Source organism: Vigna unguiculata, chromosome 3 (genome assembly GCF_037176805.1).
Source record: "Vigna unguiculata cultivar grain cowpea cultivar isolate G323 ecotype 2 chromosome 3, ASM3717680v1, whole genome shotgun sequence".
Classification (NCBI taxonomy): Eukaryota; Viridiplantae; Streptophyta; class Magnoliopsida; order Fabales; family Fabaceae; genus Vigna; species Vigna unguiculata.
Window position 1 is genome coordinate 21,469,790 of NC_140794.1, and position 70,023 is coordinate 21,539,812.

The following is a 70,023-nucleotide window of genomic DNA, read 5'->3' on the forward strand; positions in this document are numbered from 1 at the left end:
TTCTTAATCATCATCACCATATTCATGAATCTTAAAAAGAATCAAGATAATCCTACATCACTTTTCCTCCTTTTGGATTTTCTTATATTCTACTTGTTGTAGACTATGTCTCCAAGTAGGTGGAAGGTATAGCTACAAGGACTAATGATGCTCGAGTTGTCATGAATTTTGCCAGGTCTAACATTTTCTATAGGTTTAGGACACCACGAGGCATCATTAGTGACTAGGGGACCCACTTTTGTGATAAGTTGCTTGAGAAAATGTTGAAGAAATGCGAGGTGACACATTGCATGGCTACATCATATCATTGCCAAACTAATGGGTAAGCAGAGATACTTAACAAGGAGATCAAGAAGATCTTGCAGAAATTGGTAAAGCCTAATAGGAAGGATTGGGCCACAAGATTGGATGTTGCACTTTGGATACATAGGACTGCTTACAAAGCACCTATAGGTATGTTACCTTTTAGGGTTGTTTTTGGAAACGTTTGCCATCTACCCGTGGAGATTGAACATTGGGCCTATTGGGCCGCGAAAGCTCACAACTTAAACTTGGAAGAAGCGGGAAAATAACGGAAACTCCAGTTGCAAGAACTAGAGGAGATTAGGCTCATAGTCTATGAAAACTCAAAATTCTACAAGGAGAAAAAAATCAAGAAATTCCATGACCATAAGCTTATAGCTAGAAAGGATTTCTAGGTAGAGCAAAAGGTGTTACTGTATAAATCCAAACCAGGTCACATAACTGGTAAGTTACGCTCCACATGGGAAGGGTCATTCATTATTACACAAGTATTTCCTTATGGAGCGGTGGAGGTCAAGGGAGAATCCTCAAGAAGAATTTTCAAAGTTAATGGACATCGTTTTCAAATATTCAATGAAAATCAAGATATGTTGACAAGACGATGGATGGGATGAACTTGACTTCTCCTGCATACCTTCCGCCTTGAGGACATAAGTAACCGTCATACTTTTTCTTAGCATTCTATATATATTGAATACATTGAGGACACTGCATGGATTAAATGTGAGGGTGTGGGGAAACAATTTATATTGTTCTCTATTTTGATTTTTGTTGTGGTTTTCATTTTTCTATGTCCTTTACTTCTTAATCGAATAGAAAATAATGATTTTAAATCTATTTGCATGCTAATAATGAGTTAAAGGGTTTTTAAATTTAATTGAGATTTTACTTTGATTGAAGGTAATCACTTTAAATAAAATTAGTCAAGACTTTACTTTGATTAAGTTTCTTATTTTGTGAGAAAGCAAAGGAATAGACATAATTAGGCATAGTAAAATTTAATTGAGATTGTACTTTTGTTGAATTTACTATGGATAATCTAAATGTTCTCACTTTTAACTGAGACTGTACTTTGGTTAAAAGTGAGAACGCCAACAAATGAATTGAAACTTTACATCGATTGATTTGTAAATCTACAACAATAATTAATTTAATAATAATCTTTAGATAATTGATGATGAATCTATTTTGAAAGTAGTAGAATTAGCCTGTTTTACTAAAGTTGTTTCAAAGTCTTTTATTAATATGCTATTTCATTTATTCTTAAATTCTTCACTAAATTTTTGCATATCGTCATATTGTTTTAATTGCATTACATTAGATTTTTATAAGATTCAAATATTGGAAATCAATTCCGTATTCGTTGGGATACGACCGAGGGTTAGCTTAACCATATCTAGTTAGTTCACTTCAAACTTGGCAATACTGAAGTTGTCATAGTTAAGTAGTGTTAATTTGATCGCATCAACGACAACGTTATCAAGGACCCACAACCGAAGCTATGACTAGGAGGATACAAGAAGACTAAGCTTCCTTTGAGCATTCAGGGCTAAGTGAAGTTCATCTGGCTAAGGAGTATATGAAGACCTTACCTAGGACTCTTTAATTGTAAATATTAGATTATGATTTAATTTAGGGTCAGTAGTATAGGATTTTCTGTGGGACATGTATTTAAACTGAGTATATTTAAAATGATTGATCTTTTAATTCAAATTAGTTTTCATTGAAAACACATTTGTTTGAGAATAATTGAATCAAAGAGTACAAAAAATGTGTTTTTCCATGTAATCTCCGAATGATTGATTCATTAACAAGGTATGTATCTCAAATGTACAATTGCAAAGAACCAAATAATAATTTTGAATTCAACTGATTGAATCAAGCCACGATCTACTAGTCTTGGTTTTTGTGCAACATTTTGAATTCAATTTATTAAATTCAACAATCATGCTATGAACCATTGTTTGCATAAAACTTAATCATAGTAAATGATAACAAAACAACTTCCTCAACATAGAAGATTTGTTATTCTTATGACCCACCAACAATACTCGCCCAATGATATGACAACGTTCTTTCTTCAAAATTTGGGCTTTGAATTCTAGGAAAAGTTTATAAAAAATTTTGGAGTACAAGTGACTAGTTTCCATGATTTGCATCTCAAGCCTTATGAGAAGAGATGATGAAAGCATCTCAAGACCAGGATACAAACGTTATGAAAATTGGCAGGACCCCAAAGGCAATAAGGATAGGAACGAACAAAAGAAGGAGACGATCCCTCAAGAGAATAACACAACCAATACAGGCCTTCATTATGCGTTACAATAAATACTATATTCAGCAGTTTCAAACGTCAACCTCAACAAGAAAACAACACTTAAGGAGTATAGAATTAGTAAAAGTCATAACACGCACCTTCAAACGTAGGAAAATGCCACCAATTACGTTCATGGATGCTGACTTTTAGGTAGCGAACCTTGATCAAGACGACCCTATGGTGGTCACCATAGAGGTTGAAAACTTCACTGTAAAGAAAGTACTAATAGACCAAAGAAGTTTAGTAGACATCCTGTTTTGGAAAACGTAAACAAAGTTGCAGTTACTGGAAGAAGCCATGATACCCTATGACGACCCCATCTACAGGTTCTCAAGAGAGTAAGTGTGAACCAAAGGGTATATAGATCTGCATACGGTATTCCACGAAGGAAACCAAGACAAGATGATACCAATGCGTTAGTTAGTGGTCGAAGCACATACATCCTACAACGTCCTGTTGGGGAGACCACCTCGCTATGAAGTTCACATCAGCATTCGGAGATATCATCACCATTAATGGAGAAAAGTTAGCCAAAGAATGCTATATTGCTTGTTTGCGGCCCCAAGAGCCAACGCTAGTAGCAAGCAACGTTGAACGGGCACCTGACGTAGGAGCCGCCTTGGACCTTCGACTAGGAAATGATTCAAGAATTGAACTTGAGGAGAGAGTAAAAACTTTTCTTTATTCGGGGAGAAAAGCTTGAAAGTCGGATCAACTTTAAGCCCAAAAGGAGAAGCAATAATCAGCCAAACCTTGGTGAAAAATACGGATATTTTTGCTTGGCAGTCATAAACCTACTCGGAGTTGACCCCCTGGTAGCCATTCACAAGCTATCCGTTTTCAAAGAAGCTCGATACTTATCCCAGAAGAAAAGAAAGTTAGGAGAGGAATAGAGACAGACAACTAAGGTCGAGGCTGCCAAACTTATGGACGTCGGATTTATAGGGAAAGCCCACTACACCACCTGGCTTGCAAACATGGCGTTGGTAAAGCAATATAGCGGCAAATGACGAATGTGTGTTGTCTACACAGAACTAAACAAAGCATGCCCTAAGGATGCATAACCCTTTGCAAGACCCACTAAATTTAAATAATTAAATAATTAATTATTTAATTAATGCGAGGGAGAGAAGCCTTTATGACATTAAATGCTAACCTTCATGACGTGGAATAGTACTAGCTCAAATGGTTGAGAGTACTTTAATTGTGTGAGAGGACTTGGGTTCGAGTCCTAAGTATGCCATTTGTAGGATTTAATTCTATTTATTTCTTTTTCTAATTTGTATGTGTATGAGTAAGAAGATGGCAATTGAGTTATACTAATTGGCATGAAACATGAATTGGCATGATGGTTTGATATTGATTTGGCAATTGCATGGTTATGGGTTCTAGTCTTAGGGAACACCTAAATTAAACTTTATATTTTTTTTATGGTGGATTTGGGTGGAATGGGAAGGGTTAGGGGAAACCCTAACTGATCTAGCAGCCAAGGGAGGCTGAAAAACAATCATGAAGGGGGTCATGAATGGCCATTAACCATTAATTAAGGGAGAACCCATTTTTGCTTGATTAACCTAAATTTAAGCACTACTTAAAAGGAAAAAGTGGAGTATTAGGAAGGGTTTTGCCAAGTCTGAGTCTATACCAGAAAGAGAGCACGAAAGGAGAGTGATTTTGAGTGTTAGGAGAGGTTTGGGTCTGAATTGGTAGAAGAGCAAGGAAGAAGTAGCACATTTAACAAATTGAGCAAGGAATCGAGGTTAGGGGAGTTCCTACTAATTGTTTGATGTTATTTTTATCGAATTTTTATTGAATCTTGATGTTTGAGGGGTTGGGATTGTAATTCATCTGAAAACCATAGCTGAAATCGGGTTTCTGGAAATTTTCCATAAACCGCCTAACGGTCACGCACGACCCGCTAGGCGACACAAGTGATAATACTGGTTTCTGGGATCTTGAATATGAACCGCTTGGCGACAGAGGATGATCCGCCAAGCGACACGAACACGCTTGCACTATGTTTGGTCATTTTTGGTATTTTTGGGGTACCTGTGATGTGGTCGTGATGTCTGTATGCTCGAATGTGAATTTTGATGTTTTAATAAGACAATGCGTATGCTGGTTTTGTTGGAAGGCATGACTGGTTGATCTGAAATTGGGGGGTTAGGATTATGATGGCCTTAGTGATAAACAACATAAATCATGTGAATGCTTGGTGGGGTTGGTTTTGCAGAATTGTGATTAATATATTTGATGTATGAATTCAGGATGATGCTTTGATATAAAATTATGTTTGTATGAAAGGGAAAATTGGGATAGGCAGGTGTGGGTGCGTTTCGGTGCAGGAAAATAATCTGGAGATTTCCAGATATGTATGCACCGCCTGGCGGTGCGTGATCTGTCGCCAGGCGGTCTGGCAGTGCAGTGGGTGATGTACAATTTTAAATGGGCGTCATGTCATTGGGGTTTAACCGGCAAGTTATACGTGTGGGATTTAAAGAAAATTTAATAGAAAAGGAAAATTTGAGTTAAATGGGAGTCAGGGGGAGATTGAGATAAATGAAGATGTGAGGTATGATATAAATAGTAATGTTCTTTTAAACGTGTGGGCGTATGTGGTAAGACAGACTCAGTTGGAATGTTAATTTGAATGAGATGGGGTATATGAAATGGTATGATTGGTGTAATCTTTCCTTAGGCATGTTTTGTGGTTGTGAACTATTGGTATGGTACATATGGATTAAAGTGTGGTGTCATGCTTTATATAAATTCCAGAATGTATGATTTTATGATTGGGAGTATGCGGAATGTATGAGACATATTTAAAAGGGGTAAACGGAGATGAGTATGGATGCATGATAATATTGGATTGGTTGGCATGTCTAAATGAGTGTGATGTAATTTGGTATAGATATATGACTGGTAAATCATAATTGTGTTATACTTGGGTGATTGGTATGTTTGGAGATCCTTTGGGATTTGTTTAGGTGCTAAAAAACCAGTAGCATTGTGCTATTGGTATAGCGCCTGGTGGTGTGAGCGAGCCGCCAGGCGGACGAGAAAATAAATCAGTGACAGTGGTCACAGCGGGAGCAGAGCGCCAGGCGGTGGGCGATGGATGCGCCAGGTGGTGACGACGAGGCAAGGCGCCTGGCAGTGTGGTGGTGTCCGCCAGGCGGTGGCGGTACTATGAGGGTACTGTGGGCGCGTGGCGCGTGGCGGTGTGTGATGTCCGCCAGGCGGTCTGGAGCTAAGTTCCGCCTAGCGGCGTGTGATGCTCGCCAGGCGGTTTTGGTTCAGTGATAGTGCGCGAGGAAAGGTTTCTACACAGCTTTAGGTGAGGTACATGATGCGAGGCTTTGGCTGGGGGTCCAGTTATGAGTGTATCTTGTATTGGGGTAACACGTGACCACTATAGGTTGTAGCCTGGTGGTTTAGGAAGTCCAGTGGAGTGTGCGAGTTGTTGCTCGTACGGCGAGGTTCGGGTGATTTCCCTTTTCAGAGTGATTCTAATAGAGTTTTGGTAGTCTAGAACAGCTACAAACTTTATGTTTGTTTCGGGGAGCTCCACTTGGTGTCACGGTGAGATGCTGTGACAATGTTATTCCCACGTGTGAACTATCAGGTGGTGGCCTGTAGTCGGAGGGGCGAGTGGACACTCGTGCAGCGAAGATCGGTCATTGTTCTCACTTAAAGGGTATAGAATTGATAGACGTCTAAAGGCAAGTGTTGGAAGTGAAGTTGTGAAAGGAAAAGGGGGAAAGTGTACTAACCTGGGTTTATATTTGTTAACATGGTATTTAATATTATATTGTTGTTTTTATTTAAATGAGCTCACCCTATCTGTGTGTGTGTGGCGATGATCATGTAACTTGTTACATGGGAGCAGATGTTGATGCAGGTGAGCCAGCAGATGCTTAGAGACGGAGTGGGGATATCTTTGGGATTTTATTACTAGTTACTAAGTTGCACTATGGATTTAATTATAATAATTTTTAGACACTTTTGTTGGTAATATGAATGATGCGACTCGTCTTTTTATTATTTGTAATGGCGCGTTGGATTTCTAAACTAAATTTTTCCCGCATTTTTGGGAACTGATGATAAATAAATGAGGTTGTTATTTTATTTATATTTTTATTTATTTTAGTAAGTAATTTCCGGCTAGGACGTTACACCCTTGCCCAACATATATAGACTAGTTGATGAAGTAGCAGGAAACTGCGTCCTTAGTTTCCTGGAGGCTTATTCTAAACATAATAAGATTCTTATGGCACCAACCGACATGGTCAAGACCTCTTTCATAATAGAAGAGGCAAATTATTACTATAAGGTCATGCCCTTTGGCTTAAAAAATGTTGGGACAACTTACCAAAGACTGATGGATAAAGTTTTCAGCCATTTGATATGCAAAATCGTTGAAGTATATGTAGATGATATAATGGTGAAATCCGCAAACCCAGGGCAACATTTAGCGGACTTAACTGAAGTGTCCTTAGCTATAAGAAAATTTAATCTATGGTTGAATTCGGAAAAGTGTGTTTTTAGGATAGATGGTGATAAATTCCTAGGGTTCATGCTAACGAAGAGGGGGATATATTTAACCTACAAAATTGCAAGGTCATCATCGATATGTGAAGCCCCAACAATGCCTAGGAGATACAATAATTGATAGGGAGGTTAACGGCGATATCACGATTTTTGCCTTGACTGGCTGACAAGACCAGAGCCATGATTCAGCTTCTAAAAAAATTGACAAAGTTCAACTAGGGAGATGAATGTCAGAACATGCTCGAACAACTAAATGAAATATTATCCTCTGCTCCAATCCTACGAAAACCAGAGTACCCAACCCCTGCTTGTCTATAGCAACAACATAGTACACGGTAAGCGCAACGCTGGAACAAGAGATTGATGGAAAGCAACAACTAGTTTATTTCGTTAACTAGACCCTACAAGATCCAAAGACACGATACCGAATGGTTTAAAAGATAACCCTATTCTTGGTAACCACGCCAAAGAGACTCAAACTCTACTTACAAAATCACTACATAATTGTAAAGACCGATTACCCCATCCAGAAGATACTGCAAAAACATGATCTAGCAGGAAGAATGTCATCTTCGGCGATAGAGTTGTCTGAGTTCAACATTTGCTACGAACCCCGCAGACTTATAAAGGCCCAGTGCCTGACTGACTTTGCCAATGACTTATAAGTGGCACACATGCCCAACAAAGAATGGCAGTCGCTGTATGTTGATGTGTGGGTAAGAAAAGCAGCGTGATACACACTAATAGGGGGAGAACTATACAAAGGGGTTATAGCCAACCGATGCTACAATGTGTCACGAAAGACCAAACAAAATACATAATAAAGGAGATACATGAAGGGATTTGCAGATATCATTCTAGATCACACAACATGAAAAAATACATCTTGTGCGCCATATATTTTTTGTCAAAAATGGAGGAAGATTGTCATGATTTTGTTAAAAACTGTATACCTTGTCAGAAGCACGACAACATCACTCATATCAAACAAGAAGAGCTCCATCATGTTTACTCCCCTTGGCCATTTGCCAAATGGGAATGTACTAGGACCATTAACTACTAGAAAAGGACAGGTCAAATTTCTCATAGTAGGTATTGACTACTTCACAAAGTAGATTGAAGCTCAACCACTAGCCATAATCACAACACAACAAATACAACAATTTGTATGGAAGAACATTATATGCCAATATGGGGTACCGCATACCATCATTACATATGATGTTTGGTAATTAATTAATAAGGAAATAGCTAAATTTTATATAGGCTTGGGCGTAAAGCACATCACTAGTTTTGTGGAGCTGTAATGTAACAATCAAGTTGGGGCCGCCAACAAAGTAATTCTATTGGATATAAAAAAGCGATTGGATTCCTCGAAGGGGGGGGGGCTGAAGAATTGTTAGAAATCTTGTGGACATATAGATGTTCCTCCCAATCCTCGATCAACGAATCTCCATTCAGCTTGGTATACGACACAGATGTCAGGATCATGGTTGAAATTGGTGAGTTGTCATTGCAAAGGTAAAATTACCATGAATTTGAAACCAAGAAAGTCTCAATACCAGCCTAGATCTTTTGGTTGAGTTGAAGGAGAAAGCACAAATTAGGAACATGGTGGTCAAATAGAGGGTGACGTGCAAATATAATTCCAAACTCTAGCCACGAACATTCGTGAAAGGGGATATTGTATGGTGGATGGCGAGCAACATAAGGAAAAAGGATGGCAAGTTTTTTTGCTAATTGGGAAGGACCATTTAGAGTATGTTGGAGGCAGAGCATATAGGTTTGAACAATTATCTGGTGAGCCTATACCAAATACATTAATTGTAACACACCTGAAATTTTATTTTAGTTGAACATTCATTAAGAAACTATAAAGACAACACCAAATGTAACCTTGGGTGTACTCTTTTTCCTATCAAGTCTTTTTTCCCTAAGGAGGATTTTGGCCAAAGTGTTTTTAACGAGGCACCCCATCAATAAACAAATGGTTTTTGTAACATCCCAACCGGATATTACGGATTTAAATAATAAAATAAAGAAGAAAAAAATAAAACTTAATTTATTATAACTGATATTCCCAAAACGCGGGAAAATTAAAACTTTTATTACTTTCAACAATAGCAAATTGACCTTTAAGGCATCACCAAAGCTTTGTAGATCACGGACATCAAGAATAAGAACACCAATACCGTTGCAGTACAATCGCCTGACAGGGGACATGTATCACCAGGCGCTGCCCGCTTTCAGACCGCCTGGAGGTATGATGAGTCGAACCTTTGCTCACATTTAATAATTAAATTTTGGGAACTTAATATTATTTTTACGCTTAAAAAATTGTATTTATTTGCATACTATATTATTAGACATCCTTAAATTTAATAATGCAACTGTAGTTTAATTTAGGTCCTTAAGAGTGTAAATAGTGAATATTTTAACTCGTAATTTAAGTCCCAAAATCAAAATTTTGGAGAGGAATAGTTCAGGTACTAAATGCACCCCCAATTTCCATGTTTATAACCCCCTTTTCCAATTCAATTATCTATTTCTGAAAAAAGAATATTTCTGGAGTTAATTGCACCCCCTATTTTCAGGTTTACACCCCCTTCTATAATTGGACTTTCTATTTCTGTTCTGCACCCCTAATGTCACTTAAACTTCAGTCCACTAGATTTTGCCACGTGGCAATCCTTCACTTAGTAGATTAACCAATGAAAATAAGCCACGTCCGCAATCTCCCACTCACTAAAATAACCAACTAAAATAGGACACCTCATCACACTCTCTCTCTCCTTCACACAACCAAAACCCTAACCTTAAACTCCTCTCTCTCTCTCTCTTCCCCACCAACCCACTCCGCAGTCGCCACGACCACGTCCGGCCACCGTTGCACACTCCAAAAAGCAGCCGCCCGTCGCGCCCTCATCGGAAACCGCAGCCACCGCTACTGCACCGTTGGAGTTCGCGAGATTGCATCGTCTCTCCGAGCATCCCGCGGCCACCACCGTGCTCGTGCCTGCATATGCTGTGACTGCACTCGTCGGGACAACAACCACCATCTTCTCCGATGCCTTCCGTTGCCACCAACACTGCACCAAGCTCGAACCAGCCTCGCCGCCAGTCACTATGTCGACCACGTTCACTCCTGCGCCATCGTCGACGTGCATCGCTTCCACGACAGCCACCACATCGCACTCGCGCCTCCTTCTTCCTCCACCATTCCGCAGCTAGACCTGCATTACTGAATCTCTCAAACTCGCACAACTTCATGTTCCGCACCCGCAACTTGCCAGAACGGCCCTAGACTACTAGTAGTCCCACACCAATGCGTACCACCACACTCTCGCATGAAACCTGCACCCACGTTGCTGGGAAACCATCATTTTTGCTGCAGTGCATACCTCGCACCATCCGCACCGCAACAACAATAAACGAGACACCAAACAGGTCCTCTATCGGAGAACTAGTGGCCCCAATCAGAATCTGCGAAATGCCCCTTGCAACAACCCTCACAGCAGCCAAACCCTAATTGCGGGAAGAGAATTCTGGCTTAAGAGAGATGCTTTGATACGTGGCAGCCTCTCATTGGTCAGTCAACGAGTCAACACTGGTCAACCAGTCAACTCTGGGCAAGGGCGGTCAATGTTGGTCAAACAGGCTATTTTTACATTATTTTTGGCAGGTGGTTCCTCTACAGGAATCCTAAATGGACTAGAAAGGAAAGGATCGTTTGGCAGCAGTTCATCGCCAACCAGACTGTTTCTGGAAATTTCCCAAAACAATAAATTAAAAGGAAATAAAATATCAAGCATGATCATACCAAATTCAGCATACCAATCAGACTTAAATTAATCAACGCATGAAATTACCCTATTTAGCATGTCATTCCAATTTAAAATAAAGGTAATGCGTAAGGTTACTCTATTTAGCATGTGAATTAGGTTTAAAATACAGTTAACGCATAAGGTTACTCTATTTAGCATGCGAATCAGATTTAAAATAAAGTTAAAAGCTCCCCTAACATGGTTTCCTTGCTTAAAACGCAAATGCTAGAGCTCCCCTTTGATCACCAAAGGTATCCTTAGCACCACCTCAATTTAACTCCTCTAATTCACTTACTAATCACTTACTATTCTCTCACAATTTGTCTTTAACGAAAATGACATTAAGACTAATTTTAATTCTCATTCAAAGTCTCTTATGGACTGTTTTCCCAGCCTCCTTTGGCTGCTCATTCATCTAGGGTTTTCTCCACCCTTTCACCTTCATGCCAAAACTAATTTTAGCAAAAAGGAAGTTTAATTTAGAATTACGAAGGTTCGAACCCATGACCATGCTAATGTTAAATCAATGCACAACCATTTAACCAATTCATGTTTCATGATATTTAATATAATTCTATGATTATATTATCACTCAACATGATCAAGCATATTATTAAAAATAATAATAAATTAAATAACACATAATTGGCATACATAGGACTTGAACCCAAGTCCTTTCACACAATCAAGTACTTTCAACTATTTAAGCTAGTACTTTTCCACATCATATAAATCAATAATTAATCCCTTAAAAGTTCTCACTATCCGCATTTATTAATTAATTAATTATTTAATAATTTAATTTTCATGGGTCTTACATTTTTTCTTTCAAGATCATCTTCAGAATATAAGTTGCAATTGAGTGTTCCCTACCGCCTACCAAGGCAGTCTTGGTTGAACAAAATTTTACCTCGTGCTCTTTGTTGCCTACCTAGGCGGTCCTGGTTGAATAAAATTTTACCTCGCGCTCCCTGGCGCCTACCTAGGCGGTCTTGGTTGAACAAAATTTTTCTCGCATTCCCTACCGCCTACCTAGACAGTCCTGATTGAACAAAATTTACCTCTCGTTTCTTGTCGCCTTCCTAGGCGGTTTCGATTGAACAAATTTTTATGTTGTGTTCCCTGCCGCTTACCTAGGCGATCTTGGTTAAACAGATCATTATCTCGAGTTCATTACCGCCTACCTAGGCGATTCTAGTTGAACAAATTTCTATCTAGCCTACCTAAGCAGCTATAGAACCTTTATATTTACGACCTTAGTTAAATTATTTACTGATATCTGCACAGACGATATAAACTAAATTATTCAATTATCGACACCTTCATAAGCAACTCTCAAATTGACTATATCATACAAAAAATTCACGGAAAGAAAAGCTATTATATTCAGAATGTTTGATAAGAAACAAAAACACAAAAAGTACAAGTCATTATAGAGTTTCGCCCCTAAAGGTCATTGCTAAAAACAAAAATATTATTACAAGTCCACAACAAAATACAATTTGTTAAATGCAAAATAAGCAAAAAAGGCCCACTATCGGCCAAGCAAAAGACATCGACATGACCAAAAGGATGTGATCACACATTAGCAACTTCCTCTTCTTCGTTAGCCGCGTCCGTCTCCATACCTAAACCACCATCATTCCCGACAAGAAGACCAACAATAGTTGTCTCTGGGTCATATGGGTCCTCTGTGGCCTTGAAAACCTCGGTTTCATCTTCATCAAGAAGGCGTTTATCGTAAACATCTTTGTTCACATCAAAGTGAACTTACTCTACTATATAACAACACTGCCTACCGTAAGCCTTTTAGAAAACAATTAATATGTTCCAGCACCACATACTTCTTGAGATCCTTTAATTATGCCTCTATCCCCTCATACTTCTCCTTCCATTCATCAATGTCAGCCTCTAAATACTTCATTCTCTCTTTCGCCTTTTTCTTTGAATCTAGGCACCTTACCTTCCAGGTAGCCAGATGTTTCTTCTTAGCTTCCAGCACCTCCTCCTTCTTAGCCTAGGTTGCCTTATCCTCGTCATATTTGGCCTACAGCAACAATAGATACTCAACAATCTTTGCCTTCTCACCATCTTTCAGCTCCTTCTGTAACATACCACCAACTTTACGACTGAACACCAAACTCGAATAACAACATTTGGCTCCATGTCATATGATGAATTCATCACTTCTTCATTCAAATTAATCTCTATATCTCTTTGAACGCTGGTCTCTAACCTCTCCAACAGCCCGACCTCTGCCCTCTTGTTTCCAACAGAAAAGCTATAGCCAAAAAGTTTAGGTCTGAGTTTCTTCATCTCCTTCCCTACCATTTTTTGTGCAGTCACCATAACCTTCCTTTTTCTGCCATTTGGTGCATGGACATCCACCAACGCACCCTTCAAATTGGGCACCTGAGGCTCCCTAAATTTCTTGGCCTCCCCCGCCAACTCATTTCTTAAACTCCTAAACATATTCAAAGTCTTCTTACCTTGTTACACCATATGACATGCATCAAAACAGTGACATAATCATAAACGTGCACATAAAAAACAACAAAATAAACTAAGTAAGATACCTTCCAAATCAACAAGGGGATGAGTGGACAAATAAACCTAACTAGACCCTTAGTAGGCAACTTGTGGGAAAAAAATTTCAAGCATTCCTATCCTCTGTTGACAATTCATCTTTCTGCATATCCTTAAACTGCCAGGGGTTATCGGTCCAATAAAAAGGAACCTTAGTGTTACCACTATCATCTAAAAAAAGCGCATGACCAACCGACTTCAAGACAACCCTGAAAAAGCCTTCTTTGAAGTGTTTAAAAGATTGTGAGTATGCGTCTAAATTACTTATAGTTGGCCAACTGACTAATGACAACCAAGTGACATGATCTTTAGGATGGGTATCATATAAATACAAAAAGCACTTTGGTGACGGACACAAATACAATGACCGACATAGGATCCTGAAGCCTGCAAATATCCCCAACTATTGGGATGTAATTGGGTTGCTGCAATGTTTAGCAAACGAAGAACCCCCATAATGAAGTCATTAAAGGGTAGTCGGATATGCAATTGCACAAAATGACACATGTACATGTAAAAGAAACTCTCCTCATATTATTCTTGACCATCATTAGTGCATTTTGGGTTTTCTAACTTGGGGTTTATGCCTGAGTTGTAGTAGAAACGAGGCATATAAACATGCGGTGGCAAACTTGTAATTATCGTAATGTTATATGCCTCGGTTACAGGTAACCGAGGCAAAAAATTCACATAGGCCTCGATTGTAAAACAACCTAGGCATAAAGCCTCCATAAATTTTCAATTTCCTGCTTTTTTCAATTCACATAGAACCTAAGGCAGGATATACGCCTTATGCCTCAGTTGTGAAGAACCCGAGGCAGAATATATGCCTCGTGCCTTAGTTGTTAAGACTTGAGGTAGATAAGTTGTTGTAACTAGAAAGACTTTTTTTTTCTTTATCTTTTGTGCCCTCTATGGCCTCAGTTGTCATGGAATCGAGGCAATAGGGAGTTTATACCTCGATTTTCTATTGAACCTAGGCATAAGGTTGGTTTAAAATCCAAATTCACGAACGTTTTCTTCTTCATTTATGTGCGAACCACATTTTGTTTTCCTCTTCTCCATTTCTGCGCAAACCACCATGACGACGAACTCAATGTCGACTCCTCCGCTTGTTGTCAGCATTGCCTTCGACGACGAGCTGGTTAAAGTCAGAACCTCATCTTCTCTGTTGTGCGAACCACAACTTATGTTCTCTTCCATTTCTGCTGCGCGAACGAACACCACAAACTCCTCATCACCGTCTCCGCCTTCTCCGCCTGTTATTGGCGTTGCCTCCAACGACGAGTTGTTGTGCCTCCGACGACCAGAACACCAGCTACACAACCACTTTCATCTGCGCATTGTGGTATTTTTTGCGATTTGAATCCATTTTTTTGTGTGTATTTGTTTTGTTGCATTTTTGTTAGCAGTGTACTGAGGATATTATTTTTTCTTTACCATCACGTATTGTGCAACTTCTCCTGTTGGTTTTACCTACACAACACTAATTGAATGATCTACAACAGAGGAGAAGCAAATTGAAGAGATAGAAAAGCGATTTGAAGAGGTCATGGAAAGGAAGAAGGAGGTTGTGATGGTTGATGAATTTGTTACAGTGGAAAAGATGAGCCTTTTGCGGAAAGGTTTTGAAGGAGAAAAGGTTCAACAAATGCAGGTTGATCTTCCATTTTTACTCAGGCAAGGAAGACATGGATTACTCAAGCTTCTCAAGTGGAACAAAGCGTGTTGTGAAGACTTTGAAAGTTAGTGTTGTTCTGCATTATATATAGTTTGTGAAGCTTTTTGATGCAAAAAAAGACAACATTTTGTCTTCGATTAATTTTCAATATGAACTAAAAATTTAAGTATTGTATATCTATAATGCTTTCTATATTGTGCTATGCCTGTATAATTTTGTTTTGGAGATTTTGATGGTTGTGAGATGTTTGTTTGAAAGGTGCATTAGGTGTCCCTGAAGATAGTATTATGAATGTTGAACTTCTTAAAAGGCTTTATTTGGAGATAAGGGAAAAGGATGCAGACAACATGACTCAAGATAAATAATCTATTTTTGTTTTACTAAAGATTTGCTGATTATAACATATACACTTCTTGTTCCTTCCTTATTGTCGAGCCCAAGAATTTGTCCGATGTTTGAGACTTTATCTCTAATATTGTCTTTAGTCTAAATTCCCATCAACTATGCGTGCTCCAACAAAAAATAATGTCAAAATCAACAAAAAATTTTGAAATGTGGTTTTGGCTAACGTAAATGCAAACACACTATTAGTCCTATGTGGTTTTGGCTAAATCACTTAACCATTTGGTCTTAAGTAAACATGATAGTTTGTGTACTGGAAATCTGAATATATGTTTTTTCTATTTGATTGAAACATAATTTTGTATATTCTTCTCTCATTTTTTGCATTATTTTATTATGTTCTTAGTGAAATTTTTGTTTTTGATAGAGAGCATTGATGTATTCACGAATTGAAAACTAGCAAGGAAGACATCTCCCATAAGTTTAAGCTTGTGGATGGTGGCAACATGAGATTATTCAATTAGTGTTGTGTAGGTAAAACCAACAGGAGATTTAAATGTCACTTTCTGCCTCGGTTGGACCAGAGGCGGGTAGAAAGTCCATTTCATTTTCTTTTTTTTTCTTGATCTCCATTAGGCCTCAGTTGTGGAGGGAACCGAGGCAATAATCCTCGAATATGCCTCAGTTCATAACCAAGGCATAAAGGCCAAAAGGCTGTATATGCCTCGGGTGTGAACCCGAAGCCAAAAGGCCAAAATAACCGCAACCATTTCCTTTCCTTGCATTGGTGCATGATAAATGTTTTCTTTGGCGTTCACTCTCTCTAATGACACTATGTCTGATGACGTACCCCTTTCGAACACGCACACACACTTCGTAGCCATGAATCCAACAATCTGGACCATCTATAAAAAGAAAAGTACCTCGTGACCGTTGATGACACCCAATCATAACTATCCTTTCGTGATATGTTAGTTTCAACTAGCTCTTAAGTCGGATCCTCCCTAACATCCAAGATTGTCTCCATAACTACTTCCTTTGTTCTAGACATCGAGCCACTCGATGAATCAGTTAGGTAATGACTACCCTCACTACCCGAACCTTTTGAGGACCTCTCTCTAGAACTACTATAAGATATACCTTACGGAAGAAGTAGTTACCGACACTTAAAACACTTTGCACTCAAACACTTTCACCAATTTAATCTAATAAAAAGTTCTTTTTAAAACCACACAATACAAAACTCTCACTCACTAGCAAAGGAAAAGAGAAATATAAAAGGATTTCACCAAAGAAAAACTAAAAGTATTCATATCTTGATATGGTCAATCCAAAAGCTCAAAGAAAATGTAAAAGATTAGAAATTAAAAATTTAGAAATTTAAAATTTTATAATAAATAAAGAATACAAAATTTTTAATTTATTTATTTTTATTTTAAAATATATGTCTCGTCTATATTTAATATAAATTTATTATCTAAACTCGAATAAAGTGACTCCTACAATAGTTATTAAAATTGAACAAAATAGACAACAAGAAATTAGACCAGTAAAAAGGTTTAGTTCCTCCAAAATTTTCATGAAATATAATATGAAAAAATCAGTCTGATTTAATAAAACCAAAGATGATGAATGAGTTGCCTCTTCACATCTCAATATTGTTTGGGAATCAACACCAAACAAATATGGTTTACTTAAGGCAAATTACTAATTGCATTTTCGTTGCTATTTACTTAATTACTTAATTTTGGAGGCATGGTTGTAACTACTTGTATTTTTCTTTTTTTTATGGAACTAGTTGTAAATTTGTTAACATTACAAAAGTGAAGTTCGCTTTCGTATCACCCTTCATCTAAATCTGGGATTTTTCTTTTCAGTTCCAATTGCAACATTTTTTCTCTCTCTCTCTCTCTCTCTCTCTCTCACTTTTCTCTTTTTACTCTCTCCAAATCCATACATACACAGTAAAAGGAGGAACAACAAATGGGGGCTTACCGAGCCGATGACGATTATGATTACTTGTTCAAGGTGGTTCTGATCGGCGACTCCGGCGTCGGCAAATCGAACCTTCTTACTCGCTTCACGCGAAACGAGTTCAGCCTTGAATCCAAGTCCACCATTGGCGTTGAGTTCGCCACCAGAAGCATTCGCGTCGATGACAAGGTTGTCAAGGCTCAGATTTGGGACACTGCTGGCCAAGAAAGGTAACAGGAAAACGCTATTTTATTCTCTTTATCCCTATCTTAATTATTTTTATCACCATCCTCTTTATTTATATGTGGGTGTGTGAATCGATGTTTGTGATTTGATTTTTGCATTTTGGGCAAGTGGTATGAAAATGGGAATGCATGCTTTATGTGGTCGTTTGAGGTTTTACGTTATTGTTTTTTTCATGCACCCTTTTTGTGTTGACGATGTAATTAGATTGAGGATGTAGTAAAATTGGAAACATTTATCATGCTTTTGTGGTTTTTTTTAACGGAAGTCGTTGTATTGGATGTCTTCTTATGTTATTATTATAAGTGCGCCTTTTTCTTTCTAATGAAACGTAAAATCGTGGCATTTTTGCTTTGAGCTTATTGGTGAAATGAGCTGGATTGTTTTATTTGTCAGTTGTTACTTTCGGTGAGCTTTAAGGTTGAGTTTGTTGTGCTAACATTATCATGTTGTGGTTTTCATTCTCGTAGCTTCTTTAAAAAGATGGAGTTGCTGGTTACTTTGTAGGAGATATTTTTTCTGAGTAATGAAAGAATTATGAATATAATAGTGTATTGTATACCACGATGGTTACCAATGTGTGTAGTTGTTAATGACAAGATAGTGAGAAAGAAAGTTGATATGATATGTTTCTGACTAACTGATTAGGGTTATGCGGGGAATTGGATGGTGGGCAGCTTTTGATGAATTTTAATTGGTTTCTACTAATGAAACATGAATTTGGAGGAAATGTTATAAGTTGGTATTTCAGATTGGTAACTAAAGTCAGGTTCAATCTATTTTCGATTTTAATAGAATTGTTGTATATTATGTTATGTTTAGCTAGCACATCAGTTGGTGCCAATCTCAACATGAATCCATTTTGGTTTCATTTGAACGTGTCTGTTTTTCTAAACTGTTGTGCATCCAGAAACCATTCATAATTTCCAAATTGTCGTTTTGGATTTTTTTTGTTGTTGTTTCGAAATGGCAGAAGAGAATATGTTCCCTTCTGTTGTTCTTTGCGAAACAAAGTTGGAACTCAGGCTTCTTTTGTAACTTCATCTCAGTCTATCTTAGCTACCAGTTATTTGTGGAACTGGCTATTCTTTGTTTGCTCCTAAAGTAAATTACATATATAATAAATGTATTTATAGGTTGAAGGCATGAGAAAGTGTGGGAAAGAAAATTAAAACGTGTGACATGTCACTGCTAAGATGTGAAGATTTTCTTCCCTACTATTTAAGATTAATATGTTAACATGCTAATGTTATGGTTATAGCTGTTGATAATACCGGTAATTATGTTGGGGAATTATATTAACCAACGAATGATGAAAGAAATTAAAACAACTGGACCAGTGTTATTATGATGAAAGCTTGAAGTTTTTGGTAATATGATGGTTGAACAGAAATTCAATGCTGTAGTTTGATAGTAAACTAGTTACCTGAACAATTATAGTCGCAACAGAAGTAGCCATTGAGAAGCTCCTCCAATTGGTTCCCTTCTAATGAAACATTAATTTGGTTGGAAACTGTAGGCGGGACTTGAGGCCTGTTTGAGTTTCTTCTCACTTTTTGGTTTTATAAGTTCTTCTATTTTCATCTTGTTTAGCCCCTCCACCAACTCCACACACTGCAAATCTTGTTTTCAAACTGTAAGCAGTTTTGGAATATAAAAATCAAATCATATAGTAGTCAACCACACACAATGATGTTGCTGGCAAATATGTGGGCTTGCATCTACTCCTCTATTTGCGTCATAGCTGGACCTGCTCTTCAACCTGTGAGGCAAAATGGTTGGGTGAAGAGGTGTGGTGGCTGTGGGATAAAGAAGCTAGTTTTTTTCTTTTTTTATTTCCGGTTAGTGGAAGTGAGGGCTGATGGAGAAACTGGAAAGACGCTATGTTTTTTGGGTGAGCTCTTTTCTATACTGCTTCAGCACAACTGGGTTGAAAATCACATGACACTTTTCTAACAAACTGCTATCTTTCTAAGGACACTGATCCTAGTTGTCTAGTCCTGGAGACAAAAAATATAAGCAGAGAGATAACCATCATGCTTGAAGAAGGATAATTTAAAAGGAGTTTCTCATAAAGTTTTAGATATGATGAAATTGAAAGATCTAAAGCTAGTCTTCCTTTCTGGGTGAACTACGTTGATCATGCATCATCATTTAGCTTCCTAATTAGGCTGCACTACAATCAATTGCCAGAATATTGTGCGTGTTACTTTATGAAAACGTGTTTAAATGTAAGCAAGCTAGTAGTGTTTATACTCATGTCGGTTGGGAAATTCTAACAAGAATTATCTGTAGTAACATCATCTAATTCTAGTTTCCATGTAAATAATGATCTACCGATTTTTGTATTTATAAACCGATTTAGTTCTTTTTTCTGTATACTGAAGGTACCGAGCAATTACAAGTGCGTATTATCGTGGAGCTGTTGGTGCTTTACTAGTCTATGATGTTACGCGTCATGTTACTTTTGAAAATGTGGAGAGATGGCTGAAAGAGCTGAGAGATCACACAGATGCCAACATTGTGGTGATGCTTGTAGGGAACAAAGCAGACCTGCGTCATCTGCGTGCAGTTTCCACCGAGGATGCTACAAGTTTCGCCCAGCGAGAGAGGACTTTTTTTATGGAAACATCTGCCCTCGAATCGTTGAACGTTGAAAGTGCCTTTACGGAAGTGCTGACCCAGATCTATCATGTTGTAAGCAAGAAGGCCCTTGAGATTGGAGACGATCCAGCAGCTTTACCGAAAGGGCAGACGATTAGTGTTGGTTCCCGTGATGATGTATCAGCTGTGAAGCAAGGTGGATGTTGTTCTGCTTGAGTGTGTAGTAAAAGTCAGTCTCTGTATTTTTACTTTAAAACACATGCCTTGTTTATACCATGTAGAGATTCACCTCACAACATGAATATGATTGTTTAAAAAGCATCAAACAGTTTCTGCTATGGTTTGTAGAGAATTATGTTCAATGTTAGCCAGCTATTTTTTTAGGAAACAAGCACATTCGTTTTGGCAGCTTTCCCATTTTTGTGCATTTTAAGATATTTAGTTATTTAATGTCCAATTTATCAGTGTCTTCGTTCCTTTCTAATCTTATCACTTCTATTTGTTCTAACTGCATTTGTGAAGCAGATGATATATCAGGTTCTTTCCTCAGCTTTTCTCTTCCTTTCATAGTGAACTATTGCAAACTTGAATATTTTGTTTTCTCCTCCTTTTGGAGCATATTAGCAACTTGATATCGTTATAGTAATTTTTAAAACTGTAATTTAGGAAAAGATTAGATTTTGTTCCTAGGAGCAGTTCCAGGAAGCGATACTTTTTATAAAGAAACAACCAGCAAATAGGCTCTCTTTAGAGCACACCAGGGAGAATTTGAATAAGCATCCACAACAACTACGTGAACGTATAGGATTAGAAGAGAAAAATTGCATGGGTTATAGAGTTATGTTACTTGCATACACCTTTCACTTGTTCAAGTTTTTATTATTTTCTCTTCACCAGTTTAATTGAAGAAATTTCAGAGATGTCATTTACATGTTACGTGTGTGTATATGCAACATTACTCACTCGTATTAATCTGTGCCTATCAGCATTAACAAATGTCCCAAGCATAAAGCCTTTACAAACTACTGTTCATTAGTGGAGTATAATCATAACTCATTTTTTTAACTCACATCCTCTTTGAGCTAATCGCACCAACTCAGATGTGAAGATTCCTACTCGGAAGCACGACTTCATCAACAGATCGAACCTCCAAATATGACTTTATTTTTATTAAAAGATCGTGCCACACAACACAACTTTGTCTTCTATTAAGTGTACATGTAGAAGTCATGCATGCATATACGATTTCAGGTTTATTATACTTTTAACATTTAAAGAGAAGACATGCATAGTCTAAATCTAGAGTTGATATTTCTTTTTTTATTGAAAATGAAATGAGTTTTACTAGAAAAGTGCATTGATATCTACAGGTGAAAAAGGTGATTTGCCTTTCAAGCCGAGTTGTGTTTTTGAAGATTGACCACTGAGTTTGATGAAGAAAACGATGGAAGATCCACTTTGATAAAAGTTCATCTTGTTAATTTTAAGAGGCAAGGTGTTTAAGTTACTGTATGATTAAGAAAGTGTAATGAAGATTTTCACTAGACATTAAGATAACTAAGTTATTTAGATATGAATGTTCACTTTAAAAAACTCAAGGGAAAAACTGATAAAATGGATTCAATATAACCAAAAGAAAGAACACAAAATAACAAAGACAACATAAATTGAAAAAACATAAAATGAACAAAAGAACATAAAGGTAAAAGAAAAAAAAGAAGATAGAAAGACAAGATGGGGAAGAGCAAAAAAGATGGTCATGCCACTTGGGGTACTAAGCCAACCAAAATAAGTGGTAGTGCTGCCAGTTGAACCTTGGTTCAAGATAAGAATTAGAAGCTCAAGAACTTTCAAGAAGAGACTCTCTCAACTCCTTGTAGAAATGGTTGAACGTATACTCTAAAAATATTCACCCCCTACAAATGATGGAAACACTCTCTTAAATAGGAAAAAAGTGGTCTCTTAGTAATTATAAAGAAAGTTAACATCCTAGAAACTAGGGCAACCAAAATATGAGATACTCTCCAAATCTTTATGTGACCCATATAATCTTCAAAAGGTGTTTTTCAAAAAGGTGTTTTTCTCTCTCCCCATGCATATGCAATCCAAAATCTTTGGTGTGCCTCATCAAATCTTTAAAAATGTGCGTTTCTCTTTCTTCATGCAAATGTAGTCCTCCATGTAGTGTCCCTTTTTTCAAGATGTTCTCTTTTCCACTCCAAGGGTATCCTTTTAGCAAAAGTAGGGGCGCGGTGAGTACACACCCTTGGTTAGGCCTTTCTCAAAATTAGGAGACTAGCAAACCTACAAAATACACAAACAAAGTTAGAAACTAACAATAAAGAGAAATGGTAAATAAACTCAAAGGTGAGGAAGAGGTATCCCTTTTAGTTAATGATCCTCTTAGAAAGAGCCTTTTTAACCTCATGAGGAGTCATGAACTCATCATCCTCCCCCTTTTGGAGAGAATGCAACCACACATTTGCAACACCTATATGAAAAGGAGAAAGGTCACCAATATTAAAAGTAGGACTCATGTTATATCTGGAGGTAACTCTAACTCGTAGGAATTGTTATTGATCATTCTCACAACTTGGAAGGGGCTATCTCCTCTTGAGTAGGGAACTGATAAGTGTCAAAAATGGGTAATTTTCATATGAAATGTTGGCACTTCTGTTTGTAATTTGTGTTTATATCATGATTGATTCTCCCTAAATCTAGAAAAGAATGAGTTTCAATCACATGCTTCCAAGTTTTGACTTAAAGAAATCATTTGATCCCTATTTTGTGTAATTTTTAGGTAAATTATAGTAGAAGGAGGAAAGAACACAAGAAGAGTGAAAGGAAAAATGAAGAAACAGAAAAGAAACTATGCAGGGTTGCTCAAACCAAAGCAATCTCACCCAAGCGAGAGCTTAGGCCGCCAATCTCGCCTAAGCGAGAGCTTGTGCAGTGGAGATCATCTTTTGCCGCCATTCTCGCCCAAGCAATATTTGATGCTGCCAATCTCGCCTAAGCGAGAGTTCGTGAAGGGGCCTCTACAGTTATGTGATTCTCGCTCAAGCTAGAATTGGGTCGCCTAAGCGAGACCCTTTCTTCATGCTGAAGTACTCTATCTCGCCCAAGCGAGATTCAGTAGCCCAAGCGAGAGTTCGTGCTGTATATATATTGTGGAAGTTCAGAACTACATATCAGTTGGGGAATTTGGAGAAGAACCGCATCCTTGTTGCAGAGCTGCAACCACGAGCAAACACAATCATATTTTCTTCTTATTCTTTAGTTCTTAGGATTTGATAGCTACCATGAGTGGCTAATTTTCCTCTGTGGGATTGAATGTAATCTACTCGAACTTGGATGTAATCTAGTGATATTTATGTATAGCATTTTTGTTTTTACTCAATATTAGTATTATTGTTCTATTCTTAATGCTTAGTTCTATTTGATCAATAAATGTTTTGATTTTGATTTTTATATCTGACTGGAAAGTATTTCTGAAAATTTGATTTGAACAATGATACTTGATATACTGTGATGCTAGGAATAGATCTCAATATATCAATTGCTTTTAACACTCAATCGTAATGCTGGATAGTTTGCTGAATATGTGAGGAATCAATATTCAGGGAACTAATCTTATGAATTTTATACACGAGGGATCGGTATAAATGATTTTTGAGTGTGCATCAATATTGGTATTTTCAGATGTTATGTATTATATTCACCCAGATTACAGACAAGGGAGATAGATGAAATCCAATCCCAGTTTCTTTTACTGAATTTTTATAAACTTTTCCGCTTTTACTGTATTCTGTTTATGCAAATTAGTTTAACTACCAATGATCCATCATATTAAAACTTCTGTATATACATATATGCCGATCGAGATAATTATTTATTTTAACAGAATCTATTCCTCGTGGGTTCAACACTCTACTTAAAAATCATTATACTACAGTTGACTTTTGGTACGCTTGCCAAGAGACCAACAAGTATTTTTGGCGTCGTTGCCGGGGAACGGTGTTCTTTTGAAATTTTTAGTTATCTCATCTAGCTTTGTGTATAGTTTCTTAATTAGATAGTTTATTCAATTCTCTCTTTTGTATGGCTCCCAGTTTCAGCTTTTAGTGATCATAAAAGCCTGAAATATCTGTTTGATCAGAAGGAGTTGAATTTGAGACAGCGGCGCTGGATGGAATATCTCAAGGATTACGATTTCAAGTTGCTTTACCATCCTGGTAAAGCTAATGTTGTTGCGGACGCCTTGAGTCGGAAAAGGATGCATATCTCAGCCATGATGGTGAAGGAGTTGGAGTTGATTGAGAAGCTTAGGGATATGAACCTGGGTATACAGTTGAGTGAGGATTCCATCAGATGTAGTGTTCTTACACTAACTAGTGATGTATTGGAGACCATATGTGATTAGCAAACGAATGATGCTGAGTTACAATAGTTTGTGAGCTGGATAGGGACTGAGAAAGGAAAGGATTACAAGATGGGGTCCGATGGTATCTTACAGTTCAGAGATAGAGTCTGTGTGCAAAGAAATTGGAGATTGAGGAAACAGATCATGGAAGAAGGGCATAAAAGTCGTCTTAGCATACACCCAGGTATGACTAAGATGTATCAGGATCTGAAACAGTCCTTCTGGTGGAATGGGATGAAAACTGATATTGCCGACTTTGTAGCATCGTGCCTGGTATGCCAAAAGGCTAAGATTGAACATCAACGACCAGGGGGTACGTTAGAGCCGTTGGACATTCCTCAGTGGAAATGGGATAGTATTGCCATGGACTTCGTAACTCATTTGTCGAGGTCTGCTAAAGGGCACGACTCAATCTGGGTAATAGTGGACAGGTTGAGAAAGTGTGCCCATTTCCTTGCCATTAATCAGAAGTGGTCATTGGATAAATTGGTTGAGTTGTATGTGTGTGAAGTGGTCAGGTTGCATGGTGTGCCTGCTAGCATAGTATCAGACAGAGACCCGAGATTCATATATCAGTTTTTGCAGTCTTTACAGGCAGCGTTGGGGACCTAGTTGAGGATGAGTTCTGCATACCATCCACAGACCGATGGGCAGTCAGAGCGTACGATCCAGTTCTTGGAGAATCTCTTAAGGGCTTGTGTGCTGGATCATATGGGAAGTTGGAGTGAGATGCTTCCATTGGTGGAATTCACGTACACCAATAGCTATCACTCCAGTATTGGTATGGCTCCTTATGAGGCATTGTATGGGCGACGGTGTAGAACACCGTTGTGTTGGAATCAGGATGGAGAGTCGTTGGTGTTGGGTCCCAAGTTTCTACAGTAAACTTCTAAGAAGGTTAGGGCAATTCAGGAGAGAATGAGGGCTACTCAGAGTAGACAGAAGTCATACGCAGATAAGAGGAGACGACCTCTAGAGTTCGAGGCTGGGGATCATGTATTCCTCAGAGTGACACCGACAACAGGTATTGGGAGGGTCATCAAATCAAGGAAGTTAACTCCGAAATTTGTTGGGCCTTATCAGATTTTGAGAAGAATTGGCGTGACAACTTATGAGATCGCTCTGCCGCCACATTTGGCGAATCTGCACAATGTGTTTCATGTCTCTCAGTTGAGGAAATACATAGCAGATCCATCTCACGTACTAGAGTCAGACGATATCAAGATCAGGGAGGATTTGACTGTGAACACTGGACCGGTGCAGATTCTAGACTCGTAAGTGAAAAAGTTGCGAGGAAAGGACAGTCCTTAAGTCCACAACCCACATTACTTTATACTTTTTATTTCTACTATCCGACCACCCCCCAAGTCGTGTTATTCGTGTTCTACATCGTCTAAGGATTACTTCAAGGTGACTTGCTGCCATACCTATCGGCCACAACCGATAGAGCACGTGCGGGAAAACATGGTACGGATCATACACCGCAACGCCAGGTAGAGTTCCCATATACGAACATAGTCCATATCGTCCCAAGACTACCAAACTCGTCAGCCAACAACTAAGGAGAGCAATCTATCTGGACCCATCCGTACTGGCCACAACCAGCACACTCACACCGGCAACACTCGTCAACCCGAGCCACAACTCAAGGGTTTCTCGTGTTCATCCACCATCCCGAGCCACAACTCAAGAGATGCTATTCCGAGCCACAACTCAAAAAATACCACGTGCTTAACCCCTATCCCGAGCCACAACTCAAGGGATACGTTCCGAGCCACAACTCAAGGAACACCAGCAACCCCACCTTTAAAGCACCACTAGACGCCTTGTAGATCACAAATACAAAATCAAAGTTTCAAAGCTGCAGCAGTACTATTCGCCTGGCAGGGGACACGTGCCGCCAGGCGCTGCCAGCTTCCAGACCACCTGGCGGGGGACATGTACCGCCAAGCGCCTCAAAACTTGTAAAGTCTACAACCACGCTTGGCGGGACCGTTCACATTGCCAGGCGGACGCTGCTCCAGAAGCCACTGTTCTTGTCGCTATTGCCTGGCGGGTATTTTTCCCTCTGCCAGGCGCCACTAATTTGCAGCCCCCTCTGTTTAACACTATCGCTTGGCGGTTCTCACATTACCGCCAGGCGCTATGACAGTATTTTCAAAACAACCATTATGTTCTAGTTCAGGGACCATTTACAATGTCTATACCCCATTTCCCCTTATTCAGAGTCTCTCTAATTGGTAATCTTTGCTACCTATAATGTCTCCAGTCCAAGTAATATCAGAATTGTATTTCACGCTTTAATTGTAACCATGAAGATAGTTCCAACACTCACAATCATCCTGTCATGAATAGTTTCCCTATTATCCCATTAGTGGCAGCACTACCACCAGATTTCACAACCTTGTTACTCACTTGCTCTACATTCCTTAGATTTCCAATTGGCGAAGTTAATCTATCCAACCATTTAAGCTATTATTTAGACTTAAAGGTAACCCAAATCAACATCATACCCTTCTGTTTTAACCCAGTCATACCACTCTTAAAATCATCAGATTCTACTTCATCCTAGAGTCCTCAACTTATTTTATTTATCAATCCCCACCATTACTAATACCGCCACACTCATGACAAAATTACTTTCACCTATAATCATCAAACATGTAATATAACCCTAGTTTTTTCCAAAAAAATCCCAAAACCTCAAACTTTCCGCAGCCATACACACCCAAGGTTCTGCGACAGCGCCTGGCGGCAGATCCTGTGCCGCCAAGCGGTTCATGAAGTTTTGGCAATTTTCCAGAATTCCCGCACCAATGACTCCATCCAATCCCCGCTTTTCTGACCCAATCTGATTCACTACCCAATGGATGCACTCAGGTATTCATAATCTGGGTCTATTTCCTCAGGTTCATAACACACCATCTCAACAACACTTACTCATTAACACATGACGAATCGAAATGATCCTACACCATCGCCCCTAGTATATATATATATATATATATATATATATATATATATATATATATATATATATATGGCACTGTTCCATTCAATTTAACCATCCATCCCGTGGAATTCAAGGACTAAACCACATCAAATCTTTCTCCTATGAGTAACCCCAGTTTTTTTTTCCTTATCAAAACGACCCCTGGTACCCTGACATCGTCAAATCCGAACCAAAAGGGGTCTGCATCGCTTAGCGGTTCGATAGTCACCGCTAGGTCCTTCATAAAACCTAGAAAAAACTGAGTATCGCCATGTGTCGCCTAGCGGCCAAGGAAGGTGCCGCCAGGCGGTTCCTTTTCAGGAACCCACAACAGGTAAGGAAATGCATGTGCCGCCTGGCGCTATGAACAGCCCGCCAGGCGGTTTCTGGAAATTTTCCAGAATTGCGAGAATGCACAAACAACAAAGGTTCAAGGATACAACTATATACATTTTGCATACCAGTCATGATTAACATAAAATTTAGCACGAGTAAACTCCCCTAACCTAGAATTCCTTTGCTTAAATTGACTTGTTTGAGATACTCCAACGATCACCACGTCTCCCCCTTCTTGGTGTGCTCACTCAACTTCATTAGAACCTCACTTAATCCTCACTACTCTCTCTGATTCTCGTGCCCTAACTCAGGTTACTATTTCAGCTTGCCAAAACCTTCCCTATGACCACTTTTACCCTTTTTAAACTTGGCTTTTAGTAGAGTTTAATTACCCAAAACGAAAATTTGCTTATTGGTACTGTTAATTACCTTTTAATTGACCTTTATGATCTATTTTTCAGCTACCCAAAGCTGCCTCTCAACTATCTAGGGTTTTTCCCAACCTTTCATATTCAATTCAAAGCCAAAAATGCTAAAAATAAATTTTTTAGTTTGATTCTCCAAGGATTGAACCCATAACCATGCACTTACCAAATCAATATCACACCATCATGCCAATACATGTTTCATGCTTAACAATTCCAATTGAGACATCATATCATACCAGAACATGATTTCATAGATTAAATAATAAAACAATAGCACAAAAGTTAGCATACATAGGACTCGAACCCAAGTCCACTCACACATTTAAGTACTCTCAACCACTTGAGCTAGTACTTTTCCACATCATACCAACCATAATTTAATGTCATAATTATTTCCCCTCCCGCATTTATTAATTAATTAATTATTTAATTAATTAAATCCTACGGGTCTTACAAGTATGATGAGAGGAGGATTGAAAATATTCCTGAACTGTGGTATTTTGATGGTGAACGGAGTGCCTTGGTAAGGTGTGATGATTAGCATTGTTAGAGGAATGAAAGAGAGTACCTAAATGTGTTTAGATTGGGTACAGGAGCTATACGTGGGAAGGTATAGGGCTGGAAACTAACAAACTCTGAAGAAACAAGAGTGCAATCTATCCTAGAGTATTCTAGAATTGCAAAACCAACCAATTTGAGTACCAAAACCAGTAGTAGGGAGTTACTGTTATGGCGCCTGGCGGTCTGCTGGTGCCGCCAAGCGATAGGAATAACTAGAGAGACTCCTGCATTGCATGGCGCCTGGCGGTAAGGTGTGCTTCGCCAGGCGGTGACTGGAAAATAGTGGCGCTGGAAGGGCGTTGGCGCCTGGCGGTGAGCTGGTACCGCCAGGCGGTTTGGAACGATTTCGCCTAGCGACGTGTGGACTGGGCCAGGCGAAATGTTGTTGTTCCCGTTTTGTTTTGTGTGTTTTTTGAGCACTGATACTACACTTGGATCGGGAGATGTTGTGCCATGAGCGGGTAGGTTCATGGATGGTGGTTAACATGTGATGATATGAGCGGGGAGGTTCATATCCAGTTACTCTCACATGGGGATACGAACGAGGTAGGTTCGTATGTTCCGTGCTCACGTTTGAGAGATACCACGTGCGGGGCAGGTACGGGGCTGGTGGATCACATGTGTTGGACTACGGGCGGGTAGGTCCGTAGAGCAGGACTACGAGCGGGGAGGTTCGTAGAGGCAGGACCACGAGCGGGCAGGTTCATGCGAGCATCATATTCTCGAGTCCAAGGCTAACATTTGTGTGAATTGAAGGCTATACAGTCTTGGGGTTAAGGTCTTGGCCAAGAACTAAGTAGATTGAATAAGATGGGTGTATGATTTATCTTGCCTATTTTATATATGTTATTTTATTTTTCTCAGCTCACCCTTTTTGTTTGTGTATGGCGATGATCGTGTGATTCGTTACACGGGAGCAGATGTTGATACAGGTGATGCTGAGGACGCTCAGGCGACGGAGTGAGGGCTAACTTGGGGATTAGAGCTAGGAAATTTTCATATGTATTTTATCATGTTTTCGGTTATTAATAAGAATTTTGGAACTTGTAACACGTTTATTATTTATGTTATAAGTTTTGGCGCGTGTTTTCATAATTTAAATTTTTTCCACGTTTGGGAATAATAATATTGCGACTTTGATATTCAATATTTTTCTTTTACTAATTATTTTAGGTAATATTCCTTAAGGATATTACACCGTTGCTGGGGAACGATGTTCTTTTGAAATTTTAAGTTATCTCATCCAGCTTTGTGTATAGTTTCTTAATTAGATAGTTTATTCAATTCTCTCCTTTGTACTAATCCTTGCTTGAGTTGTTTTGATTTGTGCTCTTATGAGGTCAGGTTCCTGAAGATCGATTAGTATTTGACCCGGAGATATTAATCCCAAAATGTGAAACAATTATCAGATCAGCAGGCATGCCAATTTTCAGCCAACACATAGACTAATCCCAAGGAGCATTGTAAATCAATTACCACCAGAAGTGGTAAAATTGTGGGAAGAGGGATTGAAGACAACCAGGTTGTAGAGGAGGAGGTGTTGGAGGAAAAAGAGAGAGAGAGAGAACAGGAGAGGAAGAACAAAATAAAAGAGAGGTTGTAAATAAAAGAGAAGAAAAAGAAGAAAAAAATACTTCAGTTGAAGAGTGAGAAACAGGTACCTCAGTTGAAGAGCCTAGCATACCCTCAAAATCCTTCCAAAAAAGACAAGAAAAGGCAGTTTGCAAGATTCATGGACATTTTCAAGCGACTACAGATTAATATTCCTTTTGTTGAGGCTATGGAGCAAATGCCGACATATCCAAAATTCCTGAAAGAGCTCCTAACAAAACAGAGAAGATTTTTTGAAGAGACAATGGAGCTTGAAGCCGGGTGCAATGCTATAATTCAGAAATCATTACCTCAGAAATCAAAAGACCCTGGGAGCTTCACTATTCCAGTTACAATTGAAACATTGGCAGTGGGAAAAGCAGTGCTTAATTTGGGTGCCAGTATAAATTTGATGCCTTTGTCTATGCTACGAAGAATAGGAGATCTGGAAGTAAGGCTTACACGGATGACATTACAGTTAGCTGAAAGATCTATGAAGTATCCCTATGGTGTGGCAGAGGATGTCTTAGTTAAGGTTGACAAATTCATGTTCCCAATTGATTTTGTGGTGATGGATATTGAGGAAGACACTGAAGTTCCTCTAATACTGGGAAGACCTTTCAAGAAGACGGCCAAGGTCATTATTGACGTTGATGATGGCAAACTGAAGGTTAGGGTGCAAGATGATGAAGTCAACTTTAATGTATTTGAAGCAATGCAACACCTGAAGGACAAGCAACAATGCTTCAAGATGGATGTGATAGATGAAATTTTTTTGTCATCCAGGAAGCAATTGACAAAGGCAAGCCCATTGGAAAAAGCTTTGATTGGTGCTTGTGATGATCTGGAGGATGATGAAGAAAAGAAAGTTGATAAATACTTGACACATCTGAATTCAGCAAAAGAAATTGCATCAAATGATATACAACTGAAAGTCAAAAGCTGGAGCTAAAGGTATTACCTCCTCATTTAAAATATGTTTTTCTTGCATATGGAGGTAATAAACCAATGGTGATCAGTAGTGCTTTAACGGCTTCTGAAGAAGAAAAACTGATTTCAGTTCTTAAAGCCAATGAGGGTGCAATAGGTTGGACTTTTTCTGATCTCAAAGGAATTAGTCCATCCTACTATATGCACAAAATTCACATAGAGCAAGATTACAAGCCTGTAGCACAGCCTCAGCGGTGATTGAATCCAACCATGAAAGAGGTGGTCATGAAAGAAGTAATGAAATTGCTTGATGCAAGTATGATTTATCCAATCTTCGATAGTGCCTAGGTCAGCCCGGTCCAGGTAGTTCCAAAAAAGGGAGGTATGATTGTTGTTTGTAATGATAAAAATGAATTAATTCCTACTAGAACAGTCACAGGTTGGAGAATGTGTATAGATTATAGAAAATTAAATCAGGCCACTAGGAAAGATCATTTTCCTTTGCCTTTCATGGATCAAATGCTAGAAAGGTTAGTAGGGCAAGCTTTCTATTGTTTTCTGGATGGATATTCTGGATATAATCAAATTGCAATAGATCCAAAAGACAAAGAAAAAACTGCTTTTACTCGTCCTTTTGATGTGTTTGCTTACAGGAAAATGTTGTTTGGATTGTGTAACGCACCAGCAACCTTTCAACGATGCATGCTTGCAATTTTTTCTAACTTGGTGGAAAATGCATAGAAAACTTTATTGATGACTTCTCTGTATTTGGTGCTTCATTTGATCAATGCTTGGAAAACTTAAACACCGTACTGAAGCGGTGTGTTGATACCAATATGGTGTTGAACTGGGAAAAGTGCCATTTTATAGTAACTGAAGGTGTGGTGCTGGGCCACAAAATCTTTGCTAAAGGTATTGAAGTCGACAAAGCTAAAGTGAAGATCATTGAAAAGCTGCCACCAGCCAAAAATGTGAAGGGTATCAGGAGTTTTCTAGGCCATGCTGAGTTCTACAGACGATTCATCAAAGATTTCTTCAGAATTGCCAAACCACTCAGCAATATGCTCAACAAGGATACACCTTTTAATTTTGATGTTGAATGTTTGCATGCTTTTGAATTGTTAAAACAGAAATTGATTTCAGGTCCTATGATAATTGCTCATGATTGGAATTTAGGTTTTGAGTTAATGTGTGATGCAAGTGACTACACCATAGGAGCAGTTTTAGGACAGAGAAAATCCAAGGTTTTCCAAGCTATACACTATGCTAGCAAAGTCCTTAATGAAGCTCAAATTAATTATGCAACAACTGAAAAGGAATTGCTAGTTATAGTTTATGCATTGGAAAAATTTAGAGCATATTTGATTGGTTCATCTCTCACTGTATATACTGATCATGTTGCAATTAAATATTTGTTAACCAAATCTGATTCAAAACCAAGACTAATTAGATGGATCTTATTGTTGCAGGAATTTGATTTGGTGATCAAGGACAAAAAGGGAAGTGAAAACTTTGTAGCTGATCATTTGTCTAGATTGGTGAATACTGAGGTGACCAACACTCAATCAGAGGTGCAGGAGGAGTTTCCTGATGAAAAATTGATGATGGTGCAAGAAAGGCCATGGTTTGCTAACATGGCCAATTTCAAAGTTGCAGGGGTCATACCTGAAGATTTTAATTGGCATCAAAAGAAGAAATTCCTAAGAGATGCACACCAATATGTGTGGGATGATCCTCATTTGTTTAAAATTGGAGTTGATCAACGATTAAGAAGGTGTGTATCCAATGAAGAGGCAAAGAGCATTATGTGGCATTATCACAGTTCCCTATATGGAGGGCATTTTAATGGAGAGAGGATAACTGCAAAAGTCCTCCAATCTGGATTTTACTAGCCTATCTTATTCAAAGACGCACACAAATATGTGCAACACTGCAATAGCTGTCAGAGAATAGGGGGGATCTCAAAAAGACATGAAATGCCACTGAATATCATTTTAGAGGTTGAAGCCTTTGATTGTTGGGGAATCGACTTTGTGGGACCACTGTCATCTTCTTTCTCAAATGAATACATTTTGGTGACAGTTGATTATGTGACAAAGTGGGTTGAAGCAATGGCAGCTCCTAAGGCTGATGCCAAAACCGTAATCAAATTCCTCAAGCAGAACATCTTTTGCAAGTTTGGTACTCCAAGAGTGTTGATTAGTGATGGTGGTTCACACTTTTGCAATGCTCAACTTCAAAAATATTTGGAACATTATGGAGTGCGGCATAAAATTGCATCACATTATCATCCATAGACAAATAGAAAAGCGAAGGTGTAAAATAGGGAAATCAAGCATATTCTAGAGAAGACACTGGCATCTTTAAGAAAAGATTGGTCAATGAAGTTGGATGATGCACTCTGGAACTACAGAACTGCTTATAAGGCTCCCACAGGTTTATCCCCATTCCAGCTGGTATATGGCAAGTCATGTCACTTACCGGTCGAATTGGAACAAAAGGCATTATGGGCCTTGAAATTCTTGAATTTTGATCCAAAGGTAGCAGGAGAAAAGAGAAAATTACAGTTGCAAGAATTAGAAGAAATGAGACTCAACGCTTATGAGTCCTCTAAGCTCTACAAGGAAAAGATGAAAGCTTATCATGACAAGAAAATTCTCAAAAGAGAATTTTATCCTGGCCAATCAGTGTTGTTGTTCAACTCCAGGTTGAGATTATTCATTCGAAAGCTAAAATCAAAGTGGTCAGGACCATTTCTTGTCAAAAATGTGAAACCCTATGGAGCCTTGAGTTAGAGGATCCTGAATAAAAAAGGAGTTGGGTTGTAAATGGGCTCAACTGGACGGACCTTAATGAAACAGGCGTCAAGCTCGTGACGTTAAACAAGCACTTCCTGGAAGGCAACCCAGTGTTTTAATTATGTTCTTGCACTTCAATTTCATCTTGTGTGATTAAATGTGTTTGTATATGTAATTATGTGTTTGTGTTTATAGTTCTATGTTTGTGTGTAAAAAGGTGATTTTTATCATCCAATTATCTCAATAAGGCAAACCATGCACTTTTGGTGTTTTCAAACAAAACTGGTGTTTTTTAAGCATGAGAATGAGTTTTGGTGCCAGAATTGAGTTCATCAAATGCTGAAAATTGCCTTGTTTTGGCCAAATTGTGAAATTTGAGTTTAAAAGCTTGATTTTGAGTTTGTTGATGTGAAACCTTTTGGAATGATAGAGAATTGATTGAAGTATGGTTTGATGTGTGTTTTTGAGTTATTTGAACTGAAATGATCATGAATTGAGTGAGTGAAAGTTGAACAAAATCTTGGAAAGTGGCAAAATCAGTGTGTTCCAAAATTGTACGAAAATCTTGCCCAAGCTAAACATGTCTCGCCTGGGCGAGATATGTAGAACCTGAGCCATCCCTCTTTGTTGATATACTCGCTTAAGCGAGTAGTGGCTCGCCTGGGCGAGAATGCCCTTTCTTCATGTGGGCATGAAGGGGCCTCTGCAGTTATGTGATTCTTGCTCAAGCTAGAATTGGGTCGCCTAAGCGAGACCCTTTCTTCATGTTGAAGTACTTTATCTTGCCCAAGCGAGATTCAGTAGCCAAGTGAGAGTTCTTGTTGTATATATATTGTGGAAGTTCAGAACTACAGATCAGTTGGGGAATTTGGAGAAGAACTGCATCCTTGCTGTAGAGCTGCAACCACGAGCACCACGAGCAAACATAGTCATATTTTCTTAGGATTTGATAGCTATCATGAGTGGCTAATTTTCCTCTATGGGATTGAATGTAATCTACTCGAACTTGGATGTAATCTAATGATATTTATGTATAGCTTTTCTGTTTTTACTCAATATTGGTATTATTGTTCTATTATTAATGCTTAGTTCTATTTGATCAATAAATGTTTTGATTTTGATTTTTATATCTGACTGGAAAGTATTTCTGAAAATTTGATTTGAACAATGATACTTGATATACTGTGATGCTAGGAATAGATCTCAATATATCAATTGCTTTTAACACTCAATCGTAATGCTGGATAGTTTGCTGAATATGTGAGGAATCAATATTCAGGGAACTAATCTTATGAATTTTATACACGAGGGATCGGTATAAATGATTTTTGAGTGTGCATCAATATTGGTATTTTCAGATGTTATGTATTATATTCACCCAGATTACAGACAAGGGAGATAGATGAAATCCAATCCCAGTTTCTTTTACTGAATTTTTATAAACTTTTCCGCTTTTACTGTATTCTGTTTATGCAAATTAGTTTAACTACCAATGATCCATCATATTAAAACTTCTGTATATACATATATGCCGATCGAGATAATTATTTATTTTAACAGAATCTATTCCTCGTGGGTTCGACACTCTACTTAAAAATCATTATACTACAGTTGACTTTTGGTACGCTTGCCAAGAGACCAACAAGTATTTTTGGCGTCGTTGCCGGGGAACGGTGTTCTTTTGAAATTTTTAGTTATCTCATCTAGCTTTGTGTATAGTTTCTTAATTAGATAGTTTATTCAATTCTCTCCTTTGTATTAATCCTTACTTGAGCTGTTTTGATTTATGCTCTTACGAGGTTAGGTTCCTGAAGATCGATTAGCATTTGACCCGGAGATAGAAAAGACAACGAGAAGAAACAAAGGCAAAAACAAAAAGAAGCAAGGAAAGACAAGGGAAGAATCTTCCAGTACTTCCATCACACCTCAATTTGAAAACATGGAGAATCAAAGACCAGCTCCAACCAGAATGACACTTGGAGACTATGCTATGCAATAAGGGCTAAGATATTTTTCTAGCATAGCAATACCACCCACCATCAAAACTTTGGAGATGAGGCCAACTTTTCTCAGCTTAATTAGTTCTCATCAATTCACTGGAATGGATAATGAAGATCCATATACTCATCTCTCTACATTCTATGAATTGATAGGAACCATGGGCTTTCAAGAAGGAGATCTTGAGCATGTATACATGCGATTGTTTCCTTTTTCTTTGGCAGGTAAAGCAAAGGAATGGCTTAAGCACAACCATAAAGATGGAGTCCTTCCTTATCTTTGTCCTTGGGAGCCTAAGCACAAAAATGCATTCAAATATCAACCCAAGGCATAGAGGGAATAAGAAGAGGAGTATAGAGTCCATGAGGGTGGGTTCTAGTCTTGGCTTTCTTGCATGCTATGCAATTCTCACAATGCTTTTCTAGTGGTTTTCTCATGTGAGGACAAAAAAAGTGTTCTTTCAAGACTTCTAGAGTCTTAGAGGCCCCAAAATGCCCTAGTAATCACCCTTCTTGCACCTCTCTTAAAGAACCTTGAGGTACACAAAGTCTCTTACCTTTGAAATGATAGTCATTGTGAAGGTAAAAGTTCTTATGTCCCCCTAAGTGGCACTCACCATGAATTATGGAGAAGTCAACATCATTTGGATACAACTCCTTCATATGAAAGAGTGGCACTTAGAGAATGAATCTACCACCACAATACTCTACCTATGTTTGTGTTTATTCACATAAGGGAATTGTTCAATGAACTCTATCCACCTTGCATGTCTCTTGTTTAGGTTACCTTGGCCTTTCAAAAATTTGAGGGATTCACGATCAATATGGATCACAAACTCTTTAGGAGGAAGGTGTAACATCCCGGTCGGATATGACTAATTAAAATGAAAAAAATAGAAATATCAATAAAACCTCATTTAATATAATGTCCTTTCCCAAAATGCGGGAAAAGTTAAAACCTTTATTAACTCGTCCAGATATTAAATTCAAGTTCCATTACCAATATTACAATTCAAAAACCAATAAAACACTGTTCTCCAATACATAAGAGTAAAATTCAGTAAATTCCATAAAATAATTCTCCCAAGCTAGACCCTTTCAAGCTCTATGCCTCACCAGTACCACTTGCAATATCATCTGCTCCCGTGTAACGCATTACACGATCATTGTCAAACACAAGTAGATAAGGTGAGCTGAACAAAATAAAAGTGCACTACAAAATATAAGAAATAACCATTCAATATTCCAAACATTTCTAATACTCCCAAGTCTCACACCCCAGTCTTCAACACTTCCTTTGGACGCCTCTTGATTCTACACCCTTTGATGATTACATTGATCGATCTTTGTTGCCACGAGTGTCTACTCGCCCCTTTGACTACAGACCACCACCTATAGTCCACACGTGGGAATAATCTTGTTGCAGCAATAACCCGCAACACAAAGTGGAGTTCCCTAATACGAACCGTAGTCCGTATTTGTCCCTAAGACTACAAAACTCGTCGGATAATGTAAGACCCGTGAAAATTAATTAATTAAATAAAGAATTAATTAATAAATGCGGGTAGTGGGAGCCTTTATGGCATTAAATATTGATTGATGTGACGTGGAAAAGTACTAGCTCAAGTGGTTAAGAGTACTTTGATTATGTGAGAGGACTTGGGCTCGAGTCCTAAGTATGCCATTTGTGTATTATTTAATTATTATTGTTTTGATAATATGCTGGATCATGAGGATTGATAATATAATCACAGAATTATATAAATTATCACAAAACATGAATTGAATGGTTGTGCATTGAGTTAAACTTTATTTTTGCCAAAATTTCCTTTGCCATGAAGGTGAAAGGGCAAGGAAACCCTAGCAGCCAAGGGAGGGATAGAAAACCATCATAAGACAACAATTGAATGGCATTAACCTTAGTTAATGGTATTTTCCTTTTACATAATTAAACCCACATTAAGACACCAATTAATGGCCAATTAAGGGAAAAAGAGAGAGGTTTTGTGGCTGGTCTTGTTGCATAATCAGAGGAATACGAAAATTTGAGTGTACCGTGAGGATTGAGTGAAGCAAGGAGCTGCATTGAGATAGGAGCAGAGGAGGGTCATTAGTGATCAAGGGAGAATTTTCAAGCATCCAAGCTTAAGTTAAGGAATTCAGGTTAGGGGAGTTAGACACGTTAAATTTTATGCTAAGCATGAATTGTATAATATATGTATGTGTTTAGTTTCCACGAACCTCTACTGTCTGATAGTTTCTGGATGTGTGTAGACTGTGAACTATTATAATTATAAGTGAGTTTGCATGAGAATTAGTGGAGATTCGCAAGAAAGGGAAAATTGGGAAAAGGTTGAGATTCGTAGGTGCAAAAATTCTAGGAATTTCCTAGAAATTTGATGCATCGCCTGACGGCACAGGGCTTGTCGCCAGGCACCAGCGTAGGGACAGTGACTCTGCGTGGCTGCGAGGTGAGGTTCTGGTTCTAGGTGTTGTGGTGCACATTGGTGGCTGGAATAATTCATCTAGGTCATGCAGAGTATAATTTTAAGAGTGAATGATGTTTAGGGGATTGCTTTTGTGGGGAACTTGGGGTAAATATTACTAAAGTCTAATTAGGATGTATTAGAAATTGGATGACCAGAGTGACAAGAAGCATAATCCAGTAGGAAATTAGTTTGATGATGCTGAGAAAGAATGGTAGTGGATTGGTGTGATAAGCAGTAGGAGTTCATGAACATGTGCATGTAAGAGTTCAATGGATAAACTTAGGTTTATTAACTATAGAATAGGACAATCCATTGAGACAAATGGGACCAATTAAGAAGTGATATGGTATCAGTAGTGTTACAATTGACTGTGATAAGGATTTCATATCAATGGTATAAGCCATGGCATTCACTTAAAATGAAGGACTTTAAGAATAATAATATGATTGGAGCAAGAACTCTTGACATAGTAATTATGATGGACGCAAAACATTGTGGGTGCTGTTATGGAGTTATGATATGACTATTGGACTTGGTTGAGGAACAGATGGTGCCTGAATCCAAACTAGTATCAGTACTGCACAAGTACTGGTGTGGCGCCTGGCAGCAATATGGGAGCTGCTAGGTGATAGCGATGTTACAGTGGTAACAAGGAAGGGTAGCGCTTGGCGGTGAAGGCAATTCCGTCAGGAGATACCTATAGAGATAGTGGTGCAAAGGCACTTGGCGCTTGGCGGTATGCGATCTGGAAGTGGCAGCGCCATACGTGACCTATGCCAAGCGATTTTGCTACAGCAGCATCGGGTTGCTGGCATTGTGTGCGTGATCTACAAGGCTTCTATGACACCCTAAAGGTCGGCTTGCTGGTGTTCTTGGAGTTGTGGCTCGAAACGTATCCTTTGAGTTGAGCTCGGGATAGGGGTTAAACATGTGGCATTCCTCGAGTTGTGGCTCAGAATGGCATCTCTCGAGTTAAGCTCGGGATGGCGAATGAACACGAGGAACTCTTGAGTTGAGTTCGGGTTGGCGAGTGTTGCCGGTATGAGTGTGCTGGTTGTGGCCAGTACGGATGGGTTCAGATAGACTACCCTCCTCAGTAATTAGCTGACGAGTTTGGTAGTCTTGGGACGTTACGAACTATGTTCGTATTTGAGAACTCCACCTGGCGTTACAGATTATGATCTGTAGCATGGTTTCCCGTACGTGTTCTATCGGTTGTGGCCGATAGGTATGGCAGCAAGGCATCTTAGGGTACTCACTAGAAGACGTAGATCACGGTTAGCATGGTGGTGGCCATGTATAATTGAATCAAAGGATGGAATTCCTGTGTCATGTTGTATGCATATGTGTATATCTTATATATATGTTTATTCTGTTAGCTCACCCTATCTCCTTGTGTTTGACAATGATCGGGTACGTGGTACACGGGAGCAAATGATGTTACAGGTGGATCTGGTGAGGCTTAGCGACGAAGCGGGGATAACTTGGGAGTTTTTATCATTTATGATTTTGGAATAAAATTGTAAACACTTATGGGATGTTTTTATATTATTTCTAGTTTGATAATTTATGGATTTTGGATTATTCATTAATCTAATAAAGTTTTAAATTTCACGCGTTTTGGAAAATGACAGATTTATAAATGAGGTTTATTAATTATTTACTTATTTTATAAATCCGTAATATCCGGTCGGGATGTTACAGATAACACCAAGGAGGAAAACCTTTTGGAACCCATCCATACGAGCCACGATCTTGCACACTCCACTGGAATTCCAAAACCACCAGGCTACAACCTCGAGTGACTTTATGTTACCCCAATACAAGATGCACTTGTAACTAGGATCCCAAAAAAGCATCACATCAAGACTGTAACATCATAGTCGAATATTACTAATTTTAAATAATATAAAATAAAAGAAATACTAAAGTCACATTTATTTAAATGCCTTTCCCAAAACACGGGAAATTAAAAACATTTATTAAACTCATCCAATTAAACCACATTGTTCCAATAATCCATACTAGTTCATATTCTAGTAAAAATGCGGTTTACAAAAATGTGAAATTAAAATGATAGTAAACTTCCATAATAAGCTTTCCCACACTAGCCCCTCTTCTGCTCTATGCCTCACCAGCATCACCTGGAACGTCATCTGCTTCCGTGTGACAAGTCACACGATCATCGCCATACACACATACAAAAAGGGTGAGCTCATAAACAATTAACATATAAATTAATAAAATCAAGATACACCCAACTATTTTATTCTAGTTAATTATTGACTAAAACCTTATTACCCCAAGGTTTTTAAACCTGCAAGTCACACAAATAATTGACCATGGACTTAGGATATATGATGCTTTCACGAACCTAGTCGCTCGTGGTCCTGCCTCTACGAACCTCCCCGCTCGTAGTCCAACTCTACGAACCTCCCCGCCCATAGCCCAACACACGTGATCCACCAGCTACAAACCTACCCACTCATAGCATCTATCAAGTGTGAGCACGAAACATATGAACCTCCCAACTCGTATCCCCACACGAGAGTATCAAGATATGAACCTCCTCGCTCATATCATCACGTGTTCACCATCATCCATGAACCTACCCGCTCATGGCACAACATCTCCAGATCCAAGTCTTACATCACAACATCAAAACAAAATTAAGAAAAGCACACTACACTATACAAGGTACATACTCAAGCTGGTCTTAGGGATTCCAATGTTTCCACAAACTTGCTCGTTCGTGGTCCAACTCTATGAACCTCCCCGCTTGTAGTCTAACACACGTGATCCACCAGCTACGAACCTCCACACACGAGAGTATTAGGATATGAACCTCCTCGCTCATATCATCACGTGCTCATCACCAGTCATGAACCTACTCGCTCATGACAATATCAAGCATATCCCAGACTAGGAAAAACACAACAAGCCATGCAAAACATATCACAAACACACCTTGCCACTGCATCATCGTCTGACGCAGCCTAAGCACCGTTAGGGGAAATGGCAGTGCAGACCGTCTGGTGGTTCCACATCTGCACCGCTAGGCGCTACACTAGTAATGTGACACTACTGATTTTAGGCCCTCTAATTCAGCTCCTAACATCCAACCATTTAGTTCTCAACATCCAGAGATCAAAATATACATTCATATACTCTAATATACAACATCACAACACATATGCATCTTTCAAGTATAAGCACACATTCCTCTCTTTTATAATTCATATATACTCACATCTTAAATCAATGCCAACATTCAACCCTAGAGTAAACCATGCTCATATGAAATTATGAAATAATAAGGCAATAGACACATAACTCATTTATTCATACAAGCATAAGTTTTACCTCAATCAGTAACTATAGGAACCCCTTTTTCTTAACCAATTCTTTATGTAAAATTAAGATTAACATCAACACTTAGTCATTTAAACTCACATCACATCAAATCATCCCATACATATACACATATAGTTCACATAAATACATAAGTGTACAGGCATTCACCATAACATGACATACATGCAACACAAAACAATGTTCATCCCACACGAGTGAGTGCCAACACTTAAGTACCTGCAATGCCATGGACAACCATAATTCTTACACCAAAATTTCTAAGAAAATTTATCATCATAAAACCAAAAATACTACAATAATGCATGACATATTTCGCAAACTACAAACCTCAAATCGATGATCCGACCGATCAAAACAAATAATAGCATGTTATGGACAAAATGTCCAAATTTGAGCTTAATCCAATGGTTAAAGAGTCGGGAAAGTCAATTTTACTAAAACTGCACATAATAGAAATAAACGTAGTCGCCCAGCGACCACCGACGCTTCCAGAATACTAAAAACGACGTGAAACAGCATAGTTTTATGAATCCTTAAACCCCTAACTAGGAAATACACCAAATAGCACTGCCAAAAACACATCCACTTCAAACGAATTGGCACCCAAACTTGAACCTTTATTTTAATACTCCTATTTTAGTCTCTTTTGTTTGCATAAAATCCACCAATTGAACTTCTTGAATTTTCTTTTAACTAAACTAAAAAGATATATTGCTAAGCACTTAAGGTGTGTATTGCACCACTCTAGAATGTAAAAAAGTCCCATCAAAAGGAAATATGTGCATCAAATAATATTAAAACAAGAAGTTAAAGTGGATTGCTTGTTTGCATTGCGAAACAAAAAGAAAAGAAATCAAAGCATGTTGTGGGTCTCTCTAATGTACCAAGCCATGAGCCAAACCTAATTTCAAACAACACATTCATGTTATAATAAATTTCGTACATCAAGCAGTGCCAAAAAAACAAAATAAAACATATCTCATAATGTTAATTTTCATACTAGTTTACATACCATATATCTTAAACCATTAATACCTTTATATTAAAAGGACATCCTGCACTTTAACTAGGATATATAGATTATTCCATATCAACAAGCAGATGCATCACCTTACTAAAATATTATATTCTTATAAAAGTTATACGTATTATAATTCTTTTTTTAATTCTTTTGCTTAACACCATATTAACTTTAACTTGAAAAAAAAATACTAGTTACCCAATATATTATTATTCCGTAAACCACTGCATAAACATCCATTGATCATACTTAATATATAAATGCATACGTGATTTATATTTCTTCATAATGAATATATAAATTCACACACTCATTTTTTTTTTATATTTTTATATGAATACCTATAGTATATCTACGTGAAATCCATAATTTCAGTTCACCTTCAATTATCTAATTTCGTTTTTAACCCATGTTCACACAATTTCCCTTTAATCCAAATCTCCACACGTATTCACTCATGAAAACACCTCTAGCCCCCAAAAAGAAAAATAGACAAAAGACCCTAAATTTTCTTTATTCGTTTTGCATCAACAATTCACCAAGAAATCTCACACTTTAACATCTTCGTGAGTCTTATAAGACAATAATATGAATCACCACACCATGTATACAAAAAAAATATAGATAACTCCCCTTACCTATATTCCCTACTCCAATGTGCTTTGAGGATTATTTCTTGCACTAAAGGAATTGCCTTCACTTTGATCCTCACTCGAAAAAAAACTCCCCCACACTCTCTTTACTCACGTTCTGATAATTGGTAATCTCAAAACCCTTTCTCTTCTCCCAATTGGTTTATTAACTCCGCCTTAACTAAGCTTAATGGCAAAGAAAACGAAAATTAATTAAAATGAGTTTAATTGTCATTCAAGAGCTATTACCATATGGTTTCCCAGCCCTTCCATTTGCTCCTCAAGGCGGCTAGGGTTTCTGACTCTTTCCATTCATGCCAAAAAGGAGTTGGGCAAAAAGAAAACCCTAAATGCAATTACCAAACAAATACACAACCATTTAAGCAATTCATATTTCGTGATAATTCCTATACATCTAGGATTATATTATCACGCCTCATGGTCAAGCATATTATTAAAATAATAAAACAAGTAAATAAGTACAACAATGACATACATAAGACTCAAACCCAAATCCTCTCAACACATTCAAGTACTCTCAACCACTTGAGCTAGCATTATTCCTTATCATAATTCTTCGCATTAATTACTATAAAGATTCCTTTAATTGCATTTAAATTAAATAAATATTTCTTTATTTATTTATTTTTCTCGAGTCTTAAAATGTAAACAAAAAAAGGTTAAAATACCTTTTTGGTCACAATTTTCGTCAAGTTTTGTCAAATAAGTCATAATTTTGTTTTTGTGTTCAAATAGGTCCCAATTTTCGTCAATTTTGTTTAATTTGGTCCTTTTTTGCTAACACCGTTTAAATCATTAACGACCATGAACAGTGACTGTCACATGTCACTTTGTATTTTTTTAATATTTTTTTAATTTTTTGCTCAATTTTTAAATGTCCACGTGTCAACCCAACCATGTGTCACATGTCAGAGTCAATGTTTTATATTAAATTTGGTCCTATATTTGGTAATTTTGTTCAATTTAGTCCAAATTTTTGTTAACATGAACCAATTTTGTTCCTTTTCAAATTGAAACCAAATTTAATTTTTATATTAAAATTCACATTTTTTTATTAAATGGTTTTATATAATATATTAAAATTCACATCATTATAACTTTTATATAAAAATTAAATTTGGTTCCATCTTCGATAAGGACAAAATTGATCAATTTTAAACAAAATTATGACTAAATTGAACAAAAATAACAAATAGAGGAACAAAATTGAATATAAAACATTGACTTTGACACATGACACATTGTTGGGTTGACACGTGTACATTTAAAAAAAATTTAAAAAAAATTAAAAATTAAAAAGCAAATTAAAAAAACCACAAAGTAACACGTGGCTGTCACTGTTTATGGCGATTAATGATTTAAATGGTATTAACAAAAAATGATTAAATTGAATAAAAAATACGAAAATTGTGACCTATTTGAAAAAAAAAATAGGACTTGTTCGAATAAAATTGACAAAAATTGAAACTTATTTGAACACAAAAACAAAATTAGGACTTATTTGACAAAATTTGATAAAAATTGAGACAAAAAAGTAACCAAAAACAAAATAAAAGAAAACACAATTCCAACCCTTGCATCAATGTCGATCATAAACATTATTTGTGTCAAAGAAGGAGAAGAAGAATCAAAATGGAAAAAATACAATATAACAAAAAAAGAAAGTGATGAAATAGTATAGATAAACTAAGTTATCTATTCCTTCTTTGCATCCACGAGCACAAAAGTACTCATAAAGTACACCATAATAAAAAAAATGACAAAAAATCACTAAAGAACAAATGTTCTATTATAATAATAATAATAATAATAATAATAATAATAATAATAAAAATAATAATAATAATAGTAATAGTAATAATAAATAATAATAATATACATTTTGAGAAAGTAAAAACTTGAAAAAAAACGAGTCTCACCATAACAGAAATCAAATCAACATTTTAAGAATTTTCATAATGCTTCTTTTTATAGTTATACTCATCGTTAATCACGTATTACATTATAAAAGATATCTTATTTATAATTATTTTTTATGAACATTTTTTTAATTTTAATAATTATGATAAGATTATGGTATAAAAAGAGTGGACCAACCTGCGTAACAAACGTTATTTTTTAAATATGTATAATATTATATTAATAGATAATAATATTATAATATTATTAAATTAATATATAAACTAAAATTATATTTATTAAAAATAAAATAAAATATATAAGAAAAAAAAGTAAAAATAGTGAATTTTATAAAAAATTTATAAAAGTAACTGAATTTTTTAAAATTTAATAAATTATTATATTTAAAGATTAAAATTGATATTTTGAAATATAAAATGAAAAAATATATTTTTATATATTGTTATAGATAAAGATATCGATTAATAGTTTTAAAATAAATTTTAATAATTTTTTATTTTTATGAAAAAAAATGTTAGACAGGGAAGGCATAAGAACGTACGTTTTCCAGTGTTACACAAAAATTATAGTCAGGGCGCGAGCAATCTATGCGAAACCTTCGGTATTCTCCATCTAAGTCCTTTACATAATCGGTATCTGCTGCATACAACCCATCCTCTTCTCTCTTCTTCAGCATTTTCAAATTTCTTTATCTTTATCTCTCTTTCTTCATTTTAATCTTGCAGTTCATACTCGGTTCTTCGCTCGGAAAATTCGGTTAGGCCTCTTCGCTTTCCATCTCCGCATACAATTTCATCCCTTCTTTCATTTTCTCTCTATTCGGAACTCTTAGGGTTTCTTTTTATTTGTTTCATTCCCCTTTTTCTTTTCGAGAATGGAGCAAAATTTGGGTAAAAATGCACACTGGCTCCCTCCTGTTTTTCAATTCAATTTTATTAACTGTTTATCTTTAATGTTGCCGGCAAAAAGTTAAAGGCTTTTCGTATTTTCTCTCGTCAATGCGGTTAAGCTATCGCTCTACATGACCTTCGATCCCTAGTTTGTGTCGGTGATTAGGGGCTGGGTTCATCGTGTGTATTTAGAATTGATGTAATCTGTGAAGAGATTTTCTTGTTGGGTAATTGTGCAACAAAGAATAAAGAGATGCCAGTTTCAACCTTTATCGTGTTTTACTATTGTCAAAATAATACAAGTATTGTTGTCCACGATCTAGACAATGTTATTTAAATTGTGTTTTTCCTTTTACCTTTGTAGCATTCACTTTCATATTAGTAGGCTTGGAATCTTGATTTTCGTTGACAATTAGAATATTTAGCACTGAAAATTGCGAAATTGGTTATCTGCTTGAATTTACTGCTCCAGGGATTTATTTGCCGTGCTGCGTGTAGTTGCATAGGTTTTTTTTTTTTTTTTACCCTTTTCACTGAATTTTTGTTTGGAATTGAAAATCAGGATTTGAGTAATGGGTAAGAGAAAATCAAGCGCAAAGGCCCCTCCAAAGAAACGGATGGATAAGCTTGACACTGTCTTTAGCTGTCCTTTCTGCAATCATGGGACCAGTGTTGAATGCCGCATGTAAGCATTTCTTTAATTATTTGTAAAGGGACATAAGATGTAGGCATTTTGTTTCCTTGCTTTATGCATTCAAAGGCATTTAGGCATGTTTTCTCGAAAATCATTAAGTAACATAACACGTCTATTTTATTTCAAGTTAGAGGTGAATACTATTCATTTCGATGCTCATTTTGACAGTGATATGAAGAACTTGATTGGGGAAGCTTCATGCAGGATATGTCAAGAGAGCTTTAGCACTACCGTCACAGGTTTGTTCTTATGGGCTGTACTTGTTTTATTTTACTCTGTAAAAAGAACTTTTTTCCACGGGTAAGATATTCATGCTGTTATTTTACGAACTAGGTGGTAAACGGTCAATTACCAAGATGGCATAGAAAAATATTCTGTCATGTCAACAAAATTGAACTTGATTATGATAATCCTTGAGACTTGTCCATGATGATATTTTTAAATTTTAATGTGTATGTTTGCCATTTTGAAATCAGGAAAAAAAAAGGAACTGATTTATTATTAAAGATAGGCTAATAAAGCACTGTAGATTTAGCTAATCATTTCTTTTGTGTTTCTTCACAGCTTTAACTGAGCCAATAGACATGTAAGTACAATCAATATGTTGAAAACATCCTGCTTCATCTCTTTCTTTCTTTCTTTCTCACGTATGCAAAACCATGTGACTCAAGTAGCTTAATTGCAATGATGCAGATACAGTGAATGGATTGATGAATGCGAGCGGGTGAACAACCTAGAAGATGATGGTGCTGAGTGATTGTGAGAATCCACTTCTAATAGTTGCTAAAGGAATAAGTGTCCATCTGTGTGTTTTCTTCAGCTTGTAATTATATAAGATCTTATGAGCACTGGTGCAACATCAAGCTTAATTCCATATACACTCTTTTAGAAGATTGTAATGCGGATGTACTCAAGAGGCTTTATGTGAACCATATTTTAGTTTTTGTTAGACGTATAATAAGTTGGTAGTATATGTAGAAATGGGTTAGATTGACGTGAACTTAAGTGGATTTTGTCAACATGTTTACCCCGTTTCTCCGTTTCAATTTGGTAGATGATATCTTTGTTTGAAAAGAATAACAATAAAACAATAATTAAGCGTAAAATACAATATTTACATTAATATTTCTTATTAGAAAACATGGTATTATTATTATTTTTTTAAATACTTGAAAGGGATTTACATGGTGAAAAAATAATATTGATGTGATGTATTTAAAATAACTATACTTTGATCTTATGAGTGAAATTTGAGAGCCATGTAATACCATGTTAAGCTATCCATGTTTCCAGAAGTAGTGAACCTTAATATAGTTTGAGATATTATATGAAAACTACTATAGCTTGGAAGAAATTGTGTTACAGTTTTATTGAACTGAAACGATTGTAGGAACATCGGACTGAGATTATTGATTAGTTTAGAAATTCGGTTTACAAAAATGTATTTCATTAATTTATTAGTTTATGATATTTTTTTCAGATAGTTTTTATAATTTATTATTTTTATTTTCACACTGGTGTAATGAACTTAACAAAATTATGAGTTATTTAAAAAAAAGCCTGAGTTTAAAACTGTGAGCCCCTTTGAACTTAACAAAATTATGAGTGATTAAAAAAAAAAGCGAGTTTAAAACTATGAGTCCCCTTTTCTTTTATTATTTCATCTTGTGTGCCTAAGTAAGAAGGCTCAAGTAACTTTTCCTTTAAAACACCCTTCACTGCCACACTGCTTTCTATTTGTTCTCTCTCCAACATTTTGCTCCTCTTGTTTTCCGTTTGTAACCTTTTCATTTCTTGCAATCAGATTCTGGAGATGAGGCCCCGATAAAGCCCTCTGTTGATTGCACTCTTCACTTCCATCCTTCGAGTAAGTCAACACTTCCGTTTTCGATCTCCTTTCTGTTTTCAGTTCTAAGATTTTGCCTCTATTCTAAGATTGATAAGAGACACATTCTTTCCTCGTGTCTTGGTATTACATTTTTCGTAGGTTGAGTTGGGGTTTCTATGTCCCTTTCCGTTTGGGGTTGCTTTGCACCAAGCCTAGTTTCAGTAGAAGTAAGGGAACCAAACTGATTTCTTTAAATTTGCAAAGGAACTACTTTTGCTGGTCTTGATTGATTATTGGTATGTTGGGTTGATGCTTGAATTGTATGTGAACGTTTGTGAATGAGGTTTATGCTAGTTTTTTCTGGGTTGCATGTGGGAGCAAGTTGAGAATTTGTTGTTCTCGTCCAAGCGAGCAACTCTCGTCTGAGTGAGAATAGCAGAAACTCACCTTTGCCTCGTGCTCGAGTTGTCGCCCAGGCGAGGATTTGTCGCTTGAGCGAGAGCAGTCTCATATAAGCGAGAAAGTCTAGCCCAAGCGAGAACTCGCAGATTTTCCAATTGCTCTATGTTTTTAGCCTCGCTCAGGCGAGAATGGCCCGCCCAAACGAGAGATGTTGATGAGAGAATTTCAAGGAGAAATTCTAAAGGTTATGATTTTAGTGTATGAAAGGGCTAAGGACTTGTTATTGGTGGTATCCTGAAACTCCAATAATCATTCACGCTCAGATAGAGCAGAATGAATTATGTCGTAAGGAGTAGTAGGAGGTCCTAGTCACTGGACTTTATCAGGTCCTAGACGTGAAAGGGGCTTACCTTGTGAGTGGTTGGGTGATGACCCATTGAGTCCAGACTCTGCAAAGTTTAGAAACCACACACATGTACAAACCATCAAGAGGTCTGATGCCACTTGTATATATCCGGATAATTGAGTCTAGCGTCGGCTATCTATTGTTGTTGGATTGATTTTATTATTATGTTGTGATATGAAGATGATAACATGATTATGAATTAATTATATGAACCCTTTTATTCACATTAGCTTACCCTTTTGTTGTTTTGTGTGCTTGTGTTTGGTTATTTCTTTTGCAATGATCACTTAATTGTGTGAGTAGAGGAAAATGTAGGTGAGGATACTCCTCTCATGGATAGCAGTGAGACAACAAAGTAGGGTCTGTTGGTTTTTAATGTTGCCTTATGTTTTGATTAGAGTGAAAAATCTTTTAACACTATTTTAGGTGGTTTTGTAAATATAGTTTTTATTATTATGGTTGTTTTGGGATGATTGTATTAATATTCTATATTAACCTCCTTCTAATATATGTTTTGCATTATCACTATATGATATTTTGTTTAGTAGTATAACAGTTATTAAATGAGATGTTACAAAAACCATAATTAAAAGAGGAACTAAATTATTTGGATATAATTTTTACTAGTTAGGCTTTTGGAGACCTACAACCATCTTAAAAAAGAAGACCTAACTTCTAAACATGAAGTCTGGATTATACCAGCCTAACTCAAGTTTATGAATATATTCAGTTGGCATTATCTTTTTGTTATGTTGTTATTATCTTATATTATTCTTACATCAGAAGATGCTAAAGAAATGAAGAGTCAAATACATTCAAACACTTACATTCATACACGTCCTAAGATTGGAAAATGAGTCTAAATCGTAGATCACACTATATATGGACAGATGATTGGATCATTATTACATTTCATTGCATCAAGATCTAATTATATCATCAAGGCAAAAAAATATTTGCATGTGTGCACGATTTCAATATGATCCAAGAGAAGTGCATTTAAGTGCTAAGAGAATTTTTAGATTTCTAAAAGGCACTACTAATCTTGGTCTTTGCTATAAGAAGCGAGAAAGTTAATTGTTGCAAGGATATTGTGATACAGACTATGCATATGATAAAATTGAAAGCAAGAGCACTAGCAAAAGATGACATTTCATCACATGGAATTTAGTCTCATGGCATAATAAAAATCATGGCATAATAGTGCTGCATTACAATGCACTCTAAGGAAAAACACGTTGAAATTAAACATCATTTTATGTTTAGAAGAGTGTAATTTATTTAAAATTTATGTTAATATATTACATATATAATTACAAAACCTCTTAATTGAGGAAAGATTTAATCATTTGATAACCCTACTAGGCATGACTCTTATAAATGAATGACTATAATACAATGTGTTAAACATTTGACACATCTAAGCATTAGACACATAAAATGCATTACTCATACATTAGACGCTCACGTGCATTTTGTTTACCACATGCATATTTAATTGGAATTTCAACAAATTCACACAATGCATATAGACATATATATTATGGATTCTGAATGATTTTGATTTACATTATCCTCTTGAGTGAATATAAAATCGACATAATATATATGTTTCTGATTTTGAATACATTTCTACAAAGCATATTTTACCATATTATGAAACTTATTTTTGTAAAGAGTTAAAGAGAGAATAAAAAAAATTAAGTAGATCATGATGGATTTCAAGAATTTGGATTTTTGGGTTCTTTGTTTTTCATTTATAATTTTATGGAACAATACTTTTTTAGTACTTTTATTTTATTGTTATTTGCTTTCTAAAAAATGGTTATTTTCAATGATTTGTAATTAAAATTTCGCTGTGGATTAATCTAATATTTATACTCTGATATCATGATTATGATTCTATTATTCTTTGATACCATAATTATAATTTTATTATAATTATGAATTCAAAAGAATTGTCTTATTACTACTCTTATTCAATAATCATGATTTTACATTACCATTTTTACTCTGATACTATAATATGATATTGTGCTATTAATTCAAATAAATTGATTAAACATTTGTTCTGATAGTTGATATTGAATATTCAACATTATTGATTATCATTGTATGGTGGAAATATACTTGAAGTGTCTAACAAATATGTTTTGCAGATCAAAATATGTATTATCGACAAGTGTTTATTAATGTTCAATCATTGTGATTTAAGTTTTATAAGTTTTTATATAAGTTGGAAGTTTAACACACACATTAGATGAGTCTTGGCATTAGACGATTCTACACATTAGACAAGTCAAAACCCATGGTCATGGTTGACTATGAGTCTCATCAAGAAGGCCACTAGAAGACTAAGGCACTAGATGATGGCCAAGCCACCAGAAGAATCAAATAATGATGAATCAAATGAACTCAGTTGAGGAGTGCGTTGGCCAATGGATTCAACACAACACAAAAATGCACTAGACGACTTCACACGTTAGATGAGTCTAAAAGAGCTATGTCATTTTTCTATCATTTATATTCTCACATCATTGAGTGATTATTTGAATTAATATTTCTATATGATTATTTGAAATCAAAATTTATTTAAATGAGTTTCAATGTTAAGATGTATCTTTTGATAAATATACTATGAAAAAAGAATGTTGATATGAATATATGGAAACAATCTATTTGACTAAAGATCGAATTGTTGATTGATTGCAATTAGAAAATATCATTACTTTAACAATAAAATTGCATAATTATGTTGCACAAAGTTTCCTTAATAAAATAAATTTTGAACATTGAAGAAAGAAAAAGAATTCAAATAAAGCTCGTGCTCATTCAAGAAAGGAAAATGATATTTCAAAAATCAAATTGAAGAAATTATCAAGTCATTTCTTATATAGAGAAATCAAGAAGATTATGATGAAACTATGCAATTCAAATCCTCAGCAGCTAGCAATTCAGTATTTATATAAAGGATGCAAAGCGGAATGTGAAAGAATAAGAGAACATATACATGATACAAAAGTGTTGAAATTGTGAAAATTATATCTATATTGAATTCTAAGAATTGGGTTGAGAGCATAACTTTTTTAATATGCTTCATAAAGTGAAGTTGTAACCTGTGTGAGATAAATTGTACTCTCTTACTTCGATAGTGCTTTTTTTTATTTTCAGTTGTGAGTTATTAGTCTTAGGGGGAGTTTGAGAAGGTCACACCTAGAAAGGTGTATACTTGGTGTAACCTGGTGATAAATCCCTAATCTCTAGAGTTTTTCTTTGTCAATTGCAATGTTTTGGGTAGGTTTAAGTGGTTAATTAGGAGTAATTAGATTAGAATTAGTTTTGTTAGGTTTTTAGTCTAGTTTTGCAAAAGTAGCTTAATTAGGTGCTTTTAATGCATTTTTAGTGTAATCATTAGAAGTTTTATTAGTTTGGTCCAGTTTTAGCATGCATTTTAGGTTCATAAATCCATAGTGGCTTGTTAGTTATGTCCTAGTTTGATAGATAGGTTTAGAAGTAGAATTTGATCTAGTTTTAGGAGTCTCTAGAAGTAGTTTGGTTTGATTAACATTGCCTTCTTATATTTTTGAGTGAAATGCATAAGAAAGACCTAAAATCGTATCTCAGAGTTCAAAGAAGCCACGAGGAGAAAGTTGATCCATCCATTTTGGTTAAAGGTAGCATAGTTGACTTTTTGGTGCAAATGTTGACTAAAGTTTGACCCATAGTGAACTTTTTGCTTTTCAATTCCAAATGAGAGATGGCAACCTTTGGGAAAGCTTTAGGACATTGAAATACACTTTTTCTGACTTTGAGATGGCTGAAATATGTCCAATTATGCATAGCACTTTTAAATCTCGTTTGTGCATGTTTATATCTTTTAGGTGCATTGTAGGCATAATCTAATTTGGTTTTGTGAATGCTAACATGTTCTTTTAGTGTAAGTATAGCCAGAGGGTTAGATTGGAGTTTTTGGATTCGAATTAAACATGAGAATATGCTGCTATGATGAAAGGTGATATGGAGGTAAAGCCATGCAAGACTAAGTTGAAGAAAAGCCTTTTGAATGAGGAGTTTAGAGTTGCTATGAGCCAGCTGGACTCACTCACTTACTGCAGCAGGTCATGGATGTGGAAGAATCACTAAACAAGAGCAAATGACTTGGAGTAGGCTATCACAATTCTTGGGAAACCTGCCACCTAGGTTTCAAGTGGATTTTCAAAGTAGTTAGGCAAAAATGTGGTAGTGGATTTTCAAGTGGATTTTCAAAGTAGTTGGCATTTTCAAGTGACCTTTAGAACTAGTAGCAAGTTTTGTTTTGTTATCTTGGCACCACACACTCAATTCGAACCAATTCCACTCCACACATAGAACACACCATTCATCACCATTCTTTTCCTCCATCGTGATTCCATTCTCTCTTCTCCTCCACATCACACATTGTTGTTCTGGACCACAACTCTGCATAATTCTGCATTTTTCTGCCACTAATACTTGTTGATTTGGATTTTTTTGTAAGCCATACTTTCATCCTATTTATTTGAATTGTTGTAAACATATTATGTGCTATGAATTTGTTGTTTTCTTTCTGTTTTGTCCGATTAAACATTGTGATTTCCATCATTCATGGTTGAAGTGAAATCATGATTCAATTTGGAGTGATTGAGTGATGTTTATCTATAACAATACTGGAATCAACTTGGAAACAAGTTGAATTTGAAGAGGATGCATAATAATCCTACTTAGATATCAAAGGTCGTTTGATTATGATCAACCATACATAAATCACCAAATTGAATCATGATTCTTAGTTTTACTGCATTCGATCATTATTCCAGTCACTTTTGATTTTCGTTTTCGATTACTTCGCGGTTCTTAAGTTCGATTCTCAGTTGAATTTGCATCATGAGCTCACACACATTTATTCTGCATCATTTCCACATCCAATTCATCATTCATTGCGTTCAATTTTAGGATTGTTCATAAGTTCGTTAAAATCGTTAATTATGCTTCATCTTTTAGGATCTCGAGTTTTACCAAACATTTTTTAGTGATTCTTGCTCCTATCATCAATAAAGACCATTTCTAGGTGATTCGCATTATTACATTTGCATTCCATGCATTGAGCAATGATTTTGAGGGTTACCCTATGTCTATGTACATCAACTTCTCTCGGGATTTTTCCAGAAGTTCGTTTTCTGCATAATTGCACTTTCAACTGGTTTTGTTGATTCAATTATGTTCCATTTAGGTAGAATAAGTGTTCTGTAAGCTCAAGTCGATTTTAGGATCATGGCATTGCATATTCAGAAATTCATAGCCTTAATTAGTCCTAGAATTTTGTCAAACACCTTAGGTGCATTAGATTTCATTTAGGCATTTCATTAAATAGTTTTCAATTCTGCATTTGCATAGTCTTTTAAGTTTGTTTCAGTTTTAATTCAAGTATATTTTGATAGATTTCCTCTTTTCCACATGATGAGTTCACTAAATCAATCATTAGCCTTTGCCTATCCGTCGGATTGATCCTTAGTTGATCACTATGCTATATTAAGTAATATTAGTGAGGAAATCGAGTTTCATTGAATCTCTAGGTGACAAGAAGTTTATCACCTGGAAAGGATGATACTCATTGTAACTTGGAGATCTTATAACCTGGAGAGCTTGATACTCATTGTAACCTGAAGATGGTGATACTCATTATAGTCAAGGAAACTCATTAGCAAAGAATCTTTGTAAGACCCGGAAAAATTAAATAAAAGAATAAATATTTCATTTACAATAATTGTGGATTGGAGGTGCACCTAAATAAATTGATTTGTTTAGCCATAGCAAGGAGTAATGGTAGCTCAAGTGGTTGAGCGTGTTAGGTGTTCTTGACAAGTCTTGGGTTAGAATCTTGTGTATGCCATTATTTTGCATGTATGCATGATCGGTGGTATGGTAATGATGACTGTTTTACAATAACCATTTCCCAGCAAGTGTACTAGTACGTAGTAGTATCAACAAGTGTCGTATCCACATGGATTTAACAAGTATATTGGTAGTTTGATTTTTGGATTTTTGGTTGATAGAGTGCAAGTAAATAAAAATAGTAGTTATTAGATAGATTGAGTGGAGTAGGGGCTATGAATTGATTTCATCTCATCTTCTTCTACTACACCACTACCATCTTGTTTACTTACTTTGCAAGTCATTCAATCTCCTAGCAGTACTCTTTCTATGTAGATATAGGATCATCTTTGATACGCTAGAACCTAAGGACTCCAAACCTCAGTATGATCTCTCAACTCCTGGTAGAATGAGTCCTTGCTTTAAAGTGCAAAACTCTCTCCTCTAGCATCCACTCTAGTATGCCATGAAGCATCCAGTACATGTATGATGATTTGATTGGACCACAATTTGAGATCGATTTCTCAACTCAAAATCCAAACCAGTTAAGTAGATGAGTGATTAAGTAATCGTTAAGCATAAATCAAACCACAAACAACTGAATGAAAGCAAAGATAAATACCCAAGAAGTAGAAGTGAATAAAATCAGAATTGATTACATCAAACCAGGACACAAGGGAGTTCAGCTACTCATAGAATATTACAATGCAATTCCAACAGCATGTACACATAAGATTTACACTAAGACCATATTCTGTCCTAAGACTACATTGTGGAGTCTTCACTCAATGCCATAAATGAAGAACCAGGCTCTTTATTTATAAGAATTTTTGGGCGGTGCTCAGCCTAACTTTTGGTGCTCAGTCAAAGGGGTTACTTCACAAGTGGGTTTCCTTCTCATCTCAACAACCCCTTGTCCTAGTGCTTAGCACGTGACCTTTCCTTCTTGGAAGGGTTTTCTCACGAGGCTCAGCTGCATTTCTTGTGCTCAGCCAGAAAGTCCAAATATGATGTCCTGTCTTTTCTACTTCCATGACTCAACTCCAGTATTGTGGCTCGGCAGCATACTTGATATTTTCTTTTATTTTTACTACAAAACAGCAAAATATCATTATAATTTATGAAACTTTATTTCTAAATATCTCATTTTGTATCTTAAGCTAAGGAGGTTGGTTTTATACATAAATAGCATCATTTGATACATGATAAGTGTCAATTTCAAATGGAAAATTTACTTATTCTTGACACTTATCAGGTAATTATAATTGTATGTGGGCATGAAATGTCATGAAACATGTAAGGGCTTGTTTGTTATGCATATGTTTGGTAATTGGGTGGATGACAGTTCAAACCCTGGCTAGTGCTAAATAGTGTATTTTTACAATTTTTCCACTTTCGTTTTTCTAAATTCGCGTTTTTAGGTTTCTTCCCAGAAACCATCTGGCGGTGTTCTTGGCCCGCTAGGCGACGCATGCGGAGTGAGCCATTTTCTAGGTTCTGCCCAAAAACAGGCAATCATGGCCCGCCAAGTGACTCATATCGTTTTCTATGTTTTTGTTGGATTCTGTGGCAATGTTGATCTCATAGATAAATTTTTTTCGTTCTCGTTGAGTGAGTTTTGATATAAAATGTTGATGCAGTCTGAATGTTGCTATTGTGAATTGTACTATGAGCATGAAGGATTCCTTGGTATTTGCATGTATTGAGATGAGTCAAAATGATGAATGCATGTGATATATGAATGTGTAATTGAGGCATGAAAATAAGTGGATATATGTTGTTGTATTCTGGATTCTAGATGTGTGCTTTGGATGTTGGTGTATTAGAACTTATTTTGTGGTGCAAAAAACCAACAATTTACACTACTGGTGTAGTGCCTAGCGGTATTGTTGGACCAACAGGCGATAGGTGAACTAGGAAAAGGCCTAGAAGGTGTGGCACCCGACGGTGCTCCTAACTTGCCAAGCGATCTGTAGCACGACATCGTCCGAAAAAACTTAAGCTACATCAGACGATGGTTTAGTGGCAGTTTGTGCGTTTTGTATGTTTTGCACGTGTAGATGTGATGACCTTGGGTCTAGGATATGCTTGAAAGTATTACGAGCGGGGAGGTTCCTATTGGTGATAATCTTGTATGGGGATATGAGCGGAGAGGTTCGTATGTTTCGTGCTCACACTTGAGGGTTTTACGAATGGGGAGGTTCGTAATTGAATGTGTTCACGCATGTTCGACTACGAGCGAGGAGATTCGTATATGTTGGACTACGATCGGGCAGGTTCGTAGAGGTTGGACTACTAGCGAGAAAGTTCGTAGAAGCATATGATATCCTTAAGGCCATGGTCGAGTATGTGCACGATGTGGTTGGATTTGCTAGTCTCATATAGGTTATGAGACTATGATTTCATATTTAGCTTGTGTTATAAGGTCTCTAAGTGTGGGAGTGTTGACAAGCAAAGTCAGTTCTGTTGGGTGAGGTATTCATATTATATATGCATGTTTTATGTTGTTTGAGCTCACCCTTTCTGTTATTGATTGGCGATGATTGTGTGACTTGTCACACAGGAGCAGATGTTATTTCAGGTGATGAGGGCTAGCTTGAAGGAATTTTAATAAAAGAACTATAGTTTGGAATGTTTTATTATTTTATTTTAATTTGGTTTGGGATTTTTAACTTGTAATAGTTGAATTGCAAATTATGTATTATTATTTTAAGGGAGTCGTTAAAGTTTTAAATTTTCCCACGTTTGGAAATGGTATCAGAGGAATATCTTTTATTATATTTTACTTTACCAAGTAATATCCGCCTAGGGTGTTACAATCTTGATTTTCATCGTTAAGGTTTTCTTTGCTAAATAATGTATCAAACTCACTTCTTTGTTTCATTTGATGTATCTGTAGATTTGAAATTACTTTCTTAGCCAAAAGGGGGGGTAGGGGGTTGAATTGACTATGTACTCAAAACATAAGTTAATTGTTGTAGGACCACATATTTCAATCGGTTAAAAGACAAAAACAACAAGTTGATTTGATTAAACAATGAGCACCAAGACAGACTAGTATGATTCAATAGATTAAAATATAAAATCAACAAACTAATATACTTGGGAATTCTACAGAAAAATGCAAATCACGAAAATCACTCAAACAACATGCATGACCAAACAAGATTGATTCCAATTGATATATCAAACTTAGTTGCACCACCATATTGTATTAAATCACTTGAAAACCTTAAAAAGATTGATTAAACCAATTTTCTTGAAGTTTAAATGAAGAACAAGGTAAGGGAAAGAGAATCATACAAAGGTTTTTCTACTAGTTCACTCAAATCTAAGATACATTCATTTTGTCAAGGCAACATGAGCTTGACAATGCACTACTTTAATAAAATTACATAATCCCACAAAGATTACACTTTTGAATCAAACAAAAACACCAATATTTTTGAATCCCACAAGAATCTCAAACCCAACATAATAAGATCCCACTTTTGACCAGGAATCACACCAGGAAACACCCATAAGAAAAGGAACAACCAAACCTTGGTTGTGCCTCTCCCTAGCCAACAAAATATTTTCTTCAATGCTTCAAAACTAAGCGAAAATTGCTCCAAGATACAAAGATCTTCAATCACGAGTTGCACACTATGTAATCTAGAGAGAGAGCATTCCAAATTGGTTTCATGTTTTCACTCTAAAAAAATCATAGAACTCTTCTCACTCTCTCAAAAAACAACTTATATAGTCCATGTTGATTTCACTTAACTTAAGTGAAATCAGCCGATTGCATAGCAATTCAACTGATTGAATATACAAGTCTTTTTATTTGTTTTCTATTGTCATTTTTTGTTTTCATTTAAAAACAATTCAAAAATATTTGTGTGGTTTTATTCAAAAGTAGTAGAGGAACACTTTAGTTATGAATGACAAGGTTCTTAAGCTTGTCCATTTATGACTCACCCTATTTTGAGATTCTACTTAGTAAATACTCAACAATGGTTCTCTCTAAAATACTTCTATAAAAATAAAATAAAAAAGAAATTCTATTTTTCAAACACGTTTTTTATTGGAATTATGGACTTGTTTTAGATATTGAGATTATCATAGTTCTTGAAAGATTGGAGCCTTGATTTGTGTTGAATGTATTATTTCCAAAATTTTCTAATTGGGTTGGTTTAAGAATTATTTGTTTGAATCTTTTTTTTTTATAGAGTTTTAGCCTTGTGAGATTTTGGGCCTATTTTTTGGATGGATCATTGTGTCATTCCTATTCTATTCTTTTATTGTGATTTTATTGATGTCTTGTTTATAGTCTAATAATTACCTTGATTCTTTGTTTTGTAACTTTGTTTTACATGAATAAATTCAAATGACTTAGGCGTTGCACGTTTTTATGTTATTGGCTATATTAGCCTACCTTAATGATAATTCACTTATAGCCCATTTGAAGCCTTTGGATCCATCATGTTTCTAAGCTCATTAAGAAATCTTAAAAGAAAAAAGACAATTCTTCCTTAGCTAAATGAGCTTTAATTAGGATTATCTTGGAAATGGATGTTAAATAAAGTGTGAGAGTGGTGATCTCTCCCATATAAAAAAAATGGCAAAAGGGAGAGAAAAAAATTAGTTAAAAGAAAAAAAAAGAGAAGGGAAAAAATGTGAAAGGAAAGAAAAGTTATTTTCAAGTATTTGCTCCTTGATTCTTTACTTTATCCTTTTTATTGTATTCATCTACCTTTAGCCTGGCTTTATTACACCCTTGTGAAGTCCTCTGAATCATAGATTGTATGTGTTCATTGATTGTGGATCTTAGAGTCTTGCTCAATAATGGCAGTGTTTGTTTACATGAGTATCTTGAGTGTAAACACAAACCTAGACACTTGAGAATCTAACTAGAGATTCTATCATGTTGAAACCAGATGGAAACTTGAATAAATCATCTATTTGTTGAGTTTTAATGATATTCTATAACTGCATAAATTATTCTTCGATATTCTAAGGTGTGCTTTAGGTACTATAACATCCCGGTCAGATATTACTTAATTAAATTAATTAAAGAATATAATGAATAAAAACTTCCACATTTATTCAGTATTTTCCCAAAACGCGAGAAATTTGAAAACTTTAATTGCAGCATAATTCAAATACTCGCAATTACTTTATTACAAACCCAACAAAATTTCAACATAATTATAAATTACATCAAAATCCTTTAAATGAAAATCCTTTCAAAAGCTCCCAAGTAGACCCTGCACTCCGCCTCTAAGCATCACCTGGCTCACCTGCATCATCATCTGCTCCCGGATAACAAGTTATCCGATCATTGCCACACACAAACAGATAGGGTGAGCTATGTACAACAGACAATTAAATATGAATAAACCCACCCAAAATAAATTCCATAATATTTATCTTTAAATCTCTCATTCCCCATGAACTCATACCCTTTATGATTTGTATGCAAACGCATCTTAGTCTCGGGACTTGTTGTGCTTCCACGAACCTCCTCACTCATGGTCCATCCTACGAGCTTATCTCGCTTGTAATCCTACCCTACGGACTCCCTCATCCATAGTCCAACCATCTGAACCTTCACTCGTTCGAACCATGACACGCATGCAATCACCATACTATGGACTCCCTCGCCCAAAGTAGCCTCTAGTGGACGCATCCACCTTCGCCCATCATGCGATCCCACAATGTCATGAACTCCCTCGCTCATGACTCACTACCAAGCACATCCTGGACCCCCTATGGACTTAGTCCTTCAAGTCCAAAGGCCAACACAACCAAACTGTCGCAACAGAAACCGCCTGGCGCTGCCTAAGCGCCGCCAAGCGAAACAACACAGACTGGCTGTCTGGTGCCACTCCTCACGCCGCCAGTCACCAACCTACTAGAACCAGTCCAGTTCAAGTATCACGAACACTGCCTGGCGAAACCCCTCTCGAAAAATTGCTCCATAGTTCCCATGATGGCTTATCACCTGGTGGTTTACTCCGTGCTGCCAAGCGCCACACCAGTAGCGTGAAGGTTACTGGTTTTACACCCCAACACATGTTCTAAGGAACTAAACATCCAATTATCATAGTATGACTCAAAATGCATCAACACACATCATACGTATCAATCATATACGCCTAGACTTTCACATGTATTCGCATAAAACCATCAACGATAAGTGTTGTACCCAACACACAATCCTAGACAATCCAACAAATATACAGTCCAGGACGTATGCATAATTATTGCCCTAAAAAGTCGCACAGGCAATAATGATAATAAAATCGATATATAAAACAATAATGATAAAACAACAATAATAAATAACAAAATAAAACAAAACAATAATATTAATAAAATAGTAATAATAATGATTAATAACATAAAATAAATAATAAAAATAAAAATAAAATAATAATAATAATAATAAAACAATAAAAGATAAAATAATAATAATAATTTATCATATATTAATATAGATTATAATATATATATATATATATAAATAAACGAATATATAAAATGAATATATATATATATATATATATAAATGTATATAAAGAATATATATAACTAATTTATATATATTTATGTTACGTATCAACCTTTGTAAGGTCCACTATTTGTACTGTCCTAATTTTAAGGGGCTGCCCCAAATCAGTTGGGCCTAGGGCTGATTCATAGGGTCTCCAAAGCCCCTAAGGCAGCTTAACCCCTCTCATTTCTGCCACACTTTGTAAAGACAGTGCTCTTACCCTCTCTTTTCCTCCCAATAGAAGCTTTGTTAGGGTTTGGACATATCTCTCTTTGAGCTCGCTCAACTCCATTGTTTATGCTCAAGTAAGTTGATTTCCCTTTCGTGACTTCTTTGTTTTCAGCTCTGTAGTCGTGAGTCTAACTAGGGTTCACTTTGGTAACTCATTTTGAATGGTTCCACTATTTTCCAGCTCCTTGAAATGTTCTTGGAGCTGTTGTGCTCACTACTGTGGTGTCGAAGTCCTCTGCTAAATCCTTTCCAGTTAAGGGAAGCTAAGGTTTGGAGTTTTAAATTATTTTTGGCTCGTTTTTTAGTTTGCATGGTGTTTGTATGGACTTTATGTTGCTGTGAACATGTGGGATGCCTTGTGTTGTTATTTGGATATGGAAATGTGGTTGTGCAGGGAGAATAGTGGCGAGATCTGATACTCTCACAGAAGCGAGCCTGTCTCGCCTAGGCGAGACTTGCAGAAGCAGGCTAGGTTCGCACTCGAGCTCTCGCTAAGGCGGAGAGCTCTTGTTTGAGCGAGGTGACATCTCGCTCAAGCGAGAGGGGCTCGCCTAAGCGAGAATGCGTGGGAGCCTAGCATGTCGCTGCACTTTTAGTCTGGGCGAGGGGTGGTCTCGCTCAAGCGAGATGGCCTCGCCTAAGCGAGCGTGCGAAAAACCTCCCAGGGCCTCTGTCGCGATCTCGCCTAAGCGAGAGTCTGCAGCTTGAGCAAGAGGACTCCTCTCACCTAAGTGAGGGCTTCTGGCTTGAGCGAGATCTGTTGCAGGCTACGATGTTTCTTCGCTTGGTTGTTATGGATGGTTTTGGATTGATTGATTTACTCTATTTAAAGTATGAGGCTTGTGAATTTGCATGGAATATATGTGGTTATGAATTGAATTGATGGGTTGGTGTGATCTTGGCATGTAAAACAAATGAGATGGCGGTAATTAAAGTGGCATGGTATTGGTATGAGATACGATTCTATCTTAATGGATGAAACATGATGTTGGCATGTTTAGGGCGTAATTCCATGAGTCTCTAGGTGAGATCTCATGGTGGTGCCTTAGTGGTCGGGACGTAATTCCATGACCCTTGTTAGTGGGAGTTCATGGTGGTGCCTCATCTATATAATTTAGTAAGGATTCAAGGTAAGGTTGCATCCTTACGCTCTAAGGAGTCAGTTAGTCTCACATAGAGCAGACTGACTCTTGTGGTGAGAGTAGTAGGAGGCTTGAAACCCATTAAGGGCTAACCTTATGTGTGGGGGTTGAGACATTGTAACACTTAGCTTGGGAGAGAGCAGCTCGGTAGAGCAAGGAATGTCCATCACAAGTGCAAGCATCCACTGAATCCGACTAATTATATGTATCCGGATGATTGGTTGGCTTATGCATCTTGAATTATGAAAAAATTGCTTGTAATAGTATGATCAACTGTTTTCTACTCTAGCTTACCCTTTTGCTTGTTTGATTGCTTTGTGTGTGGTCTTTCTCCTTTTGCGATGATCATCAATTTATTGATGTAAGGAGATGCGAGAGGTACTCGAGGTCAACAGGGAAGGGATGATTCTGCTACTTAGCTCCTTTGGGATGGTCTCCGTTTCTTCGAGTTTTATTTAGGGCCATAGGCCATGTATTACCTCGTTTTTTGAGTATTAAGCGTTTACTTCAATTCTTGAACTTGGTTTTGTATTGATATCTTCGTGTGACTCGGTTTCCTCTGAGTACTTTTGGATAATTATGTGGAGTGACGTCATACTTCGAATCTTCGCTCAATATATTATATTGTGTGACATTTTCATTTAATTAAGTTTAATTATTAAATGAGATGTTATAACATTAATATATATATATATATATATATATATATATATAAATATATATATATATATAAGTTAAATATAGTTTTTGAATGAAAGTGGAGGTAAATAAAGATGTGAAGAGTAAAATTGGTTTATAACTTCCATAACAAAAGCACCTGATGTATAGTTGGAGAAAAGGAAAGAAAATAAGGTGGCCCTACATTCCATTAATACAAAGGTACGTTAAAATTACCTAGCAATAAATTAGTCGAGTGAATTGATGGAGCAAAAAGGCATTATGCGGACTATAGACAATGTGAGGCACACCTACAAATTAAAGTTTCTGTGTGGTTGTCCAATCACACCTAAACATTGCTTTAATAACTTAATAAAATAAAAGCTAAGGCTTAGCTCTTTCTCTACACCACGTGAAGTAAGAAGGAAATAAGTATAGTGTGGGTCCCATGGCCTTTTAGCAAGTCGACTAATATAGTAAGGATTATTAAAAGGGCAACCACGTGTTGTGAATAAGAAAAGGGATCAAAATGCCACCACCAATGCTAACGTCAATCACCATCACGATTTCAAGTTGAAAGAAAGAAAGGTATATGCCAACAAGGAGAACAAAATGTGACTACAGCATACCATTATATACATGCATTTTTCCACAAGCATCGCAATTTGACAAAAACTAAACAAAACACCCAATAATCGAAAAGGAATTGTGCCCCTAAATTAGACATGTGTCTGCACCGTAAAAAGAGGGATCTCTTCTATGCATGCTATGGTTTTCATAAACAGAACCAGTACACACATCAGAGTAGACAACACGAACCAAGCAACTGATCAGCTCTCCCCTTCACTCTCTCAAGTTTTCAGTAGTACTCTCAACCACTTGAGCTTGTATTTTTCCACATCATAATCTTCTAACTAATGTTATTAAATGCTCTTTCCAATTTCCCATATTAAAATTAAATATTTAATTATATTTAATTTTTACCGGATCTTACAGGTACCTAAAGTGAAATGAAACTCATACCTTGTTTACATAAGATATATGATTAAAATATCTAATGTTCTGATGGAATTGTAACCAATTTAGATTGTTCCTAATGATAAATGTAAGATCTGAGAAATTTAAATAATTAAATAAATAATTATTTAATAAATGCGGGTAGTGGGAACCTTTATGGTATTTAATGCGGGCATTTATGATGTAGAAAAGTATTGACTCAAATGGTTGAGAGTACTTGATTGTGTTAAGAGGACTTGGGTTCGAGTCTTAAGTATGTCAATTGTTTGTTAATTTAATTGTGTTATTGTTTGTTTTTTTGTGAATGCTTGAGACTAGAGTAAGAATATAAAATCATAGAGAAGTAGGAATTACCAAGAAACATGAATTAGTTTGATGGTTGTGTATGTACTTGGTAATTGGGAGGTCATGGGTTCAAACCTTGGTTAGAGTAAAATCATATCATTTTTTTATGAACCAAGGAAGTTTAGGACCCTAAAAGTTGAAGTTGACATTTTTTTCTTCTCTTATCTCTTATATCGGGTGGATGAGATTTTGAAGGGTGTTTTTAAATCTATGAGTGTTGTTCATGTGACTATTTTTGGAAGCTAGATATGTTTACTTTTCTTTATCTTTTGATGATTGATGAAGAAATCTGAATTGTGTTTGTTCTATGGGGTCTGCAATCGAGATTGATGAATACTCTACTCTTTCTTTTTTATTCTGGGAAGCTGGTTCATGGGATCTACAATTAATTTCGCTGAGATCACATGTTGGCTAGGTGCAACGCATAGAGTGGAAGTATGGTGTAGTTCATTCTCTCTTATTTAATTTTATATCATATTTCCATGTTGGGGCACATTCAGTTTGATTAACTCCTTTCTTTATCGTGCTACAATGTTGGGTTTAGACATGGAGTGTATGCCTTTATTCAATATATTAGTATATTGGTTTTTATTCCATGATTGAGTGTTAGTAGAATACCATGGGACCCACGAGTTGCTAAAGTCCCTGGACCATTTCAATGTTGATGCATAAACATATATTTTCCTTGCAGTTTTTTTAGTATATGTAGCATTGGATTGGATGAGAAACCAAGGAGGGTGTCAATGGAATAGGACCCACTCGTTACCTACTTGTGCACGTGAAGTTCCCCTTTTTACATCTATCATCAACCTTTGCAGCTAGTTCCACCTTTGGAACAAGGGAATAATGAGATGACCAATCGTGTGGGTTTGGGAACGTTGTTGTTGAATCAATATGGTGGAACTGAAGTCCTAGTCCACAATAATATTTTGTATTCATTCTGAAGATAACAAACCCTTAGTAAATCAATACGATCATAGCTTATATATGGATAACTTTGGATGAATAATTGGTGCTTGATTATGTGGTTGTGCAATTGAGTGCCTTTAAATTGACCAAAGTATGTGTAATTACGTTGTTTCTCAGATTTTTCCCGTAGCAAGGACTGTCAGGCGGTGGTTTCCTGCCACTAGGCGCTAGGTCACTGGTCTTGTTTCGCTGGGCAGCAAGATCAAGTCGCTAGGCGACTACGATTTTTCTGGTTCATGCAGTTTTTGTAAAACTGTGTTTTTTGGTGCATTTTTCGGTTTATTAACCGTTTGATTTAGCTAAATTTTTTACATAGGTTTCATAACATGTTGCTCTTTAGTTTGAACGGTGTGATCTTAGCTTGAATGTCTATAGCTGGAGATATATGATACGCATGGTTGCTGGATTGGAAGTCTTTAAAGTGCATAGTGATGATAAATTGTGGGCTTGGCATAATGCATTTGGAAAGAATAGAATATTGTAGAAATTGTTTTGGAGTTAAATTCAATATGGCATGATTTATTGATAAAATAAAATGTGTAAGGGATTATTGTGAAACCTTAAATGATGGTGTAATGAATTCATGATGTATGTGATTGTGTTGGATTGTGATCCAGTCATGTGATTATAACTGAATAAGCATATTTGATGTTATTGATTGTATGTTGAGTGCTTAGGGTTCTTTGGAACTTGCTCCAAAGTTCCAAAAAATCAGTAGCAATGACACTACTAGTGTGACGCCTGTTGGCATGGGGTGTGCCGCCCGACAATAAGGGAAAACCAGAAAAAGCCTGCAATGCGTGGAGTTGGCAGAAAGGGTGATTCCACCAAGTGGAGAAGATCGGACAGAGGCTCTAGGAAAGTGCATGGTGTCAGGCGGCGTGAGGTGTCTGCAAGGCGGTCTAGAACAAGACAGCGCCAAGCCACGTGTGTGATACGCCAGGCAGTTTCGGGTGCTGATTGGAATGCGAGGATAATTCTACACGGCTTGGATGGAGGTCTTGATGTGATGCTTTGTTGGGGGCCCAATTACGAGTGTAACTTGTATTAGGGTAACATGTGGCCACTCGAGGTTGTAGCCTAGTGGTTTTGAAAGTCTAGTGGAGTGTGCAAGATCGTGGCTCGTACGACGGGATTCCGGAAGATTGCCATCTTCAGTGTAACTGATTGAGTTTGGTAGTCTAGGGACAACTACGAACTGCGGTTCGTTTTGGGAAACTCCACTTGGTGTCACAAATTGTGGTCGTGGCAATTTATTCCTGCGTGTAGACTATTAGGTGGTGGCCTGTAGTCGGAGGGGTGAGTAGACACTCGTGCAGCAAAGATCGATCAGTTTACTCATCAAAGGGTGTAGAATCAAGAGGCGTCCAGAGGAAGATATGAAAGTTTGAGTCTGAGATTTGAGTGTAGTAGAAATGTTAAGGGTTTTTAATTGTTATTATAAGTACCTTGTAATGCGCTTTTTATTTTGAGTTCACCCTATCTGCTTGTGTTTGGCGATGATCATATAACTCGTTACATGGGAACAGATGTTGATGCAGGTGAGCATGTGGATACTTAGAGCCGGAGTGGGGTCAACATTGGAATTTTTACATGGAATTATTTTATGGATTTTATGCATTATTTTTGTAATCAGTTACTATAAATTGTTTTATATTTGTAGGCGTTGAACACATTTATTGAATAAAGTTTGAAATCTTCCCGCATTTTCGGAAAGAGCTTTGGTTATTAAATGTGTTTTATTTTAGCTTCATTTTATTTTATTTAAAATAGTAATATCTGACCGGGTTACAAGGAATGTTAAGGTCTTGAGCTTAATCTTAAGTGAGTTAGAAGACTGTAAAATATTATTCAAAATAAGAAGGAGAGTGTTAGATGCATCTAATTTGTGTTTCGCCTAAATCATTTGATGCATTGTCTAATACTTGTATTACCTAGTCAGTACATTTCCAAATTCAACTAATAGTTGTATCATCAGATCAATTCACTTTACTTATCTCACCCAACGAATTGCACTCATTTATAAGACACACTTGTTCGATGTACTTGATGGACTTGTCTAGCATGACTTGTCGTCTGATGAATGCTACTTATATAGTCTGGAAACCTTGTCTGCCACATCGTTGGAAGCAATTAAGGGCCCATTGAAACTAGTTGTTTTGTTAGTATTCTCTATGGGATAAAGTTGTTTTTATGGTTTTTTTTAAGGTTCAAGTGACATTTAGATATAAGATAACATTGGAGATAAACATTGTGTTCAACAAACTTAATCTTATCTTTGTGCCCTTAAATATCTACATAGAATCTCCACAATATCTACAAAGAAACCAACTCCTTCTTATGTGTTCTTAGTTAGCTTTACAACTAAATATGGTTATCGTGCAACCATCAAACATGAAGCATGGGCAGTTCGAGTCAAGAGCGACAATAGAATTCATCCAGAGTAATTATAAATAGATAGCATTAGAGAGCTTCAAAATAATCAATTGATCACTTCATCCATCTACCACCCCACCACTCCATGTCTGAGTGGTCTTCCACATGAAAGACTAATCCCTCTTGGTTGATCCTCTTGTAATTTCATGGTGAATTTTGAGGTTATATGCAGTTATTGTTCTTCTGATTTATTCAAGTATAGTCTATTTTCATCTTCTTTTTTGTTTTAGTTCTCATTTTTTGTGTTAAAATTGTCTTAGAGTGTGTGTCAATAATTCAATCTTAATATTTAATCAGAATTATTATTAGTTTTATAATCCTTTATGTGATTGAAATAGTAAATCTTCACATATATACGTGTTAAAAGATGTGTAGCGCAATAGAATACTTAACTTGTATATGTGTTGGAACAAGAGAATTTATCACTTGTATACGCATGGAACATGTGAGAAACTAAATGAATTAATTGACACTATCTTAGTTAATTCAGATTTCAATATTGGTTTAGTTAATAAAAAGATAAAATATATATATATATATTAGGACTTTAGTCATATACGCGCTAGAATGAATAAAGTATAACTAAAGTCTTAGTCATATATGTGTTGAAATAAATGAGATTGAAATCTAGATCTAGCACA

At 36.6% G+C, this 70,023-nt stretch overlaps 4 protein-coding genes across 4 annotated transcripts; all 4 read left to right on the forward strand.

The window, feature by feature from the left end:
* Positions 1–17,428: 17,428 nt before the first annotated feature.
* On the forward strand, positions 17,429–20,909 carry LOC114179952 (ras-related protein RABA1f-like). The gene is made up of 2 exons (XM_028066470.2): positions 17,429–17,808; positions 20,209–20,909. The coding sequence occupies exons 1-2, from the start codon at positions 17,588–17,590 to the stop codon at positions 20,639–20,641; spliced, it is 654 nt and encodes a 217-aa protein (XP_027922271.1). The 5' UTR covers positions 17,429–17,587; the 3' UTR covers positions 20,642–20,909.
* A 9,988-nt stretch (positions 20,910–30,897) lies between these two features.
* LOC114175149 (uncharacterized) lies at positions 30,898–31,707 on the forward strand. Its single transcript, XM_028059919.2, has one exon. It carries the CDS (start codon positions 30,898–30,900, stop codon positions 31,705–31,707), a length of 810 nt encoding a protein of 269 aa, XP_027915720.2.
* A 2,359-nt stretch (positions 31,708–34,066) lies between these two features.
* On the forward strand, positions 34,067–34,480 carry LOC114175150 (uncharacterized). Its single transcript, XM_028059920.2, has one exon. The coding sequence runs from the start codon at positions 34,067–34,069 to the stop codon at positions 34,478–34,480; it is 414 nt and encodes a 137-aa protein (XP_027915721.2).
* An 11,964-nt stretch (positions 34,481–46,444) lies between these two features.
* On the forward strand, positions 46,445–48,568 carry LOC114179086 (transcription elongation factor 1 homolog). The gene is made up of 6 exons (XM_028065301.2): positions 46,445–46,570; positions 46,664–46,694; positions 47,391–47,513; positions 47,691–47,761; positions 48,087–48,108; positions 48,216–48,568. Exons 3-6 carry the CDS (start codon positions 47,401–47,403, stop codon positions 48,277–48,279), a joined length of 270 nt encoding a protein of 89 aa, XP_027921102.1. The 5' UTR covers positions 46,445–46,570; positions 46,664–46,694; positions 47,391–47,400; the 3' UTR covers positions 48,280–48,568.
* Positions 48,569–70,023: the final 21,455 nt, after the last annotated feature.

Excerpts from the sequence above, each read along its gene's own strand:
- LOC114179952 (XM_028066470.2), top strand. The coding sequence starts at position 17,588 with ATGGGGGCTTACCGAGCCGATGACGATTATGATTACTTGTTCAAGGTG. Across the intron at positions 17,809-20,208 it reads GACACTGCTGGCCAAGAAAG|GTACCGAGCAATTACAAGTG; the intron begins GTAACAGGAAAA and ends TGTATACTGAAG.
- LOC114175149 (XM_028059919.2), top strand. The coding sequence starts at position 30,898 with ATGGACATTTTCAAGCGACTACAGATTAATATTCCTTTTGTTGAGGCT.
- LOC114175150 (XM_028059920.2), top strand. The coding sequence starts at position 34,067 with ATGAAGTTGGATGATGCACTCTGGAACTACAGAACTGCTTATAAGGCT.
- LOC114179086 (XM_028065301.2), top strand. The coding sequence starts at position 47,401 with ATGGGTAAGAGAAAATCAAGCGCAAAGGCCCCTCCAAAGAAACGGATG. Across the intron at positions 47,762-48,086 it reads CTTTAGCACTACCGTCACAG|CTTTAACTGAGCCAATAGAC; the intron begins GTTTGTTCTTAT and ends GTTTCTTCACAG. Across the intron at positions 48,109-48,215 it reads TTAACTGAGCCAATAGACAT|ATACAGTGAATGGATTGATG; the intron begins GTAAGTACAATC and ends GCAATGATGCAG.